This window comes from Crotalus tigris, unplaced genomic scaffold, assembly GCF_016545835.1.
Source record: "Crotalus tigris isolate CLP2741 ecotype Arizona unplaced genomic scaffold, ASM1654583v1 scf7180000018517.1768243, whole genome shotgun sequence".
Classification (NCBI taxonomy): Eukaryota; Metazoa; Chordata; class Lepidosauria; order Squamata; family Viperidae; genus Crotalus; species Crotalus tigris.
This window is the reverse complement of record NW_024097052.1, coordinates 1,078,790-1,150,878: the sequence shown is the minus strand read 5'-3', so window position 1 is coordinate 1,150,878 and position 72,089 is coordinate 1,078,790. Positions and strand designations below refer to the sequence as shown.

Here is a 72,089-nt window from a genome sequence, read left to right as displayed (position 1 = left end):
GCCAGGCAGCCAAAATTGCATAATTACTGTTACACAAGCCACAGAAGAATCAGAGCTTACTATTCTAGCATGTTGCTTGCTGAGCTTCATAACGCTATAGAGCAGGGGTGTCAAACTGCCAGCCTGTGGGCTGGACGCGTCATGCAGAAGCCATGCCCACCCCCTTGCCAGCAATGGCAAAACTCTCCCGATATGTTGTGCAACATCACGTGACATCATGAGTTTGACATGTCTGCTATAGAGAGAGCCAGATGTAAACCTGAAAGCATTGCACAGGAAATGCAAGTAGTCCTCAACTTACAACTATTTTGGGTAGTGACTGCTTGAAGTTACAACAGCACTGAAAAAAGGGACTTACAACAGGTCTTTGCCTTACAACCCCAAATGTTGCAGCATGCCCATGGTCATGTGATCAAACTTTGGAAGCTTAGCAACTAGTATGAGTTCACAACAAGTTACAACGTTCTGAGATTGTGTGATTGCCATCTGTGACCTTCCCAGCCAGCTTCCAACAAACAAAATCAAAATCAATAGGGATTCACTTAATGACTGCATGATTCACTTAACAGCAATGATTCACTTAACACTGCAAAAAGAGGTCATAAAGTCAGACGTGACTCCCTTAACAAGTGCCTGGCTGGGAAATTCTATCCTAACTGTGGTCATAAGTCAAGGTCTACCTCTAGGCAGGAATGCTTAGTGTAATAGATACAAAGCAATTCATGTTGAAGAGGAAACACAATGTCTTATTGGGCACAGTCTCAGTGAAGTGCTCAGAGTGCTAGAATGGAATGGAATGGAATGGAATGGCAGAGTTGGAAGGGACCTTGGAAGTTTTCTAGTCCAACCCCCTGCTCAGGCAGGAAACCCTATACCAGAGGTGTCAAACTGCTGGCCCGCGGGCCGGATGCGTCATGTGGAAGCCACGCCCACCCCACTGCCAGCAATGGCAAAACTCTCCCGATACGTTGTGCAACATCACATGACGTCACAAGTTTGACATGTCTGCCCTTCTTCTTAAGAACTTCCAGTGTTGGAGCATTCACAACTTATGGAGACAAGTCGTTCCACTGATTAATTGTTCTAGCTGTCAGGAAATGTCTCCTTTAGTTCTAGGTTGCTTCTCTCTTTGATTCGTTTCCATCTATTGCTTCTTGTCCTGCCTCAGGTGCTTTGGAGAACAGCTTGACTCCCTCTGCTACTGAAATTACTTCAGCTTATCCAATTGCTAGAGGAAGCTTTTGCACATATTTGTGTACAAGACCTTCGCTAGCAACTACACATGTCACAGAAAGTATCCAAAGCCATTTGAGTTGAACTTGAATGGCAAATTCACTTTATTTCATTGTTTCCAAGGAGGAAGCTGGCATTTCCCAGATGTGAGGTGTCCTTGGTGCTCTCTAAGCTGGTTGTTTTCTTGCAGACATTTCATTACCCAAACTGTAATTTTATTTGGGCCATGAAATGTCTGCAAGAAATGTCTGCAAACTCAGAGAGCACAAAGGATCCCTGATTTCAACTCTGCAATGCAAATACTCTCCTTTATTTTCCAGGTCTGCTGGGACTACTATACTTCTCCTTGTCTGAAATGGTACAGGGTATCTTGCTTGAGCAGGGGGTTGGACTAGGATATCTCCAAGGTCACCTCCGATTCCACTATTCTTTATTCCTACATGTACCTGGAAGGCCACAGCAAAGTAAGGAACAGCGATCCATAATTGAGAAGGCTCAGCACTGCGGATTAAGCTGCATTTTAGAGCAACAGTTTTATGGAGAAGCTTTTCTTTCAGCAGGACAGAATAGGCCTGGTTCTCATCAGTGGTGCATGTGGGAGGAGTTTTGTTTGAGCCAGGACAATTCTGTCAGGTTTGTTTGATGGAGACATTCCCACAGGGCTAGAAGCCTGCCAGTGCTTCCTTCTTCCTCTGTGTTCTGTCCCAGCCTATGTGAGTCCTTGTTAACTCACAAGGACAAACCCCTCTTTTAACAAGTAGGCTGGAAATGCAGGAAAAACAAACCCTTTTTATTATTATTTACAGACCTGCAAAATGTCCCAAAAGCAAAGGCAAACAAAACATGATGCAAACGGAAAATTGTCCAAGACAAACAGAACACGATTCAAACGGAGAATTGTTCACAAGCAAGGCAAACAAAACAGGATTCCATGAAACTTGATTCCTTTGCAAACAGTTGCCTTCAGCAACCAGCACCGCCCACACTGTCCCTTTTTATTATGCAGCCCCAAGGCTTCTCAATGCCTTCTCTTCCTCCCTTGGAGTCACCCCATTGCCTCCCTCTGTCCTGCTCTTGTTGCCTGTCTGCATTTGCGAGCATCTATGATGTCTTCCAGCTATGAGTCCTCAGAGTCTGATTCAGCCTGAGTACGAGTGGAGGGGCCAGGCTCTTCATCAGATTGTAAGACCTGGAGCTCATCAGAGCCTTCCTCTGACTCTGATGGCTCTCCAGACCCCTCCTCCTCCTCTGATTCCTCAGAGTCAGCTGTCGGGTCCAGTGGCTGGCACAGAATCACAACACCCTGAGGCTCTTTTTCTTGGTAGGAATGCTAGCCTAGTCTTGCCTCGTGCAACATGATCCAAATTCTCTCCCCTCTCTCAAGATGGGCTCACAGGAATGAGGGGATCAGTCCTGGCCATGGTCGGATAATAACATCTTTAGTGCACCTGATAGGGTTTTTCTCAAGGGCCTCCTTTCCCATTCCTCATTTCTTCCTTTCTTCTTCTCCGCCTTGTTTCTGTTAAAAGAAGACATGGTAGAAGTAAAAGTGATAAGTGTAAAATCTGAAAACAGTCAGCTGGGAAAGAAAAAAAAAAAGCTTCATTGCTATCCTGCTTCAACCTATCACAGCTGTCAATCAAGGCTCTCCAGCCAACTCCTTATTCTGAAATTGGTTAAGTTGTAGGAGACTCTTGGATATGACTCAGCGAATGTTGATATTTTACGGCGAATGTTGATATTTTACGGCAGACAAGAAAGAAGCCAGCTTCAACAAAAGGTCAGAAGGTCAGCTTCTATTCCAGTTTTTTTTTTTTTTTTTTTTTCTGCCTTTCCATGCTAATGTATATTGGGCCATTCAGTTCAAGATCACAGAAGACAGCTAGGCTTTAAGGACAAAATAGTTCTCACTAGTCTAAGAACTGCAGATTCCTGCTAGCCAGCTCATCCCTAACAATGTGCCAGTGAACTTATAAGTCAACAGAGGCACTGTGGCCAAAAAACAATCCAATGGAGCTTATCAAAAAGGTAGGAGATCCAAAGTTCATAGCAGAGGACCATCAGGTCTCCATCCCCATTGATGTAGAGCATGACCATGCATTTGGAGAAGCATCCTAAAATAATTTACTGCCTCCTCATTAATCCCATGAGTGCCTCCTCCTTTATCCCTCCTTTTTATCAATAGTAGTCTTGTGGCCTCCCATTAGGAAGTTAGTCAACTGGCAGCCTGTAGCTGTCACTCTGAAAAATGCATACAGATAGGCAGGTCAGGAAGGACAAACAGCCAATCTAGTGCAACAGAGGACTAAGTCTTGGTCATGAGTTCCCATGGAGGTCGTGCCTCCAATTTGCTCCTCTGTGGTGCTAATGGGAGGACTGGTCTTGACCACTTGTAGTTTTGAAGACATGCAAGTAAATGAAAAAATTCCCAGAACTCGTATCCATTCCTTTAAATTCCTATTAAATGTAGAGAAGAAACTGTTGTGCTCATTTGGATTTTGTTTTGAACAAAATGTGATTTTAACCCTTAATGTTCTTTCTCCCCTGCTTTCATATGTCTTGAAGGGAACTCAACTTTGGCATGAAGCTTGATTCATGGACATTCCAATTAAAATAGTTCCAAAAGATATGCTTTCCAATCCCTCCTGGAGTTCTTGGGGATTAAAAAAAAAAAATCCCATCTGTTAGCAAAATTGACTTGTAGCTTGCCCCAGTTGAAATATAAGTTCATCCAGCCTGGAGATGTGTAAGAAATTTTCAATTGGGAACATCCAGTTTGAAATTGTGGAGCAGTAAGTAAATGGGGAACTAATTTCCACCCTGTTTTTTGACAGCACTGTTACCAGTTTCATGATACCCTTTGTTTTTTCCCAGAATTCCCTAGAACAGGGGTATCAAACTGCCAGCCTGTGGGCCAGATACATCACGCCAAAACCATGCACACCCCATTGCTGGCAATGGGGAAAAAGTCACAAGACATCACAACATGTCACGTGACATTGCGAATTTGACACCCGTGCCCTAGAACAATACTGGAGCAACTCATCACATTTAATTTTCAGATATATGGAAATGCTGAAAACTGAAGGATGGGGAGAAAGGTAGTTCCATGTTGTCATTTTGTTACAGGTTTGCAAGGAAGTTGCTTTTAAGAACAACCTCAGGTAAAATGGAAAAGTCAAAAATCTACCACCCGTGTTGTATATTGCATATTATTTTATTGGTTTTGTTCTTCTTAGGGTTGTTTTTAATTTTTGGATCTCTGGGTTGGTTTGCAATGTTCTGCTAACTGCCCCAAAGTCAGATGAAAGGGCATATAAATTGTATAAATACATACACACATACTTTCCTACAGGTAGGATCAGGCCTTCAAAATTCCCAGTATTTTTTTTTCCAGTCTAAGCATCATCAGACACTCCAGCAATTGTCATAGAAAGCTTCAGCAGTGGCAACTTAAGACTTGATTAATAAGTTCAGTGTTTCTACAATCTGGAGGTGGAAGAGGAGAAGGAGGAGATGGTTGAAGAAGAGGTCATGAATAAGAATCTCATTTGTACTATTTTATCTTTATTGTTACACTTAAGGTTTCCTTTTCATTTACAAAGTTTTTTAAAAAATAAAAAACTAGGAAGAGGATTAAAATCAGATTAATTACTGTTATAATTAATTATAAAATGATAGCAACCATTTTAAATGAAGTCTAGTCAGAATGAGCAGGAGCTAAACTGCCAAAGGGGTCCTTCCTAAACTATTGTTTCCCTTGTAGCTGCAGTTTTCATTCAGAAATCTCAGTTTGCTTTTTGGGGAAAATGTTGCATTTGGGACATCGTAAGAAGTAGGCAAATGTTTGATGCTCCAAATCAATTGAATTGTTTGAGCCTGATTTGAAGCACGGGATACATTTAGTAACTCAGATCAATCACTTGATTCAGACCAATGCATTACCTCAAATTAAATGCTTCCAAATTGATTCAGACCACTTTGGATGCTTTTCAGGTCTGTGAAAATGCAATTTAATAGTCCAGATAAGACCTTTCCCACTGTATTATTCTATTCTATTCTATTCAAATTAGTTCGACTATCCAAAGTGGATTAGTTTTCTGAATGAATGAGATTGTTTTAAATCCAATTGTATGTGATTTATATGCATCTAATATAAAAATGTATACAAGGGTTTCCATTAGCCTTCAGAACTAATAAAAGGAAAATTCAAATTGTGCATTTGGAACGAACGATCATGTAAGAACCAATTGGAACCGAATCCTCTACGTTTTGGTCTTCTTTTTCTAATGTACAAATAGTCCTTGACTTACAACCATTCATTTAGTAACTGTTCAAAGTTACAACAGCACTGAAAAAGTGATTTAAAATTGGTCCTCACACTTACGACCATCGTAGCATCCATATAATCACATGATCCAAGTGTAGGTCCTTGGCAACGGGCATGTATTTATGACAGGCACAGCATCTCGAGGTTAAACGATGCAGCTTCCGACAAACAAAGTTAACAGGGGAAGCCAGGTTTTTTTTTAGCAAACTGCAGTGATTCACTTAACAACCATGGGGAAAACGTTGTAAAATGGGTACAAGACACTTATCAACTTCCTTCCTTAGCAACAGAAATTGTGGTCATAATTTGAGGACTGACTGTGACTGAATTTACCCTCAACTAGCTGACCTGCAAGCAAGGCAACATATTCTTTTCAACCAGCTTTGTCTATTGCTCTTTGGTTCAGAAAACAATCAGAATTTTATTCTGTCTTGCCAAAGTTGACAAAGTGATTGTGGTTATGTTGCAGAGCTGCTCCTGACCTGCCAAACTGACTTACAGGGGTTTTGCCTGCCCCTAGGAGCCTGTCCAACTAGTAAATAATAATAATAAAGTTGGAAGGGACCTTGGAGGTCATGTAGTCCAACCCCTTGCTCAGGCAGGAAACCCTATACCATTTCGGACAAATGGCTGTCCAGTCTCTTCTTAAAAACTTCCAGTGTTGGAGCATTCACCGCTTCTGGAGGCAGGTTGTTCCACTGGTTAATTGTTCTAACTATCAGGAAGTTTCTCCTTAGTTCTAGGTTGCTTCTCTCCTTGATTAGTTTCCACCCGTTGCTTCTTGTCCTGCCTTCAGAGACTTTGGAGAAGAGCTTGACTCCCTCTTCTTTGGGGCAGCCCCTGAGATATTGGAAGACTGCTATCCTGTCCCCGCTCATCCTTCTGTTCATTCCAGCAACCGTTCCTTATATGTTTTAGCCTCCAGTCCCCTAATCATCTTTGTTGCTCTTCTCTGTACTCTTATGATAGAGATGATAGAGATCATTGTAGAGAAGGACAGACTGTAAGTGGAAAGGTGAGCTGCCTTTGCAGATGGGCATTTTATGCTCCGTCATCCTGACTCTCAGAATTGTTTAGAGAGAAAAGGAAGGACAAATCCAGGAACATCCTCAGTGTGGTTCTGCTGCCACCTACTTTCCAGCCTAAGAGCAGCACCAGAGGAAATGCCAAAAAGCAGAAATTTGCTGGAGAATTGGAGACGATTGCTCTAAAATGAATAATACAAGCAGGCTCCTGGTTCAATTCCACTTCAGATCAATAATACAGGCATAAAGCAGATGGCTCCTCATTTAAAAAATGCTTGGCAAAGAGAATCATTTCCACTGACTGAATAGTCAAGGTTGCTTGCCACAGCTCCTCAATTCTCCTTCCTGGGATCTAAGAAAGATTGCAGAGCCCTCTATCCGTATAGAGCAGTGGTTCTCAACCTTTTTAATGCCGCGACCCCCAACCGGTCGTAAGTCGAGGACTACTCAATTGGTGCAGCACCGTTTGCAGAATGGGAGTTTTGGCGGGCTCAGCAGGGCAGAGACAGCCTGGACAATTGTTATTGGCTTTTGAAAGCCAATAGAATTAGACTCTATTCAAGAGAGTCTATTCTATTGGCTTTCAAAAGCCAATAGAATAAAAGGGAGTAGCACAGCTAAGTAAAAGGGGGAAAAAATGGCGGACTGCATTGTTTGGCGACCCCCGTGAAATGGTCGTTCGACCCCAAATGGGGTCCCGACCCACAGGTTGAGAACCACTGATATAGAGTATAGATGTTGATAGCCTACAAGTTAAAATATGGCCATTGCGATTTTAGTTTGCATAGCTTTATCTGTAAACTAGAGAGAGGGAGAGAGAGAGAGAGAGAGAGAGAGAGAGAGAGAGAGAGAGAGAGAGAGAGAGAGAGAGAGAGATCAATGGAAGTTATGCTAAATCTCAGAAATTTCCAAGGTCTGAACTGAAGTGAAAAAGGTCATTCATAACAGAGAGACCAAGCTCAGCCCAGGAACAGAAGATCAAATAAAAGTATCTCTAAAAGATGCCCCTTCAGCTTCTGCCTGAACATAATCTAAAGAAATATTTTGTCTCTGGTGCAGTGATCAAGCTGTTCTCCTTCTTAGGAAATTTCTCCTAATATAATTCCATGTCTTGCAAGTCAGGGTGATAAAGTATTTGAGTTCTTATATATCAGTCTGTAATATATCAGCCTTCTCAAGGCCAAATGCTTCCAATTACTTTCATTTTCCTCATTGTGTGAGACAGAAAATGTGACTTGCACGATTTCTGTTGAAGGGAAGTATTTGTGGATTAAATATATTTTCGAAGGATAACACTTGCTGGCCAAAACTAAAATCGAACTGCTTCCTTAACAGGAAGGCCTTGACATTCCCTTCTAGCAGTTGCTAAAAATTATAATATTAAAATCTCATCATAAGTGGGAAAAAAGAAAGTGAAAGAGAAGGTGAAGAAAAGAAAAAGCAGAAAGAAAAAGTAGTATTAGTAAGTTGAGTGTTCTTCTCTTTTATTGTGTGGGAAGCCCCCCCCCAAAGAATGAAATATTTTGGGGGATATTAAAAGAGGCAGAATATTATATTTCCCTAAAGGAGAAGAGGAGACACATCTTCTTAAAAGCAGAATGCAGCCTCAGTCTTCCTGCTTTAGGAAAAACAGCTTCAACTAGAAGCCTGAAATTTTTAGGAATGGAGACTTTATAATCCAGAGGTCACCAACCTTAGTCGGTTGGAGATACTTTTATTTGATCTTGATTCTGTTATCTTAGGATAAATGTGGTACCCATGATTTGAGCTTCTTCTTTGGACAACCTCAAAGGGCTGACATCAGATCTTCTACTTCTGATGGATTTTCGCATCAGCTGAAATTATCCAGTTCCTCTGAGCTTTTCTCTGCAGCAGAAACTGTAATACAGAAATGCCTGTTAGTTGTTTTGTCACATCTTCCCAACTCCTGTACAATTTATCTTCTCTTTAGTGAGATTTTCTCCCTGAGTCAATTTGATTCTGTGATTAATGAAGCTCTCAAAAGAAACGAAATTATTCCCTGCAGACACAATTATAAATATTATCACATTAATAGGGTCCTGAGTATATTAGCTGAGTTGCTTCCACATCAGTGGAAGAATATTTGATGAAGCCATCACACACATATCCTGATGCAATCAGGAACTCAAGTTGGCTTCAACTCAAGACCTCCTTCCAAAAGAGTCCTAAAGTGGAATGTAGAACCCAGAACAAAACCCAAACTACAAGTAAGATTCCTGGCAGAAAATAATTTAAAATATTTTGCACTTGGGTTTTTTTGTACAGGAGCAAACTTGTTCTACAGATATCCACAGATTATTTCTGATGGAGAAGCTGTTGGCAGGAAGTGAGTGGTGCATTAAGAGAGAAAGCATTTCCACTTGTCCGCTCCAATCCCTTATTTTTTAGTTTGTTTTATTTTATTTTCATCCGTTTTTACACTTATAACTATCTGGATATTTGTATATTTTACTACACTGTAAGCCGGCTCAGAGTCACCTTGAACTGTGAGATGGGCTGCAGATAAATTTAATAATATTTCCTGCAGGAATGCTGCTCTCAAGAGACGAAAACTGCCTGTTGCTGGTGTATAGAACTGAAGGGCAGGATGAAGTATTTAAGAACTCATATAAATCATCATCTGTTCAGTAGGGAGATTTGGCTGGAGAAAAATGCCTGTGCAAAAGTCATTTGAAGAGCTGTGGTGGTGCGGTGGCTAGAATGTGGTATTGAGGGCTAATTTACTGCTCATTGTCAGGAGTTTGATCCTGACCAGTTAAAGGTTGACTCAGTCTTCCATTCTTCCAAGGATGATAAAAGGAGGACCCAGATTGTTGGGAGTAATATGCTGACTCTGTAAACCCCTTAGGCTTGTAAAGCACTATGAAGCAGTATATAAGTCTTAAGGGCTATTGGCTATTGCTATTGAATGATCATACCAATTTGAAGGCATTTGATTCAGCTCAGCCAATTAAAGGGATCCAGGGATAACTTGATAGATTCACCTTTGGTTTTGAGTCAAAGTTTGTGCAGCTCCACCAAAGTGGGTTTTAGTAGTAGTATTTTTATTGTTCAGTGAAATACAACACAAACAGCACAGAGCTTTAAAAATAAAAATAAAGGAGAAGAAAATTTCATTAATCTGATAATATAATGTAGATTGGACTGTATGACTTTCCACCTCAGATCTGGGTGTTGTGTTTTAAGCCTGAAGCAGCTGTAGCCTGAATTCTGCTACATCAGAATACATACTGTCATAGCAGCAAAGTAAGCATTGGCTACAAAACAAGATTCTGATGAAAGACTAGACTAGACTAGACTAGACTAGACTTAGACTAGACCTAGACTAGACTAGACTAGACTAGACTAGACTAGACTAGAATAGAATAGAATAGAATAGAATAGAATAGAATAGAATAGAATAGAAAAAAGAAATAGAATAGAATAGAATAGAATAGAATAGAATAGAATAGAATAGAATAGAATAGAATAGAATAGAATAGAATAGAAAAAAGGAATAGAATAGAATAGAATAGAATAGAATAGAATAGAATAGAATAGACGAGAATAGAATAGAATAGAATAGAATAGAATAGAATAGAATAGAATAGAATGATTGGACACACAAAAGTTTGTCTCCAGTGCTTAAGCTCTCATTATACATACAAGCAACAAAGTGATAAATCGTAAATCATAAGATACAATAAATCATAAGATACAAACAACAAGTGATAAATCATAAGATACTAATAGGAGAAGGTAGTAGGAAAATTGAGAAGATGAAAAAGATGGAAAGATGAGAAGGATAATAGTGATTCGTCCCTACTACATGGATAAATATCTTTAGGCATAAGACTGTGTTGTGGGAGTTAGGTGTTTAGCAGAGTGATGGTGTTGGGGGAAAAAAACAGTCCCTGCATCCTGAAGGGATGAATTGAAACAGTTTATATCCAGGATGTGAGGTGTCTATAAATATTTTCTCAGCCCTCTTTCTGGTTCATGCAGTATACCAGTCCTCAATGGAAGCAGGCTGGTTGCAACTGTTTTTCTGGAGTCCTAACCATCCGTTGAAGTCTGCCTCTATCCAGTTTCATTGCTGTGCCAAATCAGACAGTTATGAAGGTATAAATGACAGACTCCATAATTCCTCTTGTACAACTGTATCAGCAGATTCTTGGATAGCCTGAACTTTCTGAGTTGATACAGGAAGAACATTCTTTGTTCTGCCTTTTTAATGATGGCTCTAATGTTAGGTGTCCATTTCAAATCCTGGGAGATTATAGAACCCAGAAACTTGAATGAAGAATGTGATATAAACGGAATGAGATATAAATATAAACATCATCTTTTCTATTTACCTGTGTGGCAGTGGGTCTCTAAAGCAGTTGCCTGGGCCAGTTGTCCTTTGTCTCTCCTGCCAAACTCATCTGAGAAAAAATAAAATAATTTCATCTCTGAACAAGAGTGAAAGTCTAACTCCAAAAAAAAAAATAGTTGAATCAAATCTGCATTTGATTTTAGAGAGGTGATGGAAATGACCTGCAAATGTCCCCCAAATGTCATTCTTTGTTATCCTTCCAGTTTCCATGTCTCACTGTCTTTCCTTAATTAACACTCTTCAGCTACCCTGCAGCTACTCAGAGAAGTCTGGTGTAATTATTCTCACTTTTCTTAACACCCTGTGTATCCGGTGTTTCATTTCTGCTTAGGTCCATTGAGTTTCTTTCTTGACAATCACTGTTTGAGAAGTAAAAGGGCAAGGAAATTAGGATTGCCTACTTGATGGAGACTTTGCAAAGAAATAGGGTCCCTTCTAAAATCTCACCCACGTGCAAAGATATACATGGATATAGTCAGACCCCCACAAAAAAAAGTATCATGAAAGACAAGAAGACAAGGAGTGGGACCTGAAGGCCAAACAAGAAGCAATGGATGGAAACTCCTCAAGGAGAGAAACAGCCTAGAACTAAGGAGGAATTTCCTGACAGTAAAAACAATTAATCAATGGAACAGCCTGCCTCCAGAAGTTGTGGGTGCCCCAGCCCTGAAGGTTTTTAAGAACCATCTGTCTGAAATGGTATAGAGCAGTGATGGCGAACCTTTTAGAGACTGAGTACCCAAACTGCAACCCAAAACCCATTTATGCATCGTTGGGTGCCGGGTGGGTATGGCCCATTGGGTGGGCGTGGCACGTTGGGCAGGCATGGCTGCGGTGGTAACGGCAGACTGAGGGGGACTAAAAAGTTCAATCAATCAATTGCAACTTTGCAAGATCTTTTTTTTTCCGTGAGAAGTTGAAATTAACTGATTGAGTGAACCTTTTTTTTTTTTTTTTGCACATGGCAGTGGAGGCCTAAAGCAAAAAGGTTTTATAAAACCCAGCTGAAGGCCTAGGACTGGGGCAATGGCACGTGTGCTCACAGAGAGGGCTCTGAGTGCCACCTCTGGCACCCGTCCATAGGTTCGCCACCATTGGTATAGAGTTTCCTGCCTGAGAGAGGGTTGGACTAAAAGACCTCCAAGGTCCCTTCCAACTCCATTAGTCTTACAGTTATTCTGATTCTTCCAAGCATATTTCTTTATTGTTCCATTCTTATGGACAGAACCATGCCCAACTGAAGCATCCTACTATCTACTTCAAGTGTCTACTCTGAGAACTAATAGGGAGCAGCTATCTTCACTCTCACGTACAAACCATCTGGGCTCAGTTGCTTCTTACTTCTCTGGAAGGCACCATCTCCCACTGGGGAATCTAGTCCATTATATTCCATCACAGGTACCCCTTCAAAGACTTTGACATGGAATAAATAGCAGGCAAATGAGGCCTATTAGACCACAAAGAAATTGCATGGTTTTCATAAGAGCATAAGCAGTGTCCTGCTGGCCTATTTAAACCAGCAGATTGTGTTCACAGTAGTCAATCCAATATGCAAACGAAGCCACAAATCTCCCTGCAGATGGCCTTCAGAAGCAGTCCCATTGCCATCAAGGCTAACAGCGATGGTTCCCCAGGATCTCCATCCATTGGTTCAATTCTTTTTGAAACCAACCAAGAGGGTAGCCAGAACCACATCTCAGGTTAACAAATCCCGAAATCCACCCTGGGTGAAAAGAAATATTTTCTTCTGCCTATCCTCACTCTTCCAATATTCAGTGTCATTGGAATTTTGCATACTCTGATTCTAGAATAGTGGTTCTCAACCTTTTTAATGCCGCGACCCCTAACTGGTCGTAAGTCGAGGACTACTCAGCTGGTGCAGCACCGTTTGCAGAATGGGACTTTTGGCGGGTTCAGCAGGGCAGAGACAGCCTGGACAATTCCTATTGGCTTTTGAAAGGCAATAGAATTAGACTCTATTCAAGAGAGTCTCTTCTATTGGCTTTCAAAAGCCAATAGAATAACAGGGAGCAGCACAGCTGAAGAAAAGGGGAAAACAAAATGGCGGACTGCGTTGTTTGGCGACCCCCGTGAAATGGTCGTTCGACCCCAAATGGGGTCGCGACCCACAGGTGGAGAAGCACTGATCTAGAAGTTCAGAAGGGGGAAATGGCTTCCTTTTGTCTACTTTATCCCCATCATGCATAATTTTGCATACTTCAATCATCTGCCCTCTCATTTACCTCTTTTGTAGACTAAAAAAATCCCAAATCCAGATTCTCTCTCTCTCTCTCTCTCTCTCTCTCTCTCTCTCTCTCTCTCTCTCTCTCTCTCTCTCTCTCCCTCTTTCCCTCTCTCCCTCTCTCTCTCATCCAAACTGATCCTACAGGCAATAATACCAAGAAGACAATGCCGCTAACACAGACAAAAAAAAACTAGTCAATGCAATGATTCAGTTCAGTATTACCTATTTCTTAAAGATAACCTGAATCCTAAAATGAAGTATTCTCTTGTTTAGTCTCTTGCTTTTGCCAGCTCTTTAGGGAAATTCCAGCTTTTGCAGGATAAATTGTCCACTCCAACTTTTTTCCCAGTTCAGGCAAATAAATTCTTTGCTCCATATTTCTGGAGGTCTGTCCCTATTTTTAAATCTTTTATCATAGTCTAGGAAAAAAGAAATGAAATGTATTTCCTGAGCTCCGTTGTTTCCTTGCAGATGTTTCTTGCTAGCACTGATGATGTTATTTTATTTACTTATTAAAATTTTAGGCCATCCATCTCCCTTACAAGGTTACTCTGTTACCTAGTTGGGAAACGTCTGCAAGGAAACAACTAAGCTCAGAGACCACCAAGCATCCCATAGTTCAACCCTGAGCCACAGATATTCTCTTCTGTCACCTGAATGTTAAAGTTCACACCTGCAGAAAGTTATACCTGCTAATTCAGATCCCATCTGGCATGCTCCTAGCAGAGAAACTGCACAGAAACAAATGCCAGTTGGCCATTCACAGCAGCAACAATTGGTTGACTTTACACAATCTGGTAAATCTCAAACCAAGATTAACAAACAATATATTAAAATGGGAGTCTGCTTCTCATAACAGAAGTCACTGGAGACCTGACCGATTCACCACGTGTTTGGGTCAAGTTAGGTCAGTTCTGATGTTCTTGAGGTGTATTTTTTTGTGATCATAGTTTTATCTTTGGGTGCCGGGGATTGTATGTTGTGGTTTTCCTGCTAGTAATCCTTTTATATCACCCAGAGTCACCTGATGAGATAGCTAGCCTGACATGCTTTGCAAAATCCAGCCATTATGTGAAGAAATACATTTTCCACTCAGATCTGATCTATTGCCTATTCATTTCATAGGGGGACATAAAGTTTAGAATCAGATTGGGGAGAAAATTAGATTTCAATATCAGCCAGCCCCTTTCACACCAGTTTCCAATAATATTCGTCCCAAGATTTTTCTAAGAAACTGTATAGTGGTGAACATGAATAAACGATCAGATTCGTAGCACCAACACTGGAAAGCCCGAAGCTTTGAATTTCATATTTGAAATTAGGAAAAAAAAATAAAACTAAATAAAACAAAACTTTTACCCAGAATGATCTAACACCATATATCCCAAATCCAAAATGTAAGTCCTTCTGAAAGACTGTGGGAGAAATTATCTTGCAACTTAACAGCTTAATTAGACTGCTGAAGAAGGGGTGTGGGTGTTACTTTATTATTGTTTTTTTTTAAAAAAAAAAGATGTCTGAAATAATTAAGAGAGAAGTCACATTATTAGAGCAAATTGCTGAAATGGTCACAAAGCATAAATAAAGAACTCCTCATAAAGGGTATGAAAAATTAATGAATTCTGGATAGCACACTAGGAACACATGGTAGGAAAATTAACAAATTACAGGGCCCCAAATATATTTGAAACTTAGGACAATCCAGGAAGGAGGAGGAGGAGGGGGTGGGAGGAGGAACGATTTCTTATGTGCCACTGAACTGTTTCCTTTCTTCATGATTGCCTACTTGATATAGTCTCCAGGCTGTGAGTTTTAGGCAGCTGTAACTTGACTCAAGAAATTTCAGCAACTCAACTTGGAATCAAATCTTTGTCCTAATTAAGCTGTTAAAGGTAATCTTCAATTTACGACATTTTGTTTAGCGACTATTCCAAGATACAAAGGCACTAAAAAAGGTGATTTACAACTGATCCTTGCACTTACAACTGTTGGGATAGTCTTAGAGTGCTGAGTGCCAGAGAGGAGCTGGACCACTGTATTTAATCCTATTACCAATAATAACAATCATTTATTTAGTGATTGTTTGAAGGGTAATGATACTGAAAAAAGTGACTTACAACTGGTCCTTGCTCTTACAATCGTCGCAGCATCCCCTTAGTCACATGATCACTCAGCACTCAGCAGGGGGAAAAAACAGAAGATACCACTGTGTAAAGATTATCTTTATTAGTGTCATACTGGGTAGAACAGAGCAGTATCTGTGAGGCTGGAGAAGAAACAAAGTACTCTTTTTCTGCCCCCCCCCCCAAATCACAGGTTCTCCACCCTTGATCTGGGAGAACAGACTCTTGGCATTTTAGAACCAGGAATTAGCATCATTAGTATTTCTTAATCTGTTAGAAAAAAAATATTTCCTTGAAAAAGAAGAAGAAGAAGAAGAAGAAGAAGAAGGAGAAAGAAGAAGAAGAAGAAGAAGAAGAAGAAGAAGAAGAAGAAGAAGAAGAAGAAGAAGAAGAAGAAGAAGAAGAAGGAAGAAGAAGAAGAAGAAGAAGAAGAAGAAGAAGAAGAAGAAGAAGAAGAAGAAGAAGAAGAAGAAGAAGAAGAAGAAGAAGAAGAAGAAGAAGGAGAAGGAGGAGAAGAAGAAGAAGAGGAGGAGGGGGAAGAGGAGGAGGAGGAGGAGAAGGAGAAGGAGAAGAGGAGGAGGAGGAGGAGGAGGAGGAGGAGGAGGAGAAGAATAAGAAGAATAAGAAGAATAAGAAGAAGAAGAAGAAGAAGAAGAAGAAGAAGAAGAAGAAGAAGAAGAAGAAGAAGAAGAAGAAGAAGAAGAAGAAGAAGAAGAAGAAGAAGAAGAAGAAGAAGAATGAATGAATGAATGAATGAATGCCCTCCATTCTCACTCCATAACCTGAAGGAAGGAGTGCTCAACCAAAAAAAAAAAAAAAAACCTACCAGTTACAAATGAATAAATGTGTCAATTGATGAATGTGTAATCAATTAAATGCTCTATTTTCACCAAGTTATTCATCACTGAAGAATAAATGTCAGCCTAATGTTTCAAGAGATGAAATATGAGGATTTTCTTATGATGTTTCATGTTCCCAGAATGCTTAGTTATCAAAGTGTGTGTTTTGAAGGATATGAAGTTATCATCCTTTGTTTGATTTTGGCAGAATCTGAATGCAAGGAAGGATTTCAAAGTGCAAATGTGCATATAATGTGTGTGCTAGTTATTGCAGAGTTTATGGACCGCTGCAATCAGCCAGCTCTGAGCAGTGTACTACTCCCCAAAAGTTTGAGAGATAGATAGATAGACAGAGAGACAGACAGACAGAGATAGAGACAGACAGACAGACATAGCAAATTTTTAGGACAATTGAATGTTATATCAGCCTTCCATCAAAATATGAATATAATCAAGACATTGGCATTCCCGCAAGACTCAGGTCCTATCTTGAGAAAGTTAAATAGGGCTTAATTGGCACTTGGATAAGGGACAAGACCATAAAGTCTGAGTTTAAGTCCTGAGAGCATTAAAGTAGGCCAGTGTTTCCCAAACTTGACAATTTTAAGGCATGAGGACTTCAACTCCCAGAATTCCACAGCCAGCAACGCTGGCTGTGGAATTCTGGGAGTTGAAATCCACATGCCTTAAAATTGTCAAGTTTGGGAAACACTGAAGTAGGCTGAAATGTGCTCTGTCTATCTGTCTTGGAACTAAAACCACACAGACACAGACACACACACACACACACACACACACACACACACACACACAGAATCGCAGAAGACAGTAATCTCAAATATTTGTGCAGGAAATTACTTGTCTGCATCCATGATACTGTCGAGTCCAAGCTCATTCCCAATATGAATTTCCTTTTTTAGTGAAATTTAATAAACGGACCAGTTTACAGCAATTCATGTGGCTGATGTTGAATCTCATTAAATCTGAAAGTAGGAAACGGAACAAAATTCCGATCTGGATGGAAGGTTGCATTGAATGTCTGTGAGAGATAGAAAGGAATCTATTTGCTCTTGTCTTAATTTACGCCTTGAGGTGTATTCAGAAGCTACAACTGGTTCAGAGTGTAGCAGTAGGGCAGTTCTAGGGCCACTAGGTTGGCCCGTGTTACACCACTGTTCTGCGAGCTGCAATGGCTGCCTGTTTACTTCTAGGTGCAATTCAGTTCCAAGTACTGTTGTGTTCTGTTCTTCTAAGCCAGCTGAATTCCCCAGCCAGCATGTGGGAATTGAAGTCCACCCATCAAGATGTTGGTTTATCACCTTTAATGCCCATCATGGCATGGGTCCAGGCTATTTGAGGAACCGTTTCACCCCAATGGGATTGGCCTGCCCCAAACACGCCAGAAGAAGGGCGTGCAGTGGGACCCATTGGCTAAGAAATTTCAGGTGGTGGGGTACAGGAAAAGAGCCTTTTCTGCCATGGCTTCTGCCCATTGGACCAGAAGACCCCCACTTCTCCCCCTTTTTCATCTTGCTTCCTTCCTCACTCTATTTTAATTGTAAATTATTATTATCATTATTTATTGTTTACTGGCTTTTATAAGCTGCTTAGAGTCACCTCTAGATGAAATGGACAGCATGTTGTTGTTGTTGTTAATTGCGAAGTCGTGTCCGACCCATCGCGACCCCACGGACAACGTTCCTCCAGGCCTTCCTGTCCTCTACCATCTTCTGGAGTCTATTGAAGCTCACGCCTGCTGCTTCAATGACTCCATCCAGCCACCTCATTCTCTGTCATCCCCTTCTTCTCTTGCCCTCCATCTTTCCCAGCATCAGGCTCTTCTCCAGTGAGTCCTTCCTCCTCATTAGGTGGCCAAAGTACTTGAGTTTCAACTTCAGGATCTGGCCTTCTAAAGAGCAGTCGGGGTTGATCTCCTCTAGGACTGACCAGTTTGAATACCTTGCAGTCCAGGGGACTCGTAGGAGTCTTCTCCAGCACATACATATCTAATAAATAAATAAAATAAACTTAGGAGAGACAGAGAAAGACAGATTGCCTTCAGATGTTGTGGGAGCTTTATCACTGGAAGCTTTCAAGAAAAGCCTGGACTGCCATCTGTCAGAAATGATGTAGGGTCTCCTGCTTGGGTAGTGGGCTGAACTAGATGACCTATAAGGGCCTTTCCAGCTCCGTTATTCTGATTCTGATTCTGAAATGAGAAAAGAAAGAGATCACTTTCATTTCTGCAGGCAGAATACTTGAGGATGTCACCTCCTTGCTCTGTTGACATGGCAGATGATTAAGAATAAGCTGAAGGCCCTTCCCCATAGGTTTGCCTCGCTGGGAGAATGTCTGCAATCACTTTTCCCCCCAGCTTGATGCTCTCTGGTGTGTTAAGTCCAATGTTCTCAGCTGCCAAAGCTGTGTATCTGGGAAGATCAAGTCAAATGTTTTGAAGGACACTGAGTCAGTGTAAAAGTATGTGGGAATGACCTTGGGGAGGGTGGGAAGAGATGATGGGTGGACAAAGAGGCTCAGAAGGGACCCACCCCAAATTCTCAGGCTCAAAATGAGATGGTGGGAGCTCTGTACTTTCAAAGGATTCTGCTAATGTAGCATTGCAATAAAATAGAATTAGCTCAACTGACATTTTTTTTAAGGTTATGGGTTATGATTTTGTTTTATTTTTATCTGTTTGTCGCCTGAGGGCCTTTGTTAAATGGACATCCATATAACTGTGAGAGGAGAAGGAAAGAGAGAAAAGAAGGGAGGGAGGGAGGGAGGGAGGGAGGGAGGGAGGAAGGAAGGAAGGAAGGAAGGAAGGAAGGAAGGAAGGAAGGAAGGAAGGAAGGAAGGAAGGAAGGAAGGAAAGATCTCATGTGTTTCACCCTTCACCTCCCTCCCTCTCTTATTCTGGCTCAGTAACTGCATTGTTATTCCTATGGTTTTTTCGTTTAATCTTTCTGTACCCATCATTTATCACATTTTCACATGATGAAAACCCTTGAATTAAGGCTACAGTTTCAGATGGAGGGGAAGGGAAAAACAGATCCTTTGCACCAATATTTTAATGGTCAGCTGTGGATGGTCAGCTTTTATTAAAGTAGTTTAGTGGGGGGAGGGATGTTTATGCTAAATGCTTTATTTAAAAATATGTAATTATCTTGGCATATATGAAAATACACTGGAAAATATGCAGGGAAATATTCACTTCAGATTTGCTACGAGCATCAGTCCCACAACACTTTCCTTCCAAGAGAAAAAAACAGATATGATATTTGACACCCAGCGTTTAATGTTTAGTCACTTACCTTGGCAAAGAAAATGTGGTTTTTTTTTGTTTTGTTTTTTTTGTTTGTTTTTAACAATGCAGATTAAAACTGAACATTGCAAAAACATTTCCTAAAAGTGAGTGTTGCAGTGAAATAATTAAGGGCATGATGGAGGGTTGTTTTTTTTCCCTTTCATTCAATTGTGTCCAGTTCCTGGAGACTGCATGGACATATCCCTGCAGTTTTCTTCGCAAGGTTTTTCAGAATGATTTGTTATTGCCTCCTTCCTAGGGCTGAAAGAAAATGATTGGCCCAAGGACACAGAGCTGGTTTGATGCTTAAAGTGGTATTACAATTCACGGTCCCCCAGTTTCTAACCTGGTGCAGAGAAGAGCAACTAAGATGGTCTAATAGACCTGGAGACTAAAACATACAAAAAATGGCCACAGGACTTGGGTTTGGCTAGTCTAAAGAAAAGAAGAAATAGGGGAGACATGATAGCAGAGTTCCAGTATTTGAGGGGCTGCCACAAAGAAGAGGGGGTCACGTTATTCACCAAAGCACCAGAGGGCGGGACAAGAAACAGTGGCTGGAAACTGATCAAAGAAAGAAGCAACCTGGAATTCAGGAGAAACTTCCTGACAGTGAGGACAATTAACCAGTGGAACAGCTTGCCTTCAGAAACTATGGGTGCTCCATCACTGGAGATTTTTAAGAAGAGACTAGACGGTCACTTGTCTTAGATGGTATAGGTTCTCCTGCTTGAGCAGGGGGCTGGACTAGAAGACCTCCAAGGTCCCTTCCAGCTATTCTATTCTATTCTATTCTATTCTATTCTATTCTATTCTATTCTATCCTGTTCTATTCTATTCCATTCCATTCCATTCCATTCCATTCTATTCTATTCCATTCCATTCCATTCTATTTTATTCTATCCTGTCCTATTCTATTCTATTCTATTCTATTCTATTCTATTCTATTCTATTCTATTCTATTCTATTCTGTTCTATTCTATCCTGTCCTATTCTATTCTATTCTATTCTATTCTATTCTATTCTATCCTGTTCTATTCTATTCTATTCTACTCTATTCTATTCTATTCTATCCTGTTCTATTCTATTCCATTCCATTCTATTCTATTCTATTCTATTCTGTCCTATTCTATTCTATTCTATTCTATTCTATTCTATTCTATTCTGTCCTATTCTATTCTATTCTATTCTATTCTGTCCTATTCTATTCTATTCTATTCTATTCTATTCTATTCTATTCTATTCTATTCTATTCTATTCTACTCTATTCTATTCTGTTCTATTCTATCCTGTCCTATTCTATTCTATTCTATTCTATTCTGTTCTGTTCTGTTCTGTTCTGTTCTGTTCTGTTCTATTCTATTCTATTCTATTCTATTCTGTTCTATTCTATTCTATTCTATTCTATCCTGTCCTATTCTATTCTATTCTATTCTATTCTATTCTATTCTATTCTATTCTATTCTATTCTATTCTATTCTATTCTATCCTGTTCTATTCTATTCTATTCTACTCTATTCTATTCTATTCTATTCTATTCTACTCTATTCTATTCTATTCTATTCTATTCTATCCTGTTCTATTCTATTCTATTCTACTCTATTCTATTCTATTCTATTCTATTCTATTCTATTCTATTCCATTCCATTCCATTCCATTCCATTCTATACTATTCTATTCTATTCTATTCTATTCTGTCCTATTCTATTCTATTCTATTCTATTCTATTCTATTCTATTCTATTCCTATTCTATTCTATTCTATTCTATTCTATTCTATTCTATTCTATCTATCCTGTTCTATTCTATTCTATTCTATTCTATTCTATTCTATTCCATTCCATTCATTCCATTCCATTCTACTATTCTATTCTATTCTATTCTATTCTATTCTATTCTGATTCTATTCTATTCTTCCTATTCTATTCTATTCTATTCTATTCTATTCTATTCTATTCTATTCTATTCTATTCTATTCTATTCTATTCTCTATTCTATTCTTCTATTCTATTCTATTCTATTCCTGTCCTATTCTATTCTATTCTATTCTATTCTATTCTATTCTATCCTGTCTATTCTATTCTATTCTATTCTATTCTATTCTATTCTATTATTCTATTCTATTCTATTCTATTCTATCCTGTTCTATTCTATTCTATTCTACTCTATTCATTCTATTCTATTCTATTCTTCTATTCTATTCTATTCTATTCTATTCTATTCTATTCTATTCTATTCTATTCTATTCTATTCTATTCTATTCCTATTCCATTCCATTCCATTCCATTCTATTCTATTCTATTCTATTCTATTCTATTCTGTTCTATTCTATTCTATTCTATTCTATTCTATTCTATTCTATTCTATTCTGTCCTATTCTATTCTATTCTATTCTATTCTATTCTATTCTATTCTATTCTATTCTATTCTATTCTATTCTATTCTATCCTGTTCTATTCTATTCTATTCTATTCTATTCTATTCTATTCTATTCCATTCCATTCCATTCCATTCCATTCTATTCTATTCTATTCTATTCTGTCCTATTCTATTCTATTCTATTCTATTCTATTCTATCCTGTTCTATTCTATTCTATTCTATTCTATTCTGTTCTATTCTATTCTATTCTATTCTGTTCTATTCTATTCTATTCTATTCTATTCTGTCCTATTCTATTCTATTCTATTCTGTCCTATTCTATTCTATTCTATTCTATTCTGTCCTATTCTATTCTATTCTATTCTATTCTATTCTATTCTATTCTATTCTATTCTATTCTATTCTATTCTATTCTATTCTATCCTGTTCTATTCTATTCTATTCCATTCCATTCCATTCCATTCCATTCCATTCTATACTATTCTATTCTATTCTATTCTATTCTGTCCTATTCTATTCTATTCTATTCTATTCTATTCTATTCTATTCTGTCCTATTCTATTCTATTCTATTCTATTCTATTCTATTCTATTCTATTCCATTCCATTCTATACTATTCTATTCTATTCTATTCTGTCCTATTCTATTCTATTCTGTTCTATTCTATTCTATTTTATTCTGTTCTGTTCTATTCTATTCTATTCTATTCTATCCTGTCCTATTCTATTCTATTCTATTGTATTCTATTCTATTCTATCCTGTTCTATTCTATTCTATTCTACTCTATTCTATTCTATTCTATTCTACTCTATTCTATTCTATTCTATTCTATTCTATTCATTGGATATCAGTTCTGTCTGGGAGAATGTGACCCCATGCAAGACCAAAAGGGGAGAGTCCCAGAATCTGGCAGCCTAAACCGGACAGCAATTTGACCTTACTTAGAGCTGAGCCAAAGTCTCCTTTTCTCCATCCAAACTTTTAGATTCGTAATATACCAGGAAAGGCTCATGATAGTAGTAACACTTAGTCAGCCTACTTTGGAAAAGTATAACTGGATATAATCGGCATATTGATGGCACTTGATGCCATAATGGTAATGACCCACCCTAACAGCACCATGTAGATGTTAAGTAAGATTGCAAAGAAAATAGATCAGGTATTGTTTAGATCCAGAGAAGGGGATTTAAGCCTCCTTAAGAGTTGGAGATGCTATTACTTCTCTCAAGGAACAAATATCAATCTAATACCCAGATGACTACCATTACACTACTGAGAATTTTATCTACTTTCTGAGTCTAACGGGTTCAAACTCATCCCCGCTAACTAAGTCCTAAATTGGCCTAGTAATCTCCTAAGGACCTGAACAATGAGAGTCTTAATCAGGATAAATCTGAGTAATTTTATCTGACAGGAGCATGGGGGGGGGGTTCACACAGCAGCCTTGTAGATAATCCACCAGTTCTTCCGTCCCAAGAAAAACCAAGTTACTCTAAACAAGACCACTGGACATTTATCTACAATGCAAATAAGAGCAGAAAAAAATAACTGTGTCATTCTTATCACCACAAGGTAGTCCTTAAGAAAGGATCTTATCTATGTTTGATCAGATTCACTCCTTGTTTTGCCCTAGAGGTGCTATAGACATTTCTGCTACCTTTTTCAATTTCCAATTTCGGGACCAACAAAAGGAAACAAATGCCACACGGGGGCAACTCAGATCAAGGTCTTATCCACCTCTTCTTATTCCAGGCCGCAAGAAGATTTCAGAAAACTATGTCTCAAAAACAATCCCAGGTTCCTTTCGAAACCCAACAGGGTCCATCAGACCATCTGGGCTAGACTGGCTGAATAGGATCTTTCTCCTTGCAGCAAGAGGTGAGGGCAGAAGGCTCTAGACCAGCGGTTCTCAACCTGTGAGCCGCAGCCCCTTTGGGGGTCGAATGACCCTTTCACACGGGTCGCCTAAGACCATCGGAAAACACATATTTCCGATGGTCTTAGGAACCGAGACACCGCTCCTCTATCCGTCTCCACATGGCTTTGAGCTGGGGGCCGTTGCAGCGCCGGATTCGTTTCTGTCGAGCATCTCCTAAGGGAGGCTGCACTGCTTTGTGTCCCTTTCCGCTGAGGAGGCTGAACTAAGCTCTGCCAGCACTGTCACCCTCTTGGCTCTCTCTCTCTCTCCCTCTCTCTCTCTTCTTCAACCAGGCTGGATGGAGCCGGCGAAGCAGCATTCATGCCCCCCCTCCTCGGCCAGCTGGAGCCAGGCAGCTGGCTCCAGAAGTGAAGCAAGGACAGGTGAGGCGCGCTGAGCCCTGGACACAGCGGATGAGAGGGCGACATCAGTGCGCGCTTGGAGAGCCCTTAGGGTTGGGGGTCACCACAACATGAGGAACTGTATTAAAGGGTCACGGCATTAGAAAGGTTGAGAACCACTGCTCTAGAGTGGAAGGTTGAGAACCACTGCTCTAGAGATAAGGAGTAGATGGTGATGCCTCCCAATTCCATATCATGCTATGAAATGGAAAGCACAAATCCTAAACCTAGATGATTTATTTTCACATAGGAAATGTGGGCAAAGCTTTCATGGCACTGTTGCAGATGCTACCTTGACTCTTTGGCCACACCCTGCAAACACCGAGGGGCGATTGAAGGAGGTTTCTTTAGCCAGCCAAGGAAAATTCCAGAGGTGGCTCCCAAAGAATTGTGCCCCCAATTGTGCCACACCCCAGCAAAACAACTGGCTAGGCGATTAGGTTCTGCCTAGTTTTGCTTGCAGATCAGATCCATCCCAGCCTTGCAACACCTTTACCCCACTGTCACTGTGGAGAATGGGAACTAATAAAAAATGGGAGTGTGCAATTTCAAGCTATGTACGGCTTGCTTATCCCTGGAGCCAGGTTTCAAACCATGGTAATTTAAATTACAACTGCTTGGAATGACTTTGCCTTCCTCTGTATCTCCCTCCTGCTTTGGCTTTGAAATCCATTCGGAATTGCAAATGAACATGTAGAATTGGTTTTGGAGAGCTTCTGGCTGGATTTTTCTTTCTTTCTTCCCCAACTGTTACAACACATTATTAAAGCAATCGGGGTGTTTAATTAGTCATGATTACTCCCGTTCCTGAATTCTATCATACAACGATGCCCCACCCTGCCTTTAATATGATTAGAAAGCTTCTCTAGATCACTGCCCTACACTGAAGGCGGCCCTCCCTGTGCTGAATTCACTACTTAGAAAGGGCCACATCTGTGAAGAATGCAAAGAATCAGGACCTCACGTTAAGTTCTAGTTAAGCTGATTTATTGCTCGTGCCCTGGATTCAAGAATCTAGTCAGCTAAGGCTCAGCACTAAATTGGCACCAGATAAGAGTTAAAAAAATTCAGGAGGGTTTGAAGACGACTTGTGGGAACATAGCTATTCTAGGCTGATTCCTCTCTTGACTCCACCACTCCTTGGCTCTGCCTGTCCTTCTCCTACAACTGCATATCGTTTGTTCTCCATAGATTCACTAGGACTATGAAGAGATTCATCAAAAGAGAATCAGTACAAGGGACACACACACACACACACCAAGTCTGACCCTCCCCCATTAGATGCACAGTTGCCATTTGCAGGGTTGGTTTGGATCTTTCCTGAACTCTGGAGGAAATGGCATCTATTATCTGCTTGCTTACTAGGAAGTCTTCTAGATTAGTAGTTTAATTTCTTGTTCAAGCATAATATTTGTGGATATCTGGATCAGTCAGGAAGGACTGTACCATTTTTCTGAACATATACTTCTAGTCCTCGACTTATGACTGTAATGGAGCCTGAATTTTTTTGTTGTAAATCATCATGGATGTAAGTCAAGGCACCCACATGTCTGACTGATTTTAGGACCATTTTTGCAGCAATCATTAAGCAAATATCATAGTCGTAAAGGGAATGTGACCGTCATTAAGCAAGTACATTCATTCCTATGGGCGATTTTTTTTCTGGGAACTGCCCCAAAGAGCTAGAAATTGGCAAAAAGCATCCTGAATTATGGTCATATGGCCGCAAAATGCTGCAACCACTAATAAAAGTGAATCAGTTCTAAGCTCTCAGAATGCAGTCATGTGATCAGGGAGATCAGGCAAGAAAAACCAAATGTACAGGTATAGTATAGGGAGTACCTTGCTCAATAGTAGTAACTGTGAGAGGGATCTCAGAGTCCCAGTGGACAATCATTTAAATATGAGCCAGCAGTGTGCTGCAGCTGCCAAAGAAGCCAACACAGTGCTGGGCTGCATTAACAGAGAGATAGAATCGGGATCAGGTGAAGTGTTAATACCACTTTACAATGCCTTGGTAAGGCCACCCTTGGAATACTGCATCCAGTTTTGGTCACCATGATGTAAAAAAGATGTTGAGACTCTAGAAAGAGTACAGAGAAGAGCAACAAAGATGATCACAGGACTGGAGGCTAAAACATATAAGGAACGGTTGCTGGAATTGGGGATGTCTAGTTTAATGAAGAGAAGGACAAGGGGGGACATAATAGCAGTCTTCCAGTATCTCAGGGGCTGCCACAAAGAAGAGGAAGTCAAGCTATTCTCCAAAGTGCCTGAAGGCAGGACAAGAAGCAACGGGTGTCTTATACAGTCAGCCAAGTTGAGCTGGGCACATTTGTCCCACACAGCTTCTCCTCTCCCCATTCCATTTTTGGAGCATCGGGATCAGGCAACTTGGGAGCCCAGTTGGGAGGGGGAGAGGATAACTGGGCCACATGAGCAGTGAGCTGTCCCGCACTTGCACGCAGCTCCCCTTGTCTAAGAGAGATACCTTCGGGGTGCCGCGTGTGGGGCTGTGAACACCGTCGCCCACCGCTTGTCTGAGTGGGGGGCTGCACACAAGCGCCGGTCTGTCATTCATGCAACCTGGTTGCAAATAGGCCCCAGCCCCAGTAGTGGGCCACAGCGCACAGGTTGGGGACCCCTGCCCTAGTTCAAACTAGCTATATTGTTTAAACTATAGTTTATTTTATCTTATTTTATTTTAATGATATCATTTTAGCAAGTTACCGGTTTTTAATACTGTCCTTTTACGTTATTGATCCCCACCATGTATTTAGGATGGGGGAGAGCTATTTGCTTTTTTAAACAAAGAAACAAACAAACAAATAAATACGTTTTCAGAGGAAGAATCATGAAGCATTCGGCAGCAAAACTTTAAGACAGAAATAGCCCATTATAATTTTTCCAACCTTAAGATTCAGTAAACTGTTTAGGCCTCTTATTACCCCGGGAGGGTTTTTGGTTAAGTTCAATAGAACATGGCATGCATGCTTTATAAGCAAACCTCCTCTATATTTTTCCCACATGACCTGTTATTGGATGACTTATTAGTGAGCAATTCCCTTTTTTTAAAAAAAAATATTTCCATAACTACCTATTTGTAAGCAGGCTCCAAACGGGCCTTTGACCCCATGAATTAATGAAGTCAAAAAAAAATATTTTCTCATTTGATTAGTTTGATTGCTTAATGAGCTAATTAAATACTGTTTCAGCTTCATTACCCAAACGTTAATTTTGATTCTCAAAAAAGAAGAAGACTTAATGAAGTCAAAGTTCACGGCTACATTCCCCACCTTTCCTCTTCAGTTCAAAGATGTTGATATTCTGTCTGCAACAAATTGAGACATATATATAATCAGTTGTGAAGGTAGTAGAATTCAAAAGCACTATCAGAACGGCCTGACATATTCTGGATGATAGATATTTACAGTAGTGGCCAAAATTGTGGAAACCTTTTGGGAAAAGTGTATTTTTGAGGTTGGATGGCTAATAATACCACTTTTTTTTTTTGCAGTAGAACCATAAAATTATATATCAATGGAAAGATAATTTAATCAAGAATGTAATGCAACAATGTTTGTTCAATTATCTGTACTGTGTTCTAGGAAAAGCTATAGCCAAATAACCACAAAAAGGAAGCACAAGTTGCTTAGGTTGATCTCAGGTAGCTTTCCTTCATCTGATTGTAGCCAATGAGCATGAGGGTTTAGAGAGCCCATTCACACCTTGTGTGTCCAATCACACTTGGCCAATACAGTATATCCTATCCTATCCTATCCTATCCTATCCTATCCTATTCTAGTTTCATAAGAGAAATGTCAAGTTTATGTCTATGTCTAATTTAATGAAATGTCTATGTCTAGTTTAATGAAGAGATGGACGAGGGAGAACATGATAGTAGTGTTCCAATATCTCAGGGGCTGCCACAAGGAAGAGGGAGTCAAACTATTCTCCAAAGCACCTGAAGGCAGGACAAGAAGCAATGGATGGAAACTAATCAAGGAGAGAAGCAACCTAGAACTAAGGAGAAACTTCCTGACAGTCAGAACAATTAACCAGTGGAACAACCTGCCTCCAGAAGCGGTGAATGCTCCAATACTGGAAGTTTTTAAGAAGAAACTGGACAGCCATTTGTCCCAAATGGTATAGGGTTTCCTGCCTGAGCAGGGGGTTGGACTAGATGACCTCCAAGGTCCCTTCCAACTTTATTATTGTTGTTGTTGTTGTTGTTGTTGTTGTTGTTGTTATATCATCTAACCAGATAACCAAGAACCCCTGCTTTAAGAGCAGCCTTTTGTGATATAAGATCAGGGCTTTTTTTTTGTCATAGAACACCCAGAACGGAGTTCCAGCACCTTTTTTGGATGGAACCTTGTAGGGTAGGCAAGGCTGGTTGTATGACGTGTGAATTCCGGCACCTTTTTTTTTTTTTTTTACAAAAAAAATCACTGTATAAGATGATACACAAATGTCTAGCTGAAGTTTTCTCCACTGCATCTTCCTCTCTTGCCTGCTACATTTCTGCAGGCCAAGTGAAATGACAGGCAATCCATAACTGGGAATTTAGAAATAAACATTATCACCATCAGCTTCGGGTTATTAATGTGTTCATGGTACATTATAAGAACAAGAGATCCCAGAATGGAGAAAAACAAAACAAAGGGAGCCCTATGAATTAGGAGCTGTGCTGAAGGGCTGATTCTTAGACTGCAATCCTCCCCTGAGTGTGTATTTGTTTTTCCAATGTAATCTTAGAAAAGTGGGTTTTTCATTGGGATTGCCTCTTTATCTTGAAACAGAAAGACATTTTTGATGGTCCTCTATCGCCATCCTGTGGCCAGGCGGGAAGCAGCAATTTGTCACAACCATTTCTTGTTTTCCAAGAGGCAGAGCTATTGGAGAAGAATGGTGGTTAAGGAAGCAAATAGCATCAGTGGGTTGCATTGTTCTCGGGTAATTTGGAGCTTAGTGATTGTGGTCTACACACAACGGACTTTATGATGTTTTGTCAGCAACTGTGGCTAACATTTTCAGAGACCAGGTGGCCTGCTCTGCAGATCATGGGTAACTAAGCAGGGACTGGCTGGGTTCAAATCTTTATAGCCAGGTGTCTTGTCTCCCAATTGGTTTTTGCAATTAGGACATTATAAATGCTAAGCAAATCTTGTGTAGACCAGGGTCACTAAAACTCAAATCCCAACATTGCCTAACAAGTACTGGCTGTGAAAACCTACATCAATTTATTGCTGTCAGTTTGACAAATACTTATTCTACCCACATACCTTGGGGAAGGGGATTCATGAGAACGTAAGAGGTCCTTTACAGGGATACCCATGCAGGGGAGGTATCACAATTGAGTATTCGCCTTTCATATGCACATATAAAATAGGCAGAGGCAGCTCTGTGACCCTCCTCGTTGCCATCTTGCGCCATCTTTGAGACCCATCCCTGCCGATAGCCCTGGTTCTTTGGAAGATGCTTGGCCAACTTCTATATCCCGTTGATAGGGTTCCAACAAGCTATCATCCAGCATCCTTCCCGAATGAGAACAACGCATCACACCAATTGCAGGAATATTTCTAGGAAGGGGTAGGCAACCTTGGCTCTTTTATGACTTGTGGACTTCAACTCCCAGAATTCCTGAGCCAACATGGGGAAACTATGGCCCCTTCATGACTTGGGGACTTCAACTCCCAGAATTCCTCAGCCAGCATGGGGGAACTATGGCCCCTTCATGACTCATGGACTTCAACTCCCAGAATTCCTGAGCTAGCATGGCTCAGCTTGGAAACCTCTCCCTTTCCCCTCAGCATGACTGGCTCAGGAATTCTGGGAGTTGAAGTCCACGAGTCATAAAAGAGCCAAGGTTGCCTACCCCTGTTCTAGGAGAACGGATGGCTGCCCCTTTAGCACATGATATGGACCATACAATAAGAACAGAATCAGTGTTGTTGATTTGGGGATTGCTATGCTCAGTCAACAGATTTCTTTATACAGAGATGCATGCTGCAAGTATTCTAAGTCAGGTTTTGATTCACAGCATTCAGTTCTACCTTTCACACACACACACATACACACACTGCTGTCCAGATGATATCTCTCTTGTTGGAGAAGATTACAGTTCCATGGTCTTGAGCAGATGATGGGAGTTGAAAAAATTTGACAGGTGTGCATACAGTTTTGCAATAAAACAGCTTACTGTGAAGCATGCAGCAGACTTTCCAACCATAGTTCACGCTCCATTTTTATTTTTTGAGTTGGGTCGATATCCATCAAGAGAATAGTTCTTGGTGCCACCACAGAGAAAGCTTTGTCCTCCTTCCCATCTGGGCTAAAAGGTGAGCCTCTGATCCTGGCAAAGTCTGTCCTCAATTAGATCAATATCAGAGACTCAGGTTTAGGCTAAACAGTAAAACAGAGCATTTAATGAGGACGCCTGATTTTTTTTCTCCTGGTTGACACCCATACAGTTCTTTCCCTTCAATTCTCAGCTCAGCCTTCCCCATTCTGGTCCCTTCCGAGACGGCAAAGTTCACTCCCATTTTCCATAACCAGATATCTTGTTTAGACATTTTTTTAAAAAAAAAAAATCTAATTTCATTGTTGATTCAAGTTTCTTGTTACTTTCTGGTTTAATTTTTCAGCTTGTTGTGGAAGCATATCACCCCAGAGATCTGAATGGCCTCAACCCTATTAGCCATTCTCAAAACATGGAAGATTGTACTTTGTCCCAGGAACTTAGATCACGGTGGTAGATGAACTCTGTTGCTACCAATCTGCTTTTTCAGCGAGTGGGGTAATTGTTTATCCTTGGGTGAAAACACATCTAAGTGACATTTCAGCTATTTTTCTCTGTGCTATGAAATGGCTGGCTAGAGAAAGCAGTGGGGAACAAATGTCTGGAAGAGAAAAAAAAACCAATCCATCTAAATGGGGTATTTGAGGGACGTGGCTCCTTCCACACAATCACACACAGAGAAAATAATATATCACGAGAAAGAATACAAAATGATGCAGATTAATAATTGTTTGTATGGACATACGTACCAATATTCCTGGAGAGTTTTTAATAGAGCAGTGTTTCTCAACCTTTCTCAATTTCCTAACAGTGAGAAGAATTTATCAGTGAAACAGACATTCTGGGTGCTCCATCATTGGAGACTTTCAAAAAGAGACTGGATAGACACTTGTCTGAAAGGATATAAGGTCTTCTGCTCGAGCAAGGTGTTGGACTAGAACATCTCCAAGATCCCTTCCAACTCTTATACTCTATTCCAGAGGTCCCCAACCTTTTGGGCACCAGGGACCGGTTCCATGGAGAGATGTTTTTCCATGGACCGGAGAGGGTGTGGTCTTGTGTGCTGCCTGCATCCCATGGATGGGGCTTTGCTTGTTTGTGCAGACCGGTTGCTGGCATGCCACGGCCCATGGACCAGGGTTGGGGACCCCCTGCTCTATTCTATTTTATTTGTGTTACTACATTACATGGCCAGGAGATGGCACTGTAGAATTTTTTTTGTTTTGTTTTCATTTTCAGTTTGTGGCAGCCTCAAATATTTTCCATACCATGAATTAAAGGGCAGATGTCAGGTGAGATACTTCTGGGAATAAGGACCTAATAAGCACTGGGAAAGTAGAGCTGCAGCTTATCATCCAATTGGCTTCAGCATTCACTCTCTGTTTTCTAGTCCCCTGCAAACAAATAAAAATAAAATTCCACGGCAGACTTTCTTGCCCAGAAATAAGAATTTGATTTGGAAGGAGAGAAGCAATTTAAACAAACGTCTTCTGGGTGAAATATGATATTCTGGCACCTACTTAATCTACTTTGCTTGGAGCAAAGGTTTTCAAAATTCTTCAGGCTACAAAGCCTTTTTTTTTTTTTTTAATCCCAACCTATGGATGAAGAGGCAAACCTTTAGTGAGAGAAATTGGGCTGCATTTGAGTGAGGCTTTTTTAAAATCCCCTTCATCTCTCATGGGTGTCCCACCAATTTCTCACAGAGTCGTAGGGTTCTTTCAGAGCACCCCAGTTTGAAAAACTTTGGCCAGATATGGGTGTCTGGAAGAAGGGGGGGGGGAGATGGCATTTGTGCGACATTCCCAAAGGTGCTTTTTCAAGAGACATTTTGCTTCCCATCCAAGACGCTTCTTCAGTTTTGAGCTGAAGAGCTGAAGAAGCGTCTTGGATGAGAAGCAAAACGTCTTCAAAAAAAAAACAAGAAAGTCCACTTGCCTCGTGAAAAAAGCACCTTTGGGACAACCATGACCTGGATGACTGAGAATCTCCATAGACATTTGTGTGATAGCCATAATCATGCAACATAAATACTTGTATCAGACCTCTGTGCAGAAAATGTCAGGTGCAAGAAGTCAGAAATTAGGATAGAGTTTTAAAGGACAATACGTTGGCAGTACTACAGCTACTACAAACTGGAGGTTTTAAAGAAGAAATTGGACAATCATTTGTCTGAGATGGTATAGAGCAGTGGTGGCGAACCTATGGCACGTGTGCCAGAGGCGGCTACTGTACCACAGTAGCATCCTTATTCGCACATCTTTCAAAAAAACCAAAACTACAGTAGCTCTGTTCCAAGAGCTGAGTTCTTCCAATGAGAATAATTTGTAGGATAGCTGGTGAACGTTTAGTCCAACTATATAATGGGAAAGACTGAATTGGACAAGTTGGGATTCTTGAAGTCTTTCTAGGTTTTTTGTAGTGTCTCAAAAACGCAAGAAGGACTCTAATAGAGATTGAAGGCAATCCTACCTTGTAAGGTGTCAATAGATTTACCATGACTGCTTGATAACCCAAAGACAGAACAGACCTGAAAGGATGGCCTCTGAGGACTAAATCCAATATTCTCGTGGCATTGTAGGATACGTTAGACTTATGCTCTTATTTAAAAGAGGATCAATTGCTGCCTTCTTTTCTTTCCTCCATAAATCTCCCAGTAATTGTAACCAAGCAGAAACTCTCAGGCTATAGATGGTGAAACATAAATTAAGAAATCAAGAAAAGAATGGAATAAACCCGATATTGCAAAACAAGCTTGGATAAAGGGCTCTGCAGAACATGATGGATTATGTTGCTTACGCCAAGTGTGTTGAAAGAAGAAAACAAAAGGGGGAAGCATAAATATATCGCTTTGAATGCAATTTTGGAGCTAAAGAGCCTCATTTGTTTGGGTCACACCCACAAAATGGCTGTTATAGTGCAGGTGGCCAATCACCAAACTGGCCACCTCCTTGATCAGAAGGTGACTTCCTGAAGCTATCCCTTCTCCAGCTCCTAAGAATATTCTTTCCCTTCTTCATTTACTGTTATCTTTTCCCCAGGATACATACACTGTTTTTCAAGAAAAGGCCTGGAGTCGCCGGCCATTTTATTTTCTAAGAAAACCCACAAAGCCAGAGTGGGTTTCAGAGGCATACTTGGAAATAAATTTGATGCTGGAGGCCAGTGTTTGCTTTGCGGGATGCCAGCTCCCCATTTAATTTCAGGAGGGTTTTTTTTTAATTAAAAACATCTTTGGGGGGGGGGGGAAAAGTCAAGTTAGATGGGATAGAGAGCCTTACGGGCTTGCAAAAACTCATAAATAGTTTAATAACCAGTATAAGGTTATTACATTCCCAAAGGATCTTGGAGGAAGAGTTTAAAAGTCCCCAAAAACAAGAAAGGCATGGATTCTTTTCCCTCTAACAACATCTGAAGAGCTCACCCATTTTAAAACGCAATCTAACGCTATATTGGTTTTATTCTTCTAAAAACCATACTAGCTGGGTTTGAATTGCTAAATAATAAGCAGGGTGATAATTCAAGTTATATAGGCAATGCGTGTAAAAAAGAGACATTTAATAACACTGCTGGGACTGCCAACGTGTTGGAGCTCTCACCTAAACAGATCCCTCATAACAACACAGTTCTTTCTTGGCTTGGTTCCGTTCATGTGTTAAAAGTGTCACACCCACTCCTTTTATTTTTCTCCACCCATCCCTCCATTCATTCATCCAGAAAGTTTGGATTCATTTGAGCAAGATGCCATATTTATTGAGGCACCTCTAATTCACTATCATTCTTGTTCCATTTGCATGATGCCTGGTTACCTCTTGGCTTGTGAACAAATCAGATCAATGTGTGAGTTGAGTTGAGCTGAGCTGAGCTGAACATGGGTCTGTTGTAAACACTGAACTAGCCTAAATTGTGTTGCTAATATTCTGTTTCTGTAGATTTCATTCTTAGCTTTTAATTTTCTTCGTGACGCTACAGTCAAGTCATCAAGATATACTTTTGAATGGCATCCATGACAGGGGGAGTTGGCTGAGTGGTGTCAAAATCAGCAAGATGATGGACAGTGTCACAAAGCAAGGTCCACCTCTTTTAAACACCCCTTTTGCGGGTTTTGATCCAACCCTTCAGCTGTCACAGGAGCAGACCCACAACTCATGAATGAATTGTTTGAACATCCATTGACATTAAAAAAGGAAATGACTTCAATCGTTTATTTTTATTTACATATCATATTTACAGACACACACACCCCATCTCCCTCATAGAGTGATAGTTGCAGCAGCATTCTTGACTTTTTATAAACTCTTTTTCCTCTTATGGACAACATGAAGCAGAAGAATGTTTTCAGCCTTCAAATAAAAACTCCTTTCTAGTGTTCAGCGTGTGCAATCCTGGAAAATAAAAATTCATATAGAAGAATAAATCAATAATCAATGTTGCACAGAATGGTTTTTTATGAATATTTGTTTTACCTGCAACTTCAAAGTTCTGGGTTTCATTTTGTATGCTTGTGTAGGATGGATGGATGGACGGACGGACGGACAGACGGATGGATGGATGGAGGATTTGAGGTGGCCAGAAAAAGTTAAATATACAATCTGAATTAAACATCAATGGCTTTGTATAGGCAGGGATGAATATGTTGAACAGGGCTGGGAGAAACAAGTTCCAACTTTTTCTGAGCCATTTAGGAAAAAACATATGGGAGATGTCAGTGACTCAGCTACTACTGGGCAAAGAAATTATCCTGCTTATTTTTTCCCCCTACCAATTCTCCTTTGGCTGGATGAAAAGAGAATTTTTGCTTTAGAAATGATTTCATAGCAAGAGAGAATTATGTCGATATTCTGCTGGCTGGAGTGCAGTATTCTTGTATTTATTCAACAGGGAAGAATCCATGACTCTGTGTTCATGTGTGTATATGTGTGTGTGTGAGAGAGACAGACAGACAGGCAGACAGGCAGACAGACACAGATTGCCCTGATTTTTTTAACTACAGGTAATCCTCGATTTATGATCACAATCGGGACCAAAATTTCCATTGCTAAGCAAGTGATTTCTGCCTGCTTGTATGAGCTTTTTTGCCCTGTTTGTGAAGCCAATCATTGCAGTTGTTAAGTGAATCACATGGTCATTAAGCAAATCTGGATCCTTCCCCATTGACTTTGTCAGAAGCTGGCTGGGAAGATTGCAAACAGCAGCTGCAGAATTCTGGGACACTCCAGTCATCATAAATTCATGCCAGTTGCGGAATGCTGAAAATTTGATCATGTGACTGTAGAGATACTGCAATGGCCTTAGTGGGAGGACTGATTATAAGTTGCTATTGTGACTTTGAACAATTGTTAAACAAGTGGTTGTAAGTCCAGGACCACCTGTATATTTATAAAACTTTATAAATAGAAGTGTTCACTATGTGTCTATCTGAACTGACCTGGCATAAACCCTGCTTAACTTAAAAATAAGAAATAAGTAGTAAACTACAATAAAATTTCAGTAAATTAAAAAATATTCAAATAATAATAAAGTTGGAAGGGAACTTGGAGGTCATCTAGTCCAAACCCCTGCTCAGGCAGGAAACCCTATACCATTTCAGACAAATGGCTGTCCAGTCTCGTCTTAAAAACTTTCAGGGTTGGAGCATTCACCGCTTCTGGAGGCAGGTTGTTCCACTGGTTAATTGTTCTAACTGTCAGGAAGTTTCTGCTTAGTTCTAGGTTGCTTCTCTCCTTGATTAGTTTCCACCTGTTGCTTCTTGTCATGCCTTCAGGCGCTTTGGAGAATAACTTGACTCCCTCTTCTTTGTGGCAGCCCCTGAGATATTGGAATACTGCTATCATGTCTCCCCTTGTCCTTCTCTTCGTTAAACTAGACATACCCAATTCTAGCAACTGTTCCTTATATGTTTTAGCCTCCAGTCCCCTGATCATCTTTGTTGCTCTTCTCTGCACTCTTTCTAGAGTCTCAATATCTTTTTTACATCGTGGTGACCAAATCTGGATGCAATACTCCAAGTGTGGCCCTACCAAGGCATTGTAAAGTGGTATTAATACTTCATGTGGTCTTGATTCTATCCCTCTGTTAATGCATCCCTCTATACATCATGGTTCAACATTAGGAAGAGAATTACCCATTGTTATTCAAGCCTGTCACACTGCTATGTCAGGGAAAATCCATTTCAATTTTCAGGATGGCATCCCAGACAAAACACATTTGCACTCAACATATGGAAAAGATCAAAAAAAGACTCTGATTCTAAGTTCTTATAATTTTTTTATCGTGATATTTTGCGGTAGGTTTCCTTATTTTCCCTTATTGACTATAAAGTGACAAAAATAATTTGCTGTTCGAACAGAGAAAAGAGAAGGTTATTTACAGATTCTGTACATCACAAAGTTTTCTCATTTTGTTCTATTTTTGTTGTTTTTTGCTGCTGCTGTTCCTTACTCAGCCTTCCCCTTTCTTCCTTTGCCCTACTACTACTTGGCTTATAACACAATCTGCTTCTACCTGCTCTGGCTTTTATATATATATACTTCTTTCATTTGAAACTTGCGTGCCAGTTCACAGGTGTTTTAAACATTTTTTCCTCCTTTCCCTGCAAGTGCCTACATGCCTAAGCCGGGCAGCTGGCAGGCAGATCATTGGGGGGGGGGGGGAATGAGACCTTGATGGTTTCACTTAACATTTTTTTTCCTATTTCAGGGCAGTTCATTCTTACACAGATGGAGATGGGGAGGTGGAGAAGGAGGGAACGAAAGTCACGCTTTGCCTCACAGTCTGATGATCTGATTATGGATAACCCAGTTGGACCTCACAGTTCTTTGAGACGTAAGTGATCAGGGACTTTCCCTGGCTCAAAGTAAAGTTGCTTTGAAGTGCATCCTTTGAAGACATTCTTAATTTCCTATGAATTAATGAGCGAAAAAAGAAGGGTGGATATGAGCAGAATCTATCCAGGGCCATTTGGCTATGCCATGACAGATTTCATTTGGGCAGCAGGCCTATGAAATGGTCATCTGGTTTAAAGTGCAGATGGTTTAATATCTGTTTTGGCTACTCTTTGGTCTCCATATGATGCTTTGGTCTGTATATTATGCTGCTTCACACCCATGTAGCTTGGGAGACTAGTATATAGAGGAGGAAAAAAATTTGATGGCACCTACAAATTCCATTGTGGATGTGTTAATAGCCCTTAGCAATAATACTTAGACTTATATACTGCTTCACAGTGCTTTATAGCCCTCTCTAAGCAATTTATAGAGTCAGCTTATTGCGTCCAACAATCTGGGTCTTCATTTTACCCACCTCGGAAGGATGGAAGGCTGAGTCAACCTTTAGCCAGTGAAAATTGAACTGACGAACTGCTGGCAGCTGGCAGTCAGCAGAAATAGCCTGCAGTACTGCATTCTAACCACTGTGCCACCATGGAGAACAAAAGAGCAGACTATCTTTCATAATTTGGCTTTCTCTTTTGTCCACCACCCCGCACCTTCACCTCCAAAGGTAAAGACATCTGGAGGATAGTCTTAGATGGAGATCTGCATAGGATCATATTGAACTATGTCTTGAGAACTTCTAAGGAGGGGTTGTTTTTTTTGGGGGGGGTAAGTTTGTAAGTAATTATAAGGTCTTCAGACCTCGTAAGCCTAGATTCTTTAGAGTTTTATAAGTCACACAATTTGAGCTGTTTAATCAAACCAACCAACCATTTGGATTACATCTTTGCTTGCCTGCTCTTTATCCTACTCTTGCTAAGTGTTGGCTTAGGCTACCTTGGATGACCAATGTCAATGAAAATGTTTGCCGTTGAGAAATAGGAAATATAAATTAATAAAATATATTATTGTATTTTCTATGGCCATAGAAATTAAGACCGCTGCTTAGCGTTTGTCTAACTGTAGGGGCAAATGTCCTCACTAAGCAAAAGAGGCTGGAGGTTCTCAAGATAATTTGTCCTTCTGCTTGCATCAATACTCTTAACGGAAGTCTCCAAGATTCCTGCTTTCCTGCCCTGGGTACAATGCTTAGCAATGCTATAACATGCTCTTGGAGGCATCACCAACTAACCACCTAGTCCCACTTCAAAACATCATCACGAGTGCCTTTAATACCCAACTTTCCACCCCATAATATGATCTTCCCCAGTCATCACAGCCAAGGTGATGTTACCACTTGAGCACAAAGGGCTGACATCATCATCATCATTGATGAAGGATGTTGGAATCACTCGGGCACATCTGGAGCTCTGTATACTTTGCTGCTGTGCCTGCATTACTTAACTGGAAGAGTTCCAAGCTTCTACCATCTACCACAAAACCAAGGGTGTGCTAGGAAGCTGCTTTGCAACACAACTCCACCCTTGGAATGTTGCTGCCGGGATATTCTTCCTCCTCCTTTTTCACCGCCTAGTTGTTGTCCTCCTCTTCACTCCAAGAATGCCAAAAGGACCTCTGAGACTTTGATGGCCTCTCATATCCTGGAAAGGGGAATTACAGTGCAGCAGATGGAGGGACCTGGGAAAGGCCACTGAAGAAGAGAAGGATTTCCAGAACAAGTAAGTTATTTTTTTTTCCCCTACTACATAATGGAGAGAGGAAGCAGAATATCTCCGAAGGACTGTGTGTCTAAAAATGCTTTGAGGTTCTTATGGCGCCGAGACCGGTGTGTGGGAAAAAAAATACAGGTTTAGCTCAGATGGGGATGCAGCTTTTAAAAGGGATAGATGCAATTCTGGAAAAGCTTTCCATCCCGACTGGGTCTTTGAAATGAAACGTGGCTGAAAAGAATCACTTTGCAGGAAGGCAAATGAGTGAGCTTGCATTAGGAACCTGAGAGGCAGTCTGCAGGTTTGAATGAATTAAGCAAAGGCTTTGGAATGTTTTTGGAATTTTTGCAGTCTTTTGGGGCTGTTTTAGGAGTGAGAAAGTGTGGTGCACCTCTCCTTCATTCTGGAGGGGCAGATCCTAAGGAAAGTCTGCAGGCAAAGAACAGAGTAAAATTAAGGATGGTTCTCTCCACCTTCACATTATGAAAACGAAGGAAATTTCAAGAGCAAGTTGCAGTGTTTCCAAAGAGAACAGAGTCGATTTGATTTATAGCAAAAAGAAAAAAAGATCAAACATTAAAAAAAAACAATCACGCTCTGCTACTTTTCAGCAGGGCTTTTTAAAAATGAAGTTTAGACAGAAGCTCTGGGCTGGATCCAGAAAGTACACCCTATTAAAAATCGGTATCAACAATGGTGCATCATGGTTTCAGTTACACTGGTTTCAGTGAGAATGGAAGCTTATTTAAATAGATTTTGATTACACCAGAATGCTGCAGTTAAGCTCAAGGTTGGATCCAGACTAAGGCAGTCAAAATTCCACTGCCCTTGAAATCCATGGGGCTTCAATCATGAGCAGATAGGATAGTTCTGAGCAATAATAACAGGTTCAAAGCTCTTTATTTGGACTTGGGATTTTATCTTGAAGATAACAGGAATTCATCTCACCACAATCCTCTGACATAGGTTATTTGTCCTTCCAATGGGTCAGTGGGCCACTGGTCCCAAAAAGAGCATCTATTCCTTTATAGAGATGAACGGAAATCACATCTTCAACTTCCTACATGACAAATTCCATGGAGGATTTTTTTTTTCCATCCCAGCTCATCAATTAGAGGAGAAAAAAATTAATTTGTGTCTGAGGAAAAAAAAACACCTAGAAATAGGAAGGTTGTCAGTGTTCTCAAAAGAGGAAAATGGGACTTGTAGTTACTTTTTCCCTTTTAATAGAGAACAGGGAGAGAGACGCTGAATTTAACTGTCTTTTGGGGAAGACATTTGCCTACCAACAATTTTTGTACTCGTTCTTTTTTTTTTAAAAAGCAATCAAGAAGTTTACTACATGCAGACTCAGAGATACACTTACCGTCCCTTTTAAACTTTATGTGGTTCATGTATATGAAATAGTTTAAAAGTCCAGCATGCTTTCAACCATCTTCTTTGAGGTAGAGAAGTTACTGACTATTCTGGCTGGTGTATACTATAGGTAGCCCTTGACTTATGACCACAATTGGAACCAAAATATTTGTTGCTAAGCAATATGGTCGTTAAATCAGTTAGGTCCAATTTTATGACCTTCTTGGCCATGGATGTTGCTAAGTGAATCCTGTACAGGTAGTCCTCAACATACGACCACAATTGAGCCCAAAGTTTCTGTTGCTAAGCGGGAACCTTTGTTTTAGTAAATTTTGCCCCATTTTATGACCTTTCTTGGCACCGTTGTTAAGTGAACCGCTGCAGTTGTTAAATTAGTAACACGCTTGTTAAGTGAAATCTGACTTCTCCATTGACTTTGCTTGTCAGAAAGTCACAAAAGGAGATCACATTGACCCCAGGACACTGCAACGGTCATAAATATGAGCCAGTTGTGAAGCAATCCGATCATGTGACCCTGGGTATGCTGCAATGGTCATAAGTGTGAAAAAAGGTCATAGGTCACATTTTTCCATGCTATTGTAACTTTGAATGGTAACTAAATGAACTGTTGTAAGTCGAGGACTATCTGTAAGTTGTTAAGTGAATCCAATCTCCCTCATTGACTTTGTTAGTTGAAAGCCAGCTGGGAAGATCACAAATCACGTGACCCCAGGATGCTGCAACCATCTGGTTGCCAGGCACCTTAATTTTGATCACGTGACCGTGGAAATGCCACGATGGTTGTAAACGTGAGAGCCGGTCATAAGTTACTTTGTTCAGTGCTGTTGTGATCTCCTACAGTTACTCAACAAATGGTTGTAAGTTGAGGGCTACCTCTGTATGATACTACGCTACACTATACATTAATATATGCTGGGAATTGTAACCCCGCACGTTTTAGAGTGCATCCTATTGAGACAAGGCTGCTCATATATCTTGAAATTTATCTAAGAGAACACTTGATGTTAAGATGCTGGGCTTGTCAACCAGAAGATCGGCAGTTTGAGATCCAAGCCCTGCATGACAGGATGAGCTCCTGTTACCTGCTCCAGCTCCTGCCCACCTAGAAGGTCAAAAGCGTGCAGGTGCAAGTAGATAAATAGGTACCACTTTGGCAGGAAAGTAAAAGCATTGCCTGCATCTCGGTGTATAACCATGCTAGCCACATGACCATGGAAGCATCTTCAGACACCATTAGCTCCCTCAACTAAGAAACTGAGATCAGCATCACCCCTGAAAGGTGGACCTGACTGGACCTAAAGGAGATACCGTTACTTTTATAAGCATAAAGGCAGCTGCTACTTTATTTACTTTTAATTTTGCCTACATGCTGCACCCGAGTAAAATAGACTTCTGGAAAAGTCCAAAAGTGAGGTTCTGTAAAGTCTGATCGGTGGGAGAAAAGGGCTCTTGCATATTCATCCCTAGACCAGATGTAAATCCTTTTTTATGGCTTGATTTATAATGGTGTAGAACTCACATCACCCATATTATCTTGCCCATTCCCTACCTGCACTGCAAATATTTAAAAACAATAACTACTAACTCACCATATATGGAGCGAAAATGATAACCCAATGACAATATTTTTTCTTTATAAGAAGAACCAGCTTCCAAAATGGAGCATTAGTTCTCAAGTCCAACAGATTGAAGGTGTGGACAGCAGGTCCTCTATCCAGGCCATGATCATTTCTACCCCACCAGATGATTAATTATCATGTCTTCTGAGCGGTGTCAGTTCCAGTTTAGGAGGAATTGCCTGTGCCAACCTTTCCATTAGGCAGAATGAGGCAACGGCCTCAGGTGTCAGATCCTGTGGGTAAGCAACAGGACTTACCAGCTATTCCTCTTGAACTTGCTAGCCATTTCCTTTGAGTGAACGGAACCACGAGGACATTCCAGTCTGTCATGAGCTCCCAAAACTGGTATTGTCTTTGGTATGATCAACAAAAAGTGAATCTCTCCCTGAAGCTGAAATAAAATTCTACTCATTTTCTACTCATGGAACAAGAGAATCTGTGCCATCTTGTTCTTCTCCACCTCTAAGAGAGCTTTGGAAAAGATGCTTCTGTGAGCTCCTATCCTTAGTGAGGGCATCTTCTCATCTCCTTTGCTTGTCCACATCGGCTGGGCTCCATTCACTTTTCAGGTCAGAAAGACAGCAGTGGACAATGATATTCCATTTCCTTACATTTCTGTTCTTTACACTTCTCCAAAGCATCTGAGGGCAGGACAAGAAGTGGTGGATGGAAGCTTGTTAAAAGGAGACCCAACCTCAATCCAAGGAGAAATTTTCTGACAGTGAGAACAATTAATCAATGAAATGGTTTGCGTCCTGAAGTTGTGGGTGCTCCATCATTGGAGGGTTTCAAGAAGAGATTGGACAACTATTTCTCCAGAATCCTCTCCTGCTTGAGCAGAGGATTGGACAAGAAGACCCCCAAGGTCCCTTCCAATCCTATTATTCCATGTTCTAAGACTTACAGGAGACCTCTTGTAGAATTGTGGCCTTTAGGAGGCGCCCATTATTTTTTGTTACTGGACCCATTTCTAAAGTAATATTGGTCAGGCACCATGCACTGAAGGTATGAGAGCTTATGTGTTTGGTGAAGGAGAATGTGATGGAAAGGCAGAACATAGTTCCACCCTCAAGTCACTATCCTCAAAAGGTGAAAGACAATGTAAGACAGAATCTCGCCTGGCCTTTTTCATGGACCAGAGTTGATTTCTCAAAATCACATGACTGATTGTCGTGTTTATCTGACTGGTGAGACAAAAAGTAGCTAAACTACAATATGGCTCTTAAACCACAGCCCAACTCCCACCCCTACCCCCATCCTCAAATTGTTTTCCCCTGTTCTCCAGAAAACATCTTCCTACGATTTCTTCATCCTGGTTAAGCTAATATTGGACAGAGACACGTGTCTGAATTTTTCCTTATCAATCATCAATGCTGATGAAAGAGAATTTGCTTCTCAAATTATTTCAAGGAAGAAGAACATTCCAATCAAGTTCTCAAGAGTGTTCTTAAGAATGGTGTCCTTAGTGCCCTCTGAAAGCTGGTTTGGTTGTTTTCTTGCAGACATTTCATTACGCAACTAGGTAATGAAGTACTAGAATGGTTTATTCTCTGCTTGTATACTGGTAGCTTGCCCTGTTAGTGGGTGAGAGAGGTCTTGGTTCCTTGCTTAGGCTGTTGTTTATTGTTAATCCAATAAAACAAGTTAAAACAGTAAAACCAATGCAGGCAAATAAGCTAATAATAAACAACAGCCTAAGCAAGGAACCACTAAAAACACTCCCACTTTGACAGGGCAAACCCCTTGTATATAAATAGAGAGCCAACCTCATTCCCTCTTAACTCTGATGATGTTACCTAGTTGGGTAATGAAATGCCTGCAAGAAAACAACCAAGCTCAGAGAGCATCAAAGAATCCACAAATATTTTCTTCTTTGAGGATTCAGAAGTCTTTACGCTTATTTCATAACAAAGTGGGCAAGAGATTGGTGTGATTGTCATCTCCTTTTTTTCCACAACCCTCTCTCCATCTCTCTGCCCAAGGTCTCTCCTTCCATCAGAGGTTTTTCTCTGCTCTTGAGAAATTTTGAAGAATTTCTCCTTTGTCTGAAGATCAGAGAATGATCTGGTCAGTTTCTCCACAAATTTGGTGGTGAATTGCATCTAGCGCTAAAAAAAAAAAAAAGTCAGCAATAGAGAATATCTTTCATTTATTAAATTGCTGTCTTCCCACATGAAAAGGAGCTAAATTTGAGGCTTACCAATATGATATATATATCCCTAAAACATCATAAAATATTTCCATGGGTGGGGCACTCCAGAAAAGTATTACATTGGTATCACAAGTAGTTGGATGGACAGGAAAAACAAACACTAGTGCAAAGGATGAGTTCTACACACTTCCTAGGAATAACCTGATTTTAAGTAGGCCAGTAGATACATTTCGGGAACCGGGTGGCACCACATCAACTATTTTGGCCATAAGAGCTAATTTCTTTATGTCCTTTATGATGGGCCTCTTGCTATCAGTTCTACTTATGAGTTGAGACCCTCTTAGTATAGTTGAGCTGGTTATGCTCCATAACCATCTGGAGCCAGCATTGCCATTAAAAATAAATAGTGGGAGATTTTCATGGATTTTAGAATTTAGAATAGAATAGAACTGGAAGGAACCTTGGAAGTCTTCTAGTCCAGCCTCCTGCTCAAGCAGGAGAACCTATATCATCTCAGACAAGAGACTGTCCAGTCTCTTCTTAAAAACCTCCAGTGATGGAGCACCCAAGATTTCTGGAGGCAGGCTGTTCCACTGGTTAATTGTCCTCATTATTAGGAAGTCTCTCCTTAATTCCAGGTTGCTTCTGTCTTTGATCAGTTTCCAACCATTGTTTCTCATCCTTCCCTCTGGTGCTTTGGAGAATAATTTGACCCCCTCTTCTTTGTGGCAGCCTCTCAAATACTGGAAGACTGCTATTATGTCACCCTTATTTCCTCTTTTTTTTAGACTAGCCAAATCCAGGTCCTGCAGCCGACCATTATTGATATATATATATATATATATATATATATATATATATATATATATATATATATATATATATATATATATATATATTGTTTTCTGAGGTTTTCGTGGGTGTTTGTATGTAGGTCTTTGATTGTTCGGGTTTTCTCCCACGTAATTGCTGCTCAAAGCACGAAGCTGAAAACACCAGCCTGAAGATGACGAATGGGACTTCGTCGAAACGTCGCCAAGACACTTCCAATTTTACGCGGGAGAAAACCCGAACAACCAAAGATATATATATATATATATATATATATATATATATATATATATATATATATATATATATAGTGAATTATAAGACCTGATTCAAAAGATGCTTGTCTCTTAGTCGTTTTATTTAAACTCCAAACAAGCCTATAAGAAAAGTATCTATTAGGTCTACATGCAAACTAGCCATAATATTATTATGATATATAGAACATCAGTCCTCAACTGATGCACTCCAGATAAATTAGACAATTCCCATCATAAGTACATAGCATTATTTTTTAATTAATGTATTGATTCATATCATTTTTATAAACATTATTTTTATAAATAACTCAAGGCAACAGACTTATGTAATATTCCTTTCTCTTCCTATATTCTCCATAACAACAGCCCTCTGAGGTGGGTAAGGCTGAGAAAGAGGGTCTGATCCAAGGTCCCCCAGCCGGTTTTCATGCTCATGGAAGGACTAGAACTTACGGTCTCCCAGTTTCTAGCCTGGAGTCTTAACCACATTTTGGACCAATCATGGACCAATTATGTATGACTCAGTGTAAATCCAATTTGTGCATAAGTAAGCCAGGTATTTATTCATTACACCAAATTTCTACATTTTTTAATAATGAGGCAAAACCCATCCTTGCAAATTGTATGCTGCTTTTCATTACATCCATCTTTTTGCAGGTTTCTCTGACAGATGCACGTCTGAATGTAATTTTCCCTAACATGTATTTTTTTTGTACACAGCTATGCCTACTGACCAATTCTTTCAAATACATGTATTTTATTTCCCCTACACAATAATTCTATGTTGGTATTATTCTATTTGCAAGTTTCCCAAATGGACCACTGTCATATGAATTTCATTTAAGAAGTGAGGGATATTTCAAAATGGGTATAATCAAATGTGCTGCATTATTTGGCCATTTGTGCCACGATCAAGCCATGTGGCTGTTCTTCTCAAAGAGAACAATCTTCTTATATAAAAATGTTGCTGCTGGACTAACTGATCCAGACATTTGAAAAGTTCTTCCATGGCCAGAGAGTGTGTGGTTTTGTGTGCTGCCTGCATCTGTGGGATGCATCCAAACTACGAGGCATGATGGAATGCCACCCACTCAACCATCCCTGTTTGGTTGCCTAGAGTGGGAAAGAAATACAATGTTTTCCAAATCCTTTGGTTGATGATTTCTACATAATCTCTAACACACAATGATTGGTATTCAGAACAGTTATCCGGCCCAAATGTCTCTGGCCATGGAAGAACTTTTCTCCATGGAACCGGTCCCTGGTGCCCAAGAGGTTGGAGACCTCTGTCTTACATGATAAACCAAATGCTTGGTTATATGTATTTGTTTTTTAAATAAGAAAGTTGAGTCCTTCTTAGGTGCTTAGCAGAGAGGACCATTAGGCCAAACGTTCCAGGCCAAACGTTCCTTCTATTTGTCCCAGATTGTCTCAAATGACACAAGCAAAAAGACCATAAAACAGGAAACAGAAAGACCAAAGCACCTCCTAGCCAGCAATCAACACCCAGATAAGCAGAGATTAACACACCAAGATTAACACTGGATCAACAACCAAGCAGTAAACAATTTCCCAATTAAGGAACCAATCATACAAACAATCAGTCAACAACAGCCTAATCAAGGAACTAACAACAACATGCCCACCAACACTGACAGGGCAAGCCATAGTAAATAAACAGAGGGTTAAACCCCAATCCCTTCTAGCACTGATGATATTACCTAGTTGGGTAATGAAGGTCTGCAAGAAAGCAATCAAGCTCAGTGAGCACCAAGGACCCCACTCCTTCCTGTTTTCTCTCCTGTTTTAACAAACTTTAATCAGCGTGTTTTCAAAATAAGAGAGCTTTCAATTGTCCTCCAATGCTGTCCAGGTCCTGTAACATTCATTTATCCACCGACGAACTGCAGTCTCAGCTGCTTCTTGCACCACTTTCTGTTGCTTTTGGACTTCTGAATATGGAAATGAAAGCTCTCTTTTGCAAAAAAATAATTTCTTATTCTTACTGTTTTGCCTCTTGGCATAAGGAAGAGGAGGGAGGTACCTGTACATATACAGAGCCGAGGTGGCGCAGCAGTTAGAGTTCAGTACTGCAGGCCACTTTAGCTGACTGTGTTCAGCAGGTCAGCGGTTCAAATCTCACCGGCTCAAGGTTGACTCAGCCTTCCATCCTTCCGGGGTAGGTAAAATGAGGACCCAGATTGTTGGGGGCAATGTAAATATATATATACATTGCTTACTGGTGTACACCGTTTAGAGAGTGCTTGCACTTAAAGCGGTATATAAGTCTCATAAATAAATAAATAAATAAATGTGGAGAGGAATGAATGAAGGCAAATATATGTGTCCCAGGATAATGTTGTAGGATCCAATCTGGGACAATTCCCAGGGTCAGAAGTTTACTCTTCTGAGCTTTCGGACTCGTTCTGGAGCCCATCCTCAGGGAACTTCTCTCTAGCTTGAAGAGAGAGAAAGTCAGTCCCGGTGACCGACCCAGATTGGATCCTGCATGGATTTATTTATTCAAAAGACAGCTCATTTCTTTTGATTCACTCCCAGTGGAAAGGTTGAAGCGGCAGAAGTTGACGAGTTTGCTGATCTGAACGATCCAACGTTTGTGAGTCATCCTTCCTTTCCACCACATTGTTTTATTAGCTGCTGTGGTTTAGATTCCCTTTTCTTTCTTTTTTGAAAGTTAGTCTTTATATAAGCAAGTGATATATGATAATGTTCCAAAAGCCCCTGGGGGATTGTTCTCTATCAGTTTCCATTCAACTGATGAAAGAGAATTAAATTCTGAAATGTCTCTCAGCGCAGAAGAAAAACCCAGTGAAAATCACACAGATAGAATGTAAGTTAGCGATGCAATAGTCAAAAGCTACTTTTGGGGGATGTGATAACCGGTGTGAATGTTCTGTCTTCAGTCTTTTGCAGGTCTGAGGCCTCCCTGGCTTCCCACATTTAATTAAATCCCCCCAAACAGACCTAACTAGAGTGTTCCTTCCAGGATGGGATTTCCTGATGGGAAATCTGAGCTTCTAAGTCGTTTTCATCTTTAGAAATATCATAGCACACTGACTAATGGAATTACAGATGGCATATAGAACCATAAAGTTAGAAAGGGCCAGTCCGAGCATGGACCTCAACATAGTATCGGAGTCATGATTAAAATATCTCAGCAAGTAGCTGTCTGAACACATCTAATGAAAAGTCTACACCACTCTGTTAATCATTGGTCCCACTATTTAACTGTTCTTACTCTTAGGACTGAGCATGGGGCGATCCAACCGGTCAGTCCTAGAGGAGATCCACCCCGACTGCTCTGAAGTTGAAACTCAAGTCCTTTGGCCACCTAATGAGAAGGAAGGACTCACTGGAGACGAGCCTGATGCTAGGAAAGATGGAGGGCAAGAGAAGAAGGGGATGACAAAGAATGAGGTGGCTGGATGGAGTCACTGAAGTAGGAGGCGTGAGCTTAAAGGGACTCCAGAAGATGGTAGAAGACAGAAAGGCCTGGAGGAATGTTGTCCATGGGGTCGGGATGGGTCGGACATGACTTCACAACTAACAACAACACTGTTAGGACATTTCCTAAGTCTTAGAACAGGGGTTCCCAACCTTTATGGTTTTGTAGACAGGTGGTGGTGATGATGGCTTTGATCATTTCAGCGGGGTGGGGGGAATGGTTTCATGCGTGTAACTTGAATCTCAGACATGAGCAAATGAAGCTTTGCACGCTCGCCCACTGCTTCGGTGGCCTGGTTCCCAACCGGCCACAGACAGGTTGTAGGCCATGACCCAGGGGTAGAGACTCTTGTCTTAGAATATTCAACCCCTCATATTACACTTAAATGGAAAACATAACATACTGTTTGCCCTAGCGTCATAGTCTTATTAGGTGCGCCCTTAAAAAAAAAAAAGAAGACTCCTTTTTTGGTCTAACTCCAAGAATGCAAGTTTGAGAAGCTAAATTCTAAGACAGAAATTCCGCCTCTTCCAACACGACAATAGCAGCTTTAGGACTATGTTGTCTAGGATAAATTAGGAAACCTTGACTGGTTAGGTGGATTGTAGGTGAAACACCTTTGCCTAGTTCCTGAACCCTTGGGCCATTTTGTTGCAAATATTAATTTTGTTCGGTCTTCTCAGCCAATTTGCCTTACTAGAAAAAGTTTTTAAGAGGTAAAAGGAGCATAATACTCTCTCAAGCCCTAATTAAGATTCCTTCCCTTGTTCCCCCCACCCTACTACATTTCAAAGTCACTTGGCAAGTTTCTGATGAAGCTCTTTCTCTGCTTTATTTTGCTTCACTAACTGTAGACTTTTATTGGTGATCCCAGCTGGATAGTTCTTTGATGTTTTCAGTCAGCAACAGTCCTTTCCCCCAAATTGTGCAAGAAAGCCTTCCGTTCCAGAAATTCAAAATACTAGCCAGAGGAAACTAATTAGATAGCCAAATCCTCCTTCTCAATGCCTGGACATGTATAGATTCCAAAACTTTAGATTTTTTTTTTTAAAAAAAATAAGAATTCTGCCCTCCCTCGACAAGGTTTGGATTCAGGATGCTTTAAAATTTTGCTTGTCTGCCTGCTTGCCTGCCTGCTCACCCACCCATCTGCCCAACTACCCTCTTGTTTTCTTGCCTGCCCGCTTGTCTGCATGCTTGCTTGACTTGAAAATAAGAGGAATGGGAAATAGAGCTAGTTAACAAAAGTAGTGAATATTATTGCAATTGGATTCAGTTCCAAAGGGAAACTGAACCCAGGCCATAAACAGGATGAGGTTTTCTAAACATTCCCAATTCCAAACTTATCCCAGTCAGTAGCTGTCAGCCTTACAAAACAGATCAGACAGGAAACACAACCAGAGCTGCTAATTCTAATTTATGGTAAGGTTCATTATCAGAATCTTGCAAATCTGAAAGTACATTTCTCTTTTTTTTTTCCCCCTCCACATAGTCACCTTTACAGCCCAAGAAACTAGTGAGGGTATCTCCTGAGCCTCTTGCCCCATCCATAGTCCTGCTGCAGGCTACGCTGCCTTTTATCCACCCTTCGTTGATCCACTGGCTCCGTCTCGTTGCCCTGACCCTCAAGGTTATTCCCATGCATCATTGCACCAGTTGTATTGAATGAGTCCATGTGTTAACGCCAAATATTTCTGCAGGATTTGCGTTGTGATATCAATATCATCCAAAGTAGGAGAGGGTTATATTAGGTTAAAGTGATCTCCGTAAATAGATATGTTAAGATGGGTTGATACCCCAAACATTCTCTGAAGGAACTGCAACATTGAAAAGACAAGTTCTTGAGGCCTGAATACCAATCTTCTCCAAGCTAGCACTTGGTTGACGTGTTTAGTTTTGCAGTTTCCAGGGTTTTCCCAGCATGGCCAAATGGACCTCTAGGTTTCTAGCCGTAATAGATTGGTACTCAACTGGAGAAAGGTAAGCTATTCAAATTTTAAATGGAATAAAGTTCTATCAGTATCGTTTCTTTTCTTTTCATCTCATTTGTCTTCAAGGTGGATGATCAGATTTGGTAGACTTAGAGTGAGCAAGACACCAAGTATCAAATAAAAAGGTTGGTGGGCAAAAGGGAATGAAGAAGAGAAACTCAACCCAAACCCCACTCCCATGGCTATATAGTATGAGAGTTGAAACTCAACAACCATGTCATTCAAGGAAACCAACTTAGATAATATCAATGAGATTAAAAATTTCTAATCGCACTGTCTTTCTCTTTCCAGACTCTGCTAAAAGAAATTAACCAAGATGAATTGGTCTGGTTTGGAAGACCTCTTGGGGGGAGTGAACAAATACTCCACGGCGTTTGGGCGTATTTGGCTCTCGGTTGTCTTCATCTTTCGGCTTCTAGTCTACTTAGTGGCAGCAGAGAAAGTCTGGGGAGATGACAGTAAGGACTTTGACTGCAACACTGAGCAGCCAGGTTGTCCCAATGTCTGCTATGACCTTTACTTTCCAATCTCTCACATCCGACTCTGGGCCCTGCAACTGATCCTTGTCACCTGTCCTTCCCTGTTGGTTGTGATGCATGTAGCCTACCGGCAAGCCAAACTGAAGAAACGTTTACAGAAAAGTGGGAATAACTTCAGACCACGTTATCCCCCCGGCAAGAAGCGTGGAGGGTTATGGTGGACCTATCTCTTCAGTCTTCTCTTCAAAGGTGCGGTGGACATTGTGTTTCTGTTTATCTTTTACCACGTGTACCCAAACTACAAGCTTCCTACTCTAGTCAAATGTTCTCTCTCACCTTGCCCTAACCTAGTTGACTGCTACATAGCCAGGCCAACAGAGAAGAACATCTTCACTCTGTTCATGATCATCACTGCCTGTGTTTGCGTCCTACTTAGCCTCCTGGAAGCTTTCTATCTCATTGGGAAAAGATGTAAGGAGAGCCTTCAGGAGCGAAGTGGAAGTCATCAAATAGAGAGTGGCCAAATGCACTTTCTCAAAAGAGACAATTGCCCCCTGTCCCCAAATAAACAGGACACCACTGAAATAGACGGGCAGATTTTTCATGGGTCAGATTATAAGCCAGTCACTTCACCTCTCATAAGCAGCTCCCAATGTGGAGAGCCTTCAAAACTTGGGAAGCTGGAATAAACATACATCCATGAAAAAGAAGAGCTTGGACACAATCCATATTGCTTCGCTCCAATTCCAACGATTTCTGCTAAGCTGGAAACACGAGAAGTGTGAGAAATGGTGGAAGTTATAGGAGATTAGGAAAAAAGAACATTCGTCTAGCTCTGTTTGTTCAGGTTTCAATAGCTACTGTGTCTGGCCATGTAATCCACTCCTGGTTTATGCTCCAATCAAGCAGCCATGCCCTTCTTCAGGGTGGTCCATTACATTCCCATCTGCCTTTCTGAATATTTTTTTTTTTAACCACAACACTTGTACTCATGAGTTTAGTGTTTTCTTCCCCATCTAAACTCCAAACTTCCTCAACTCAAAAACATTGTAGCTCTGGAAACCTAAGAATTCCAGTGTCTGCTGACTCTTCTGCATGGGGTTGGTGGTTCTTCTATCCAAGCACGGCTCTTTTTTCCAGATCTTCAACTGCCATATTCATTTGTTCTGATTCTTTTAACTGAATGCCCCTAAGCCAGGGGTAGGCAACCTTGGCTCTTTTTATGACTCGTAGACTTCAACTCCCAGAATTCCTGAGCCAGCATAGCTCTGGGAATTGAAGTCCACGAGTCATAAAAGAGCCAAGGTTGCCTACACCTGACCTATGTTACTTGTCAACAACATATTGTTCTTTATTTACTTTCTAACCCAATTCATTTTTTTATAATTATCTCACTATCAAGGCGTATTTGGTGAAACTGGTATTGAGATGCTTTTCCAGTCAAGAGAACTTGGAATTGTAAAATAAAACTGAAGATGTGATAGCTGATGGAGGAAAGACTAGCACTGTGTTCTAGCCCTGATGAAGTAGTGCAGTTTCTAGCTTGAAAAATATGAGTTTTCACTTGCAGGAGCCAGAAATGGCAAAGAAGATGATCTGTATGGTTTGGTGGTCTGCCATCATTACTGACATTCAGCTTGATGGCCTATGGGATGTCAAGAGTGAATCTAGGCATAAAACAATGCATATTCTTAATACTTGAAAATCAAATTTTGGATAATAAAAATCCGTCGGATATCAATGAGATCACTTAACCTGTAGCTCCCTTTTCTCTTGGTTTACTGGAAGCAATTCCCCAAAATTACATAGGTGTCTTCACCGACTATATTTGGAGATTACAGGGTTAAACTTTAAGATTATTGGCATAACAAACCATTAACTTCGATTCCTTATTTTCTTCCTGTTATGCTTTCTGGATTAGGAGATTGGCGCTGGGCAGGCAATAGGCAAGAAATATCACAACAATCTATTACATCCTTGTGTAAGTTCCACACCTCAATGCCAACTGATCATCTCTGTTTTAAGTCCTGATTTTCTTGCTAATCGACAGCTTAGTTTGGCTGAAACTCTACAAGCCATGGCAAACCCCTCCTCTGCATTGGCACACTCCAGTAGTTAATTACGTGCTATTGATGGGTTGATTGCTATTAATTATACAGCACATGTTTTCTGATTCATTTCTCCACTTATGATCTAATAGACTATTGAGAAACTGTTTACCTCTGACCTAAATACTCTGTTTCTCAATTACTATGGTGCCCAGAGAAACTTCTGGAACAGTTTATTTGTTTTGGAGAAAAAGAGAAAATATACATTTTTGGAAATAAAATATAAATTGAGATATTTTTTTCCCTGAAGTAGAAATGGCTGTCCATCTTTTGAACCAAGAACACTTGATTTAGTTTACTAATTTTAAAACAAATCACATCACTTATCTGTAAAGTTTATAAGACACCATGTGTGGCCTACAAACTTGAGTCAACCCATTTGTTCATCTAGCTCAAGATGGTTGGTGCTTACTGACAGCAGCTGTCTATGATCTCAGGGCTGACTATCTCCAATTCTTCATCAAGATGTCAGGAAGTGAACTTTTGATCTTCTGCACAGACAGCTGTCTTATACTGACTGACACCAATTGTTGTTCTGCCTAATTCTCAGGGTTTCAGACAGAAATCTTTCCTAGAAAATTCTTGGAGAATTCAGAATTCTGGATGCCTTACTTGTGAAGAACAGATCTCTGTGCATTTATCTACAGCTCTTTCTATCACTATATTGATCTACATGGCACTGTTTCACCCAATGCCTTGGTTGAAATGTGTCATGAACCTCTGCACAAAAGTCTATAAAATTGTGCTGCACTTTGTTCTGGTTGGTTTAATCAAAATTTTAGATAGTTGGTTTTTGAGGATCAGTTGCAATTATAAAAGCTAAATTTACATACTTGAACACTTTTAATATTTAATGTAATGATGATAAATAAAAATGTTGAAGTTGGCTAAGTACAATTAGTTTGTTGTCTTATTTCAAGATACCTTACCCCTCTATTATTATACCCAGAACAGGAGTTCTTTGTTACAATTGGGATATTATGAAAATGCTTTAAGTTCTGGTTATTTTAAATAAAGAAGGACTAAGGGGAAATTACCTATATATATTTTTTCCATTGCTTGTAAGAGTAATTACATACTTCTTTCTGAAGGACCTGCTAAGTCCAACTTAAATTCAGGAATAGACTTCTTAATAAAATAATATGCCACTGTCTACAAAATAGGCCATTCAAGCAAAAATAAGGTTATAAACATATATGCACTTGGCTGCAGGATGGAGGGAAATTCATTGAACTCAGTGATAGAGATTTCCAAGCAAATATCATTCGTTTGTTATCTTTCCATCAAAAAAAGAATATCCTAATGAGATGCAATAAAAATAAATGGATCAACGCATTTTAAACCGTAGAATCAACTTATCAAACAAGAATTATAAATGGTTTAAAACCATCTGATCATCTCTGTTTGCAAGTACATTGCACATGGAAAGTCTAAAACTAATTTGCATTTTTCTTTTAAAAATGCAGAAATGAATTATAATTGTATCTCAGAAGTGGGGACGTCTGATGTATAAAATTTTCTGTTTACCCAATGCTTATTTGTGTCAATGCAGACATTTCCAACAGTGGAGGAGATATAAATAAAGATGGAATTATTTGGATCTTGGTGTTCTGTGAGTTTGTTTGTTTTCATTACTCGGCTAGGAAACATCATCAGTGCTGATCAAGCTGACAGAACACCAAGAACCCAAAATATATACATGTTTTGTGCATTGGGATACAAAATTCGCATTTGACATATCATTTAGAAATTTAAACAAGCATCAAAATTCTGGTGCTATAAATTTGAAATTTGAAACATGGCATGCTGTAAGACACAAATAGGTCTGAAATTTTTGGTTGTTTTTTTATTATTATTATTAATTGGTTGGTTGGTTAGTTGGTTTTTCTTACTCCACCCACCCACTTTTTCTGAGCACTGATGCAACACCTTGTCATTGGGGAGAGGGGGAGAGAAAGGAGAATATTAATATAAAGTGAAAAATCAGACTGGAGGCGAAGATAAAGAAATAAAGATCAGATGCAAGTAATTTAAAAACATGAAAAGGCAAAAATGGAAGAATGCAAGGATCAAGACAAGCGTAATTAAAAAATGGGTTTTGCACCAGGAAAAATGGAAAAAGCTTTGGAAACCATAAAGCAAGAAATAACAGCAATAGCAGGGAAAATTGAACGCTATGATGCATGAATCATCCAATTTAAGCAAAATCAGCTAATTCAATCAGACCAGAGTCCATTCTACCAAACAGGAAAAGAAATTCTGAAAATGGAAAACCAAACAAGACAGAAACAATCCAGTTTTGGAAAAATTGATGGGAAACTCAGAAAGACTCTTAATAAAACTGCTGAATGGATGTAAAACTTTGAAGATGAATTTAGTAAAAATTGAACAGGAGAATTAATAATAACAGCAGAAAAGTTTAAAAATTGAGTGAAAGGAATTAAAACTGGACATTTTCTGGAAATAATCAGTTTTGCCTTCTGGAAGTAAGCCAAATTGTTTGGCATTGGGCTCAAATATTTGATTAGTAAGAGCAGTGGTGATGCAGTGGTTAGAAAGCATTATTGTAAGCTAACTTATTGCTCACAGCCAGGAGTTTGATTCTGACTGGCTCAAGATGACTCAACCTTTCATCCTTCTGGGGCCAATAAAATGAGCATTCAGATTTTGGGGGGCAATATGCTAACATCTGTTAACCCCTTAGAGAATGTGTAAACTAGTATGAAGTGGTATATAAGTCTAACTGCTATTGCTACTACCTTACATCCAATTATTGCTAAACAGCTTAATGAATTATTGCATAAAGGAGTCATCAGTGACTGTTTAATAACTGGAAAAACTTATCTGATTCAAAAAGACTCAGTGAAAGGGACAACACCAGGAAACTGAAGGCCAATAACACGCTCACCTATGATGTTTAAGTTACTCACAGGCATAATAGCAGACAACATCCAAGATTATTTAAAAGGAAATAACATCCTCCCAGGAAGGAAAGGAAAATCAGAGGAACAAAAGATAAGCTTCTGATTGATAAAATTGTTTTGGAGAATTGCAAAAGGCAAAAAAAAAACCTGCCATATGGTCTCAATTGATTATAAAAAGGTTGTTGAATGAAAAGTCTTCATCAGGGTCCAGTCCAAGCCATGAATAAGCAAAATGGAGACTGCTTTAGAAAGATGGTTGTAGTTTATTGAAGAGCAGAGCCAGACAGAAATGAGACTCTCAGAAAGCTGATCACATGTAGCTGGGAGTGGTAGGTTTTTATACCTTCTCGGGCTTTTTAAGGTTGTCTCCTGTTCCTGTGTCATGAACTTTGACCTGAGGTTCTGAGCATGTCCTTTTGGTATTCTGGTGGTGGTGGGTTAATCCTATTATGTCCCAAAAGTCATGTCTTTTAGAGTTTGGGTGGGGTATGTAGATTTTAGAGGTCTTTGTCTTTCTAATCTCATCAGCTTCTAGCCTCCTGGCTCCATACTTTCTGAATAGGATTATCAAATCTGCATTTCTACAGACCTGGTTTGTACTTGGGGTAGAGAAACTTGGGGGGGGGGTGGTTTCTGCCTAAGATTTTCTATTATTCCTTTGGAGAAATATATTTTGCCTTTTAAATATTCCCCAAAATATTTCTTTCTCTAGTGGGGCTGACTTCCCACAAGGTGTTTGGTTCATTATGACACAGTTGGATTATCCAGTGTTTGAAAACAACTGGTTTCAGTAAAACCTTAGAATGTTCCTAGAAAAAAAAAATAAGGTAATGAAATACAAAATTGTGGTTAAAAATGAAAAATATGAGCTTGTCAACATTTGGAGAGGCCTCTTCCAGAGCGACTCTTTATTCCCCCCTTATTAGTCGTCATTGTTTTGAAGAAAATAAAGCATTGCTACAAACAGCAAAACAATGCTAATAAAACCATGCATTTGTTTTATATAGATGAACCGAAGCTTTACAGAAAATCAGAAGCCAAAATCCAGTCACTGACCAACTTTAAGAATTTTTAGCATAGATATAAGCAATGGAATTTGGCCTAGAAAAATGTGCTATGAAGCAATAAAGCAAGGTAAAATCATGAACAATAACTGAATTGAATTGAAATGCTAACTGGCCAAATCCCCAGGAGCCATCAGAATTAAAGCCTACAAGAATATGGACATTTTGCAGTTGGAGAACATCAAGTATGGACAAATTAAAAATGTGATTAGTAAAAAATATACCTCAAAAGTGAGAAAAGTGTTAAAGACAAAATAGAACAGTGGAAATGCCATCAATATCTGGTCTATATCTGTGATATGGTACACTACTGGAATTATTATCTGGACAGTTTAGACTGGAAAGCAAGGAAACTGATGACTGTTCACTATGTATTACAGCCTTGTAGTGATATTAATGGATTAAACCTGCCCCATAGAAATAAAGATAGAGGTTTACTTCAAGTCAAACAACTGTTGAAGACTAAAAGCATGCATTGGCTGTTTATATAAAAAACAGTCAAAGACAAGCATTGGTGCAAGTTAAAAATTTGAACTTCCTGAATACACAGAAAATAAACATGAATATTGAAATAATGTAATAAAAATCTCAACAGAATACCTGCAAGGAAAAGCATTACATGATCAAATTCTACAAATGTTCAAGGAGAACATGGATAAAAATAAAATGTGGCAATGGCTTGCAAGTGGAACATTTTAAAAAGAAACTGAAGGCTTGATTTTGGTTACTTAAGACCAAGCTGTTCAAACTGATGCAATCAAGGCCTAAAGTGGAAAATCATCAAATGATTCAAAGTGCAGATTGTGCAAAGAAGCAGAAGAAACAGTAGCTCATATACTTGTTCAAGAAGATCACACAAACTGATTATAAACAGTCATATCACAGTCTCCAAAATAATTCATCTATGAAAATTATCATGTAATAAAAAATTGGCAGGAACATAAGAGTTGAAAAAAAAATTGAAAATGAGCAGGTTAAAATATTGTGAGCTCTCCAAATACAAAAATCTACACATTTCCAAATACAAACATCTACACAAGAATAGAGATAGGAGCAGGGATTTATTAATGCCTTAATTCAACATTTCAAGCTCCTGTTATTATACCAACAATACAGCGAATCTACAACTTACAACCACAGCTGGGACTAGAATGGCCACTGCTAAGTGATGCAATCACTTAGTGACGTGTCTTTTACACAAAGTGTTAATATTACTTTATAATACCTTGGTAAGACCATACTTGAAATATTACATCTAGTTTTGGTCACCCAGATGTAAAAAAGATGTTGAGATTCTAGAAAGAGTGCAGAGAAGAGCAACAAAGATGATTAGGGGACTGGAGCCTAAAACATATGAAGAACACTTGCAAGAACTGGGTATGTCTCGTTTAATGAAGAGAAGGACGAGGGGGGACAGGATAGCAGTCTTCCAGTATCTCAGGGGCTGCCCCAAAGAAGAGGGAGTCAAGCTATTTTCCAAAGCTCCTGAAGGCAGGACAAGAAGCAACAGATAGAAACTAATCAAGGAGAGAAGCAACCTAGAACTAAGTAGGAATTTCCTGACAGTTAGAACAATTAATTAGTGGAACAACCTGGCTCCAGAAGTTGTGAATGCTCCAACACTGGAATTTTTTAAGAAGAGATTGGACAACTATTTGTCTGAAATGGCACAGGGTTTCATGCTTGAGTAGGGGGTTGGACTAGAAGACCTCCAAGATCCCTTCCAGCTGTGTTATTGTGTTATTCAGTTAAGCCTAAGAGGGACATTTAGTTGTCAGTCAAACAAAACATAGTTGGTGCACTGCATACACAGTACATGTCTTTTCATAATATGCAGGTGGGGGAGGTGCCCATATTTGGCCATGGAATTTAACAACTCAAATCTGGCCCTAGAAGTGGCCCTTCTTGAGCACTGGGTCAAACTCATTAATACTTGCATGGGCAGCAGTCCACTAAATTAAATCAAATAAACCTGAACTTCTCAGAAGAAGACAGCGGTGAACCATGTTCATACTGCTGCCAGGATAATTCCATAAAGTTGCCATGATTGGAGTTCCATTCAAAGGTATCTTTACCTTTTAGAGACAATAACATTTTTAAAACATGATCTATATTTAAAAGGAGAAAAGGGGAGAGAGAGAAATGTTGTAAGACCAAGTGAAAAATACAGCAAGTGCCTAAACCTGAGACTGCCTTTGACCTTCTGGTTCATGCTTAGGGTTCTTCTGCTCCCCTCCCCATCCTGTTAGCCTTGACAGCTACATGCATGTAGGAGTTCTTGGTTGGAATATCTGCCCTTTCCTCTCATCTTCTTTGGTTTTTTGTTGCACAAAGGGATTAAGGAGGATCTCTTCCAAAGGAAAAAAAGGTGTGTGTCATCCTCCCAGAAAATCATAGCCTTAGTTTTTCATGACCTGCCATAGCAAGGTTGACAGGTAGGAAAATAATTGCAACTTCCACGGGGTTCAAGTTGGCCTCCAGCTGCTTAGGATTGGGTTAAGTAGTCCTGACCATTCCTGTCTGTACAAGTAGAGGGAAAACAGATGGCTTTCTCATTTGTTTGCCTGAGAATCTCCCAAGATTAAGTAGGTGGCTGTCAAGCCAGATCCATCTGGGTGTGTCCTTGCATTGCACCCAAAGACAACACTTCTGGTGATTCATTGTCTTCATTGCCAAGAAAGCGACACCCAAGTTGGGTTGCATACAACAAACTTCAGATCTTACTGAGGTCTAGAGGACCAACTAAACGAAATGCCCTTTCATTCCAAGTTGGGAGAAGGATAAACAGTAATTGGGCTCTTAGCATGAGACTATGTGGGTCAAGATCTGTAGAGGAACAGATCTTGGAGAAGATCTGTAGAGACAGTTAGCAAAACATGAGCTCAGTCTGGAAACAAGACACAGTAGCGTGAGGTACAAATACAAAGTTGCCTCGCCTTGATTCTCTTTTATGTAAGATGGAGGATATGGGGAACATTGTGAGGCTTTCAAGATTCATACCAGCCCTTCCAGATAGGTCAAGTCAGGATAAAGAGAACATAAGAAATGCTAGAACTCTTTTTTTACTAATATAGGCCAGTGTTTCTCAATCTTGGCAATTTTAAGATGTGTAGACTTCACCTCTCAGAATTCCCCAGTCAGCATAGCTGGCTGAGGTATTCTGGGAGTTGAAGTCCACACATCTTAAAATCCCGATCTAGGCCAAAATAAAAGAATCTTTAAAAGTGCTGACTGCTTCGCTTCATATAAAGTTTGAATTACAAAGTGGTGTCTAAATACCCCTCTTCAGATATTTGGGCCTAGGTGGAAAAAAGAATTGAAGAAATTCCCAGAAAAGATAAGGATTGCGTAACAGAGTAATTTCTTACAATAAAATATACTGATGTTAACATTGAGAGAAATGGAAATATTGTAAATAAATCAGGAATGTGGCTGACATAGAAATTAGGAAAAGAAAAAGAAAAGAAATGGATACTGAGGGAGGCACTGTATTAAGGAATAGTGTGACTATGCAAAAAAACATTTCATCCATACTATTCTAACTTACAGTACACAAAGGAAGTGACATTTCTTTAGAGAAACTAGTTAAATATCTAAAGAAACAAAATTTACCAAGATTATAGAGGAACAGTGAAAAATATGAATAGACCGTAACAATAAGTGAAGTCTCTGATCCTATTAAAAAGATTAAATCAGGAAAGGACCTTGGATCAGATAAGCTGTCAGCTTTTTATTATAAATGTTTTGAAGATGAACTTTTATAAGCTCTACAAAATATGATGAACTCTATCTTGCAGGAAAAAGGCCAGAGAGGTGGAAAGAGGCGAATATACCATTAGTATCTAAGACCATCTAGACTGGACTTTAACAACAATTGAATAATGACTACAAATTGTTCATAACAATCCTAGCTGATAGACTGAAAACGGTTTTGCAAAAATTTATTCAGGCAGACCAATTTTTATCCTAAAAGACAGTTAAAGGACAATGTTAGAAATGGGTTGGATATTTTTGAATATTTGGTACAACATAAAGAAAAACAAGTCACACAGATTCTCTTATATACAGAGAATCTGACAATTGGAACCAGGTTTTCATTTTTTAAGATTGACACAGAAAGCACAAATAATTAACAGAATAACAGAGGTTAGAAGGGACTTTGGAGATCTTCTAGTCTAACTCCTGCTCAGGCAGGAAACCCTATACCGTTTCAGACATCTTAAAAACCTCCAGTGTTGGAGCACCTACAACTTTTGAAGGAACATCATTCTAGTGATTAATTGTTCTCACTGTCAGGAAATTCCTCCTTAGTTCTAGGTTGCTTCTCTCCTTGATTAGTTTCCATCCATTGTTTCTTGTCCTGCCTTCAGCTGTGTTGGAGAATAGCTTGGCTTCCTCTTCTTTGTGGTAATCTCTGAAACATTGGAACACTGCTATCATGTCCCCCCCTCGTCCTTCTTTTCATTAAACTAGACATACCCAATTCCTGCAACCGTTCCTTATATGTTTTAGCCTCCAGCCCACTAATCATCTTTGTTGCTCTTCTCTTTCCAGAGTCTCAACATCTTTTTTATATTGTGGCCACCAAAATTGGATGCAATATTCCAAGTGTGGTCTTTCCAAAGCCAAGTGATACTAACATTTCATGTGATTTTGATTCTATCCCCCTGTTGATTGTTAATGAGGATCTTAAAAACCATGTGATATACTTAAAGGTGCAAGACAGGGATGTCCACTGTGTCCTGTATTGTTAATTTTGATTCTTGAAATGCTGGAGATATAAGACAAGATGAGATGGACATGGAAGTAATGATTAAAAGAGAGCTTCTGCAGATGATTTGGTATTGTTTTTGGGAGATCATTTAAAGGGACGTGAAACATTAATAGGCATATTAAAAGAATTTGGTGCATCAGCAAGCCTCAAGATTATGAAACAGGAGATGGAGATGTTAACAATAATATGAAAATACAAGATTAAGCAGAACTGATATATAATATAGGTTTTAAGATTGAGAAGAATCTAAAATATTTGGGTATCGCTATGACAAATATGAATTGTATGTTATTTCAAAATAACTACGGCAGGACATGGAATGTAGTTTAAAAAGTAGGTTAAAATGGGAGAAATTACAACTGTCATTGCTGGGCAGAATTTCTGTGATTAACATGAATGTCTTGCCTAGATTGTTGTTTTTGTTTCAGACAATACCTATTTTGACAACTGATGTATCACTTAAACAGTGGCAAAGGGATATATCTTAATTTGTATATCGAGGAAAAATAAGTTAAATACAAGGTGTTACAAGATGCAAAGGAAAGAAGAGGATTAGATTTACCCTTGAAATTGTATTTTTCAGCTTGCTGTTTAGCTTGGATGAAAGAGAGAGTACTGAATATATAGCACAAAAATGGAAAGATTTGGGTTTACTCACAATGGAAAAATGATTGGTGAAAAATGAAGGAACTTGTTGAGTTGGCTAAGTTGACTTCTTTGAACAGAGAAAGACAATATCTACATTTTATGGAAAGTGCATGTATACAGGGGCTCTGGACCTCTTCTCCTGCTCCAACACCCATTGAAACCAACAGTGGAAAAAGAGAACTGCGATGACACCATGACCCCTCTCAATCTCTGCACTTGATCCAGAAAGATTGGTCAAGTGCCCATTAACCAAACTGGTGCCAAAATGGAAGGTTTCAGTAAAGATCCATTCAGATCAAGGGAATCATTTGTAAAATGGGTCATCATTTGTAAAATAGTTACTGTCCTGGGCACGGAACTAAAATATCACTGACATCCAGTGTGTTCTAGTGGTTAAGGATGGTTTCAAAGCCTCTTGAAAGATGGAGGGCCAGGACAGTTGCAACACCTTGTCCCAGCTCCACCAAGATATCATCAACCAGTGCAATCAATGCCATCTCACTACTGTACTCTGGCTTGAAACCCAATTGAGAAATATTCTTGATATTCTATTTACTTCAGAGCCCTCTAAAATTGCAACACGGCCGTTTTCTCAATAAAATTCCCTAGAAGGAGGAGATGATAGATTATGTTTTATTTTACATTTTATTTTGTATGCATTTTATTTTATTTCATTTCATTTTAAGTAGAGTTTTTTAATATCATCAGCTGGCAGTGTGTCAGCATATTTTATAATACAGTAATGGCATCAAATCAGAATTACCAAAGTTCTCATATTAAAAATCAAAACCATTTTTTTAAAAAAAAAAAGAAGAAGACATAGCTTAAGGCTCTTTTTAAAAGCCAGCAAAGAAGTCAGACTCCTGAGCTCAACAGAGAATGCAGCCAAAAACTCAAAATGGCAGCAGAGAAAGTTTGGCCATACTGATGAATATCACTAGATGAACCATCTCCAATAACTACAAGAAGCAAGAAATAACCAACCCCCAAAGAAGTGTTTTTTTAAGCCAGGTAAGACAATAAAATTATGGTTCTGTTAGTGGTTCTTGCTAAGCACCTTGGCAGTAGAAGCACTAATACATCAATGGGCCATATCAAGAACATTATGTGTGGGGCCACCTCAGATTGGAAGCCATTCTTAGAAATATCTTCCATGTATTGGGGGCTGGAATTAAGCTTTATTCAAAGTAGACTACTCTCCATCTTCAGGGAAAATGATTGCAAATTTGAAAGCAATATGAGACTTAAAGTGAGAATTAATTAATTAATTAATCAGTGAGAATCCAAATAAGAGCAAGCAAGCAAGCAAGAGGTGCAGATAAACCCTCAAGTGGCAACCTGCAGAAAGAATGCAAATGGGCCAGCTGTCTGCAAGGAGTATAAATCCTTCCAGTTCTGGTTCTATAATATGATGATTTTTTATGGTTTTATCTTAATTTAATACATTATCTCCTATATTTTATTGCCCACATATCTTTGTTGTCGTTGTTAGTTGCGAAGTCATGTCCAGTCCATCACGACCCCATGGACAATGTTATTGGTACTGTCCATGGGGTTTTCATGGCAAAGATACTGGAGTGGTTTGCCATTTCCTTCTCCAGTGGATCACATTTTGTCAGAACTCTCTGCTATGACCTGTCCGTCTTGGGTGGCCCTGCACGGCATATCTCATAGCTTCATTGACATGCAAGCCGCCACCACAAGGCAGTGATCCATGAAGGAAGGACATATCTTATATATTAATTTATATATATTTGCTGATGTTTTATTCAAACTAAATTTGTATATCAGTGATGCCATATGCTAAATAAATAAACAAACACATAAATAAATAAGTTAAAAAAATCTTTTTTAGAGGAAAGGTTTGTTTTTTAAAAAAATATATACAAAGAGGGTACTCTTAAAACTGCACCTTTATGTATTTATCTATTCAATTTATATACCGCCCCTCTCATTGTTGTAATGACTCTTTAGAGGCTGTAATTCAGTAGTTCTCAACCTGTGGGTCGGGACCCCATTTGGGGTCGAACGACCATTTCACGGGGGTGACCAAACAAGGCTGTCCGCCATTTTTTCCCCTTTTCTTTGGCCACGCCCTGGTACCCGGTGATGTATAAGTGGTTGGGGGTCACCACAACATGGGGAACTGTATTATGGGGTCACGGCATTAGAAAGGTTGAGAATCACTGCTGTAGTTACAGGAGGACCTAAAAATGAAGGATTGGAGCAGCAAGCAGCTCGAAGACTTCAAGGCTTAGCTCTACTCTCTTGGAACTCAAATGGCTTCTACCTTGGTGGCCACTGTGCCCCGCTTGAGTCTTGCTTTTCGATTTACAGATTGGACACGATGGAGTGAGGTAGGTTTGGGCTCGTGCAAATCATGGTGTCCCCGTCTCTTAATAATGAAATGCCTGTTCAGTGCTTCAGTGTACTTAAGTCGTGTTAAGACATGCTGTATTACTGAAACATGCTTGGGTTGTATAAAGAGCTAATTGACTGCTCCTGGGTTTCCCAGCACCCCAACAAACCTGTTCTGTGGGTTAAAGGTAAAGTTCCCACCTTCAAGAGACGGCAAGGCAGAACATTGGAAGAGGCTCATGAGAGATTTTTCTTGCTCCATCCCCCATATGAAACTTGCCAGTTCTATTTTCTCAACATGGGCTGTATGCGTTCAGCATTTCACCTGCAGAAGGGAAGGCTCACAGAACATATATATAAGTCCACCAATCTGCAAGTATTAAAGACCTGCTTACTTCATCCAAGGATTAATGCTGGCAATGTCTGCCGAAGCCTTGCACAACGTTTGCATAGAACAGTGGTTCTCAACCTTTCTAATGCCGCAATCCCATAATACAGTTTCCCATGTTGTGGTGACCCCCAACCACTTATACATCACCGGGTGCCAGGGGCGTGGCCAAAGAAAAGGGGGGGAAATGGCGGACAGCCTTGTTGGGCAATCCCTGTGAAATGGTCGTTCGACCCCAAATGGGGTCCCGACCCACAGCTTGAGAACCACTAGCATAGAAGAAGGCAAAACTAGAGACCTTTAAGCTCTGTATTTTAGGAGCGTCCTTCTACCCACAGAAAAGCTGTCCAAAAACTAACATCAGGAAGCTTCAGTCCTCCTGCTACAGTTATTTCTCCAAATTAGGTATCTATGGAGGTTGACCCTTTCCAGTATCATGTCAATGCATTCTAAATCTCATCTACATGACGTGGTTAAAAAAAAAAAAAACCTCTTGGTCCTGACTAATACAATCCCACCAATCTTATCTTCAACATGAAAACATGAGCAGGATGTTACAAGACATCTCATAAACCTAGCAAGAAGCTGTCCTTGGGGGGGGGGGGCACTGCCCGAAACATTGCTGTAGTTTCAGTGCAAGGATGAGCTCCGAATCCTGAGACAAAAGTTTCAGGAACATTATCTGAAAAGGCTAAACCTGCTGAATCTGTCCAGAGAGTTATGTTTCCCACGATGCAATGCAAGCTTAGTTCCTAAAACTCATGTTACAACATATTCTTGAAATTCCCCATTGAAATTTGGGGGTTTAACCAAGATCGTATTTTCTCCTCAGGACTCAATCAATCATTTTATGTTCTCCTCCCTTCCCTTTCATGTTTCCCCTTCCATCCTTCCCTTCCCCTGCCCTGCCCTCCCTTTCCTTCCCGAATTCAACGCTAGGAGCAACCGAAAAGAAATTGTCAGCAAGTCCTCTTGCTAAACAAGGTATTCTAAATACCCCATAGAGATTTCTTCTCAATTCCGCTTCAGATCTAGCTACGGTGGGGCTACAGATGTGTCATCGGATGGTTAAAATCAATACATTAAAAGTGCTTGTTAGCAAGGCTTATTTCTGTATTGCTGTTAAGGTCCTTTTCTAAAGAAAGCAATAAAGAACTGGAAGATGACCTGGATCGTGGTAGCTTCATCTTTACTGTCTGGAGAGGATATTTCACCAGATCTAGCATTCCTGTTTGGGGATTAAGGACATGGGGTGAGAAATTTCAGCTAAAGAGAAGGCTAAGGGGAGATGTGATGGCAATCTTCCAACACTTGAAAGGCTGTGAATTTATTGTCTGTTGTGTTCAAGATTAGGACAAGAATCAAAGTGTGGAAACCTTACAGAGTGAGATCCAAACTCAGAAATAAGTAGGAATTTCTTGACTACTGGCACCATTAAGTAGTAGATGAGTCTGCCTGGAGGTTTTCAAGGAAAAGGTGGTTAGCCATTTCTCTAGAAGAATCTGAGGTTTTTTCTCTTATAAATGGAATTGTACTAGAACAGTGGTTCTCAACCTGTGGGTCAGGACCCCATTTGGGGTTGAACGACCATTTCACGGGGGTCACCAAACAACGCAGTCCACCATTTTTCCCCCTTTTCCTTAGCTGTGCTACTCCCTTTGATTCTATTGGCTTTTGAAAGCCAATAGAATAAACTCTCTTGAATAGAGTCTAATTCTATTGGCTTTCAAAAGCCAATAGGAATTGTCCAGGCTGTCTCTGCCCTGCTGAGCCCGGCAAAAGTCCCATTCTGCAAACGGTGCTGCACCAGTTGAGTAGTCCTCAACTTACGACCGGTTGAGTAGTCCTCGACTTACGACCGGTTGGGGGGTCGTGGCATTAAAAAGGTTGAGAACCACTGTACTAGAAGATCTTGGAGGTCTTCATACCCCATGATCTGGTGAACGCTTCAGTTTTCAGCTACTCAATAGAGCCTACACCCCAAAACCGAGAGGTATTACTGAGGGTCCAAGCCAACACATGTGATAAAGAGAAACCGTTGTGAAGGGATTTGTATTATTATTATTATTACCAACTAGAAATTAAAATTATGAGCACCAGCCATCCAGCTCACAAGGGTTCAGAGAATCCCATAAGTTGAAATAGTTCCCACATCTTACCCTGGTGAAGTGGTTTTTGAAAACAAACACCATGCTCAGATTTCTCTGCATGGTTTGTGAGTTGTGACTCATTTTTCCTGAACCACTGACAATGTTCCCTATTTGGCTCAGTTCTGAATCAGCAAATGGGTTTCCACAAAGGAAAAATGTTCAGATTTCACTCCTTTTCTTCTGCATTTTACCTATCACTTCTTTCTGTCCTCCACCTCTGCCAGAAAACTAGGTAGGAATCCTCTTCAGCCTGAATTCATCTTCCCATGTTTAGTTGGGAAGAAACAGGATTAGGAGATTTCCATGTGGATCATTCTCAGATTCTTTTCATTTCTTGCCTCCTTTTTCCTTAGTGCTAAGATAAAAAATTCCTTTCTCTTTATCTATTTGTACACTTAATCTGTGTGCTTTACAGACTCGGTACATTGGTTCTGCAGCTTGTCAGCATTCCTGTTGGCTTTGATGCAAATCAGAAAGCATTAAAATTCACGTCCGAAGGAAGGAGAGGAACTAGTCACTGCCAGTCTAGAACAGATCACCTGTCCTTCAAGAATGTGGCCCTGCATTTTTTTACAAATGGAAAATGTAGAGGGAATGATAACGGAGAACATTTGCAAATGCATTTGCAAAAGGAAAAGTAATATTTACTGTATGAATGAAGACTGGCTGGGCGCCATGTCAAATTTTATTTGAACGACTGCCAGATCCCAAATCCTTCTATGATGCTGTCATTTGCCCTGGGCTTCATTTTCAACAAAATGTTTTGTTATGTCCTCCTTGACATTAAGCAACTTTCAGATGCCATTTTGGACTTCTCTCCAAGTACCCTGAAAGTATTACACCATAATAGGGCAACCTATGGCTTGTGGCCAATAACCAACCCAAAAGCCCATTTTTGTGGTATCTAAGCTTCTGCATTCTCCAATTGTGGTTGTGAGTTTGTTAAAGACCAGTAGTGTGATCTTCTTCTAATTTACTGGATTTTCTGTAAGCCCAAGAAAGAGCTTAAAGCAATTTGAAAACAAACAAAAATCAAGCCAAAGTCTCAACTCCATAAATTTGACCATCTGTTTGAATCACTTTCCTAAAAAAATACATTACATGCAATATCTAGTCCCCTCTCTATTAACTTTTACAAAAATGCTTAAAACAGTCCTCTTGCATTGGGTTTTTGGCGAGTAGAACACCAAATACAGGGATTTGTTACAAATTTTAAGCAATTGAAATCAGTGTTCTTCAAACTAGACAACTTTAAGATGTGTAAATTTCAACTCCCAGAATAATGTGAGTTGCAATTATCTCTCTGTTGAGAGAGATCTACAGAAGCCTGGGCAAGAACATTCAAATTTCACACAATTTCAGGCTCATCTGAAATGAGTTTTCAACCATGACTTTTAACATTCATTTTTTTAATTTAAACTAAGAGAGGCTAAAGACCCCATTGGAGGATGTCTTGGATATTGTATTGTTTACACTTGCCCTACACATTGTTATCTAATGTTGAGCAAATTACAGATTTCATGACTGAAGAGACAAGAAATGGTTTCAGAAATGTTTACTCCTTTATTCCTAAATCTAAAAATCTCAAGACCCTTTTATTAAAGAGGGAAATGTATCTCCCCATTATCAGATTAGTTTTATAAGCCCCAGGATGTAACCTACCAATAATACAATTTTTTGAAAGAAGCACATACATAATATTATCCTTGTTGAGACATTACGCTTGAAAATGATAAACTCGAACCTGACGCTCTGTGTTGTCTGATCCAGCAATGATCTTGTCACTAAAATTCAATAAAAACTTCTTCTTCTTCTTCTTCTTCTTCTTCTTCTTCTTCTTCTTCTTCTTCTTCTTCTTCTTCTTCTTCTTCTTCTTCTTCTTCTTCTTCTTCTTCTTCTTCTTCTTCTTCTCCTCCTCCTCCTCTCTTCTTCTTCTTCTTCTTCTCTTCTTCTTCTTCTTCTTCTCCTCCTCCTCTCCTCCTCCTCTTCTCTTCTCTTCTCCTTCTCCTTCTTCTTCTTCTTCTTCTTCTTCTTCTTCTTCTTCTTCTTCTTCTTCTTCTTCTTCTTCTTCTTCTTCTTCTTCTTCTTCTTCCTCTTCTTCTTCTTCTTCTCTTCTTCTTCCTCCTCCTCTTCTTCTTCTTCTTCTTCCTTCTTCCTTCTTCCTTCTTCTTCTTCTTCTCTTCTCCTTCTTCTTCTTCTTCTTCTTCTTCTTCTTTTTCAAGGAAATATTTTTTTTCTAACAGATTAAGAAATACTAATGATGCTAATTCCTGGTTCTAAAATGCCAAGAGTCTGTTCTCCCAGATCAAGGGTGGAGAACCTGTGATTTGGGGGGGGGGGCAGAAAAAGAGTACTTTGTTTCTTCTCCAGCCTCACAGATACTGCTCTGTTCTACCCAGTATGACACTAATAAAGATAATCTTTACACAGTGGTATCTTCTGTTTTTTCCCCCTGCTGAGTGCTGAGTGATCATGTGACTAAGGGGATGCTGCGACGATTGTAAGAGCAAGGACCAGTTGTAAGTCACTTTTTTCAGTATCATTACCCTTCAAACAATCACTAAATAAATGATTGTTATTATTTGTAATAGGATTAAATACAGTGGTCCAGCTCCTCTCTGGCACTCAGCACTCTAAGAATATCCCAACAGTTGTAAGTACAAGGATCAGTTGTAAATCACCTTTTTTTAGTGCCTTTGTATCTTGGAATAGTCGCTAAACAAAATGTTGTAAATTGAAGATTACCTTTAACAGCTTAATTAGGACAAAGATTTGATTCCAAGTTGAGTTGCTGAAATCTCTTGAGTCAAGTTACAGCTGCCTAAAACTCACAGCCTGGAGACTATATCAAGTAGGCAATCATGAAGAAAGGAAACAGTTCAGTGGCACATAAGAAATCGTTCCAATAACTAACTCCACTTTCACCATAAGTGAAACATTGAAAAGAACTTTTCTGATGTTAGGCTGCAAGCCGATTAGTGTGGATGGCACGTTCCATTTGGTGTCCCCTTCTTTGACTGGTGGAAATCCACCCATATGATCTGGGATGCATGGCCATCAGTTCAAACCATTTCACCTGTGACCAGGATGTCCCGTTTCTGAAAAACATACGGCTCTCTCGGATAATAAGAGAGCCGAGGTGGCGCAGCAGTTAGGGTGCAGTACTGCAGGCCACTTTAGCTGACTGTGTTCAGCAGGTCAGCGGTTCAAATCTCACCGGCTCAAGGTTGACTCAGCCTTCCATCCTTCCGGGGTAGGTAAAATGAGGATCCGGATTGTTGGGGGCAATGTAAATATATATATATATGCATTGCTTACTGGTGTACACCGCTTAGAGAGTGCTTGCACTTAAAGCGGTATATAAGTCTCATAAATAAATAAAATAAATAAATAAATAAATAATGCTAGCATGATCAGGCAATCAATTTTAATAATTAATAAAGATTGTGGTTTTGGTACTTAAGAAATAACGGCATTCATCAACTGTTTGTTCTTCACTGCTCAGAGTCACTTGGGCAGCTATATAAATGGGACAAATAAATAAATAAATTCTATTTCAGCCATCATCCCTCCATGTGAAGGCAAATATACGTGTCCCAGGATAATGTTGTGGTTATATCACACACCAAAGCACACACTCTGCAAAATAGAAGTTCTCTGAAAATGGGCTTCAGCACCTCTGGTCCCGGTGATTGATCCAGATTGGATCCTGCATCCCTCCATATGTTTATCTACTATCAAATTTCAACTCTTCCTCAGAAATCTGCTATGTTCAGAGCAAGATTTAATTCCCCGTTATTTCATAACTCTTTTCCCTTGAAGTTCTTCTAAGGCAGTGTTTCTCAACTTTGACAATTTTAAGGCATGTGGACTTCAACTCCCAGAATTCCACAGCCAGCATTGGAAATATTTGTCCTACAAAATCACATCTTGTTCAATACTTCTACAAGTTCTCACCGACTGATTTCCATTTCCTCGGAATTAATTCGCTCAGGCATTTAGTTGATTGTATTTTTCTCCACCCTGCCTGAGATTAGCCATGAAAAATCTTGTTGATTCTCAAAGCCTTTTGTTCGTTGCCAAAAACCTTGAGTGTTGGGGGGCGGGAGCGGAGGAGAGGTAGATGCCAAGACAAAAATAATTGTCCTCCAAATTAGCCAGTAGGTGATTAGTTGCCCAGTCTACAAACCATCCAGCATTTTCTACGTACAGAACCGGGCAGTGTTTGATGAGATGAATGCCAGAACAGTCACAAAATTAATGGACAATCCAATGCTTAATTGGAGTGTATGATATGCTGCAACAGTGTACTTCGGATAACAGAATGAGTCAGACACTCCAATTTGCACATCAGCGGAAAAAAAGTTTTGATTGCCCTTTCTGAGTAATAAAGACAAGGATGGAAATGAACCAAAGCTTAAAGCCTTCACAAGGAATGGCTCTTTCCAGAATTTATATTATAAAATTCATGTCATGTTTGATAAG

General features: G+C 39.8%; 1 protein-coding gene across 1 annotated transcript; it reads left to right on the top strand.

Annotated features, from left to right (window-relative positions):
- The first annotated feature begins 37,284 nt into the window (after positions 1 to 37,284).
- Positions 37,285 to 54,195, top strand: LOC120312542 (gap junction beta-5 protein-like). Its single transcript, XM_039353383.1, has 3 exons — positions 37,285 to 37,301; positions 38,908 to 39,027; positions 51,003 to 54,195. The coding sequence occupies exon 3, from the start codon at positions 51,028 to 51,030 to the stop codon at positions 51,877 to 51,879; it is 852 nt and encodes a 283-aa protein (XP_039209317.1). The 5' UTR covers positions 37,285 to 37,301; positions 38,908 to 39,027; positions 51,003 to 51,027; the 3' UTR covers positions 51,880 to 54,195.
- Positions 54,196 to 72,089: the final 17,894 nt, after the last annotated feature.

What these genes read in the sequence shown, in the direction of transcription:
- LOC120312542 (XM_039353383.1), top strand. Translation starts at nt 51,028, where the DNA reads ATGAATTGGTCTGGTTTGGAAGACCTCTTGGGGGGAGTGAACAAATAC.